The sequence below is a fragment of the Rhea pennata genome, chromosome 4, assembly GCF_028389875.1.
Source record: "Rhea pennata isolate bPtePen1 chromosome 4, bPtePen1.pri, whole genome shotgun sequence".
Classification (NCBI taxonomy): domain Eukaryota; kingdom Metazoa; phylum Chordata; class Aves; order Rheiformes; family Rheidae; genus Rhea; species Rhea pennata.
In genome coordinates this window covers 29,551,250-29,623,338 of record NC_084666.1, presented here as the reverse complement: position 1 = coordinate 29,623,338, position 72,089 = coordinate 29,551,250, and the positions used below count along the sequence as shown (strand labels likewise).

General features: G+C 42.6%; 1 protein-coding gene across 1 annotated transcript; it reads right to left on the bottom strand.

Moving 5' to 3' along the window:
• Positions 1–17,798: 17,798 nt before the first annotated feature.
• On the bottom strand, positions 17,799–56,554 carry KIT (KIT proto-oncogene, receptor tyrosine kinase). The gene is made up of 22 exons (XM_062574524.1): positions 56,416–56,554; positions 55,294–55,423; positions 53,116–53,405; positions 50,052–50,330; positions 46,511–46,647; positions 43,825–43,984; positions 40,822–41,011; positions 39,591–39,706; positions 34,242–34,356; positions 32,767–32,960; positions 31,585–31,691; positions 31,361–31,487; positions 30,995–31,099; positions 30,796–30,906; positions 29,064–29,214; positions 27,127–27,215; positions 26,639–26,766; positions 24,536–24,658; positions 21,717–21,828; positions 21,521–21,620; positions 20,876–20,981; positions 17,799–19,693 (listed from the first exon to the last, which is right to left on the bottom strand). The coding sequence occupies exons 1-22, from the start codon at positions 56,552–56,554 to the stop codon at positions 19,568–19,570; spliced, it is 3,135 nt and encodes a 1,044-aa protein (XP_062430508.1). The 3' UTR covers positions 17,799–19,567.
• Between the last annotated feature and the right edge of the window lie 15,535 nt (positions 56,555–72,089).

Below are 72,089 nucleotides of genomic sequence, written 5' to 3'. Positions count from 1 at the left end.
TGCCAATGGCAGCACTGTAACTTCACAGGATGAGACAAACAAAGCATTCAGTATTCGGAAAATGCCACAAGGGCCAATCTCTGGGAATCTGCTGATCTCCCCAGCATCCATCTAGAGAAGTCTACCCAGAGAAAAAGCATCTGTTTTTGAGACTTTTTATACATCTGAAAGCCTCGAAGGTGATTAACATGCTGAGGTCCCGGTGTAGAGTCAAACCAGCAAACTTGAGGTGAACTAACTCCACCAGCTGTGAGGTGAGGAGGGAGAGGAAAGAAACAACTCTGTTTTTGCAGCCGTACTGCATGACCCGGAGCACAGGCTGGGGCCAGAGCAGCAGCGGTGGAACTGCTGCTTTTTTGCCTTCCCCAGGAAATCTGTGCTTTTAGACATTTTGTTTTTGTAGACTGGAAAGCAGTCGGATCAGTTCCCGACTCAGGCACCGCTGGGTTGTGTGAAGGTTTGAGTCTGCACAACCAAGGGATGAGTGGGAAAATCACTGCGATCCACCAGGAAAGGTGACCCAAACTGTCGGTGCAGATTGTCACAGTTGGGAGCACCCTGGATTTTGATACCGCTCCCCTAAAGCATCCTCCTTAGACCTCCTCACCAAAAACATTCACAGCTAAAACCTGTTCCTACAGGCATACAAATAGGTACGAGCAATACACAGACAGCTCTTACTTTTCTTAATGTTACATTAAACCATGAATCCGTGTTTACATTTAGATTTCTAAGTATCATGTTCTTACGCGTGCCTGATTTTTAATGATCTCCTGAATAATTCATTTTAAAAGCCTATTTTCTTCTCTCTAGCTTAATTAACCTCTTGATGCAATTGGTAGGATTTTGCCATAAAAGCATAATGCATTTTGCATTAGCATGTAGCACGTGCCAGAAAAATTTGGGGCCAGCCATTCAAGAGTTAACAGCAAGCTTTGACTTAACGCCATCTTACTCTGGATGGTGAATAATAACACGACGTTTTCTTTATATGCTTGGATACTGCCTTAGGATAAGCAGAAAACTTTGCTCCGTCTGCCCGCTGAGGGCAGCGCTTCACCCCTCGCACGGAGGCACGGTTACACCTGGGATAAGTTTTCCATGGAGTTCTGCCATCTGTCCCTAAAAGAGTGAAGGGGCTCCCAAAAGTATGCCGGTTCGCTGACCGAGCCTCAGGTGACACAGGCTACAGACAGATGCTGGAAACTCTTTGGGAAGAAGAGTACCTGCCAGAAAAGGTGCATAAAACCAGTTTGAAGCTGGGCTTCTGTGGCAGAGAAGCAGGCCCTGCTTTCCCAGGTCTCCTGTGCTGGGATGTGTCTCTTTGGGCTTGATCACAAAACTTTGCAGCGCAAAGGCGGTGTCTGGAGGCTCTTGGCTGATACGTGCTTTCGGGTTCCCACCAGTGGAGCCCGTTTGCCATCCTGTCCAAAGGCTTGGACCTCAGCTGACAGCAATTATGTGTGAACTAAAGTGCCCCAATGCTAGGAGCGTTAGAGACCTCTTAGCCTGTTTTCTGCAGTAAGAAATACTTCGTCCCTTGCAAATGGAAACTGCTGTTACACGGGAGCGAACAGGTCTTTACGAGTGCCTGAGCGTGAGATATGTTTTGCTTCCAGCTTGCCCTCTGTCCCAGGGTTTCTGACTGCCCCAGGACTGCCTGCAAATCACCTGCCCGGTTCCACAAAGCTTGGGAATACACGGTCCTTCTCACAGGGGTTAGGAACCGGAGATGCCGAGAGGCTAATACCGCTGTCGCTTGGGGCCAGGGACCTGCCCTTGGGCTGCGAGAAGCTACAGGGCGGTTAAATCGGTCACGCAGCATTAGGGAAACAGATTCTCCCCGGGTGTTTTTTCTTTCCCTCTCCCCCCACCCAATAACTACTGTCCGGGTTCAGATTGCCGAAACGCGCGGTGGCGGTTATTCACTGTTAATTATTTTATCCTTTCTTCAGCCCCTCTTAAGTAACCGCTCCGTTACGCAACGGCGCGGCGGCAGGTTGCCGCCGGCCGGGCGGCGTTAGGAGGAAGCCAGCGGTACCTTAGATAAGGCGGGGGGCCGGGGCGGGGGGCCGGGGCGAGCGGGGCCCCCCGCGGCGCCGGCCGCACCAGCCCCTCGGCTTCCTGAGCATCTGCTGCTGGCGGGGGCCGGCGGGCCGCTCCGCGCTCCCCGCCGCGGCCCCGGGCTTCCTCCCGGCGGAGGCCAAAACACACCAAACCCTTGTGCAATGGTTTCGAAACCAGCCCCCCAGGGTGGGTGGGGGGGGACGGTGGGGAGGGGGCTTCTCTTTGCTGCCTCTCGCGAAACCCCGACGTTTTAAGCGTCTTTGGTATTGCAGACCCCAAAGGGTGCCCTGCACGGCCAGGGACACCAAGCCGTCTCTTGGCGTGGCTCCTCGTTCGTTTTTGGTGAGACCTTTCCTAATGATACCCAGGGATTCAAAGCACAAAGCTATCCTGTTTCTGGGGCGTCAAAGTCAAGAAAGTCTTCAGAGGCCGTTTGCCTCTGAGCTCCTCGAAATGCTCCCAGGAACAGCTCTCAGCCGCAAGAAACCAGCAGTTTGCAAAAAAATGAATCTTAACCTTAATTATAAACTCTCCAGCTCTGACCATCAAAAGCTGAACCATGAGTAGAAGAAACCCAAGCATTTTTTCCTGTGTAATTGAGTCAAGATTACGAAGCCATAATTCAGGTTCTTTGTGTTTTTGTCTTGTAATAACATACCATTTTTTTCCACAAGACATCGTAACTTTGCAGACATATACCAAAAGTATTGTTTAAATTCCAGACAATTTAGGTTGTTTGATCTTGTTTGTTCCCAAGCATCATTCTTAGCAAAGAAAGTAATAATCCTAGCAGATTATTACGATTGCTGTTTAAATTTATTGTACTGAATGCAAATATATAGGGAATGCAGATATCTGGTGGGCTTTGCAGATCACTGCAGAGGAAATTCCTCCATCATGCAATCTGTCTGTCCAGCTGTAACTTGCTATGTGTTGAGACTTTTATATGCTAAACATATGGCATATGGTTTAAGTCTCACAGTGCTGCGGATAACGCATCTCTGAAGGCATGACTTCACGAGGTCCCCCTGTTTCGGAGGGCTGCTCGGAGCTGTGCCTGCCCTGGGGCACTTTGGGCTGATGGCCACCAACTCATAGCATGGGGGACGCTCTGGGTACACAGCAGGCATGAAACTGCCCCGATTTGGGGGAACAGGGCAAGACTTCATGGCCATCAGCTCTGCTGCGCCGCTCACCCCCGGGTGCAGCAAACGGGGGCTGGCCTCTTCTTTTTGCTAGAATATACACGACCTTAGGGAAGTAGCCCTGGCATAAATTTGTCCCACTAATTTAGCATTCACTGCACTCACCAAAGTAGGAATATGCAGATGTACTTTTTTTTAACAAACACCCTGGCTCTGAAATAGTGTCAGGGGTACTCATTACGTTTTATGCTTTTTATGAGACCTAGAAAAATGGAGTCAGAGCAGCTGTATATGGCCAGCGAAGGCATATACATTTGTGTGTACTTGGCAAACCAATTGCTTGGAAGCCAGGATGTCCTTTTAGGTATTTGGGGGATTTTCTCTCTTTGTTTTTTTGTATAAGGAATTAAAGATATGATGATAGCTCGTTTGTCTGTAGCTGCAGTACTTTGAAAGTGTTATCACTGGATATCCAACCACTCCTTCATTTTGCTCTCTTTCGATTTCTTCTTCTTTACAGCTGTAATAATTATCAGAAGGAACTGAATAGGCCCCATCTCTTTTTTTAATCTCACATCCAAATGTTCAAAGCCCTGAGGAAAAGCCTTTAGCTCTAGTGGGAACTGTTTTATAGAAGACCTCATAAGCTGAGCTGGGGTTTATATACCAAAAGTGTGAATTTTCAGAGGGAAAAGACACTCGAAAAGTTTCCATTACTGAAGCGCAAGTTTCTGGCACGGAGGCACGGAGGTCAGAACATGTGCTAGGTGATTATTTGTGTTATTTAAAGGTTTTCCAGACAAACTCATATACAGCTGAGCTTGCTTTCTGAATTTTCTAGCTAGGGGATCAGCTTCCCAAAATCACTACCCAGTGGATCTCTTGATAGGATGTTACGGTGCTCGAATCCAAAGAGCTCAGAGTAATGCTCTGCTGTAAATTACGTTAGTCAATCTCGAGGAAAGCAGCATTGCCTGGGGCAAAGCACCAGCTCGCTTTGTCTGACTCCCCGTCTGTCAAACCGCCGTGCTGATACTTACCTACATCGCAAGGGTGCATTTAGGATTAATTACCCCTCCTTATGCCAAGGATGTAGCTATCCCATGGCATTTGTACTGCCACCCATTAGTGGTAATTTGTATAACTAATTACTGCATTGCATGCTTGCCAATGTTTTCTCACACACACACACAAACACACACACTCTCTACATTAACTTTTTTCTAGTAGACATTCTGGCACTAGCAGAAGTTTTGGGTAGTTCTTGCCCAGTTAGGTTTTGCTCTTTTTTTTTTTTTTTTTTTTTTTTTTTTTTTTTTTAAGTTTGTCTTTAAAGCAGTCTTCATTAACAAGTCCCCAAGCAGGCTGGGCTGTTTGTCCATAAGGCCCAAGCATTTCCTGCTGACATTTTAGGATATGCTTTTAAGCATCTTTAAGAAAAGGAAGTCCAATAGGGCCCAGGGAGACCCTGGGAACTGCCCTGTGAGTCTTTGCTCCAGTTTGTGGCATTAGAGACTACACAGCTTGTTCACATCAGGTCTGAGGTAACATACATGCTCCAAAATTTTTGGAAACCTACTTTCCATTTCCAGAAGATATTTACAGACTCCTTGAAACTCTTAATGATCGCAGGACTAATTTCCCGTAGCTTTGGCAGTACAAATGCTCGCTTGGTAGGCTCGAGCGATTCATGCAGCCACAGGACAAGTGTCTCAGTGAGGTGAAGCAGCCCCTCTTTGCTGGCTGCAGCAAGATCGAGGGGTAGCTGGGTGGGATGCCTGACCTCCAGACAGCTGGAATTAATTGAAATTAAGTCCATTTTAAGATGTTTTCGAAGACACGAGTTAGGCTGTGAAGTCACTACAGACCAGAACTTCAAAGGTCAGTAGGCACCTCATTTGGGCGCTATTCCCAGTCTTGAAAATGTTTCCTCCATTCTCTTTGTATCACATGAAACTCTGGTGCTCGGGTAAAAAATGCTTGCCCGGTTGTATATCTGAACTTGTGAATACAATGTACTGTATATAGCACAGCACGCTGTACTGTTTGCATTCATTAAATCCTCTTCCACTGGAAAATTGGCTCTCCAGCTTGGGATACGCATGACACATAGGAAGGATGTCTGTAATCACTTACACAAATGTCCATATCCTTCTGTTCTTCCTGCTCCTTCCTTACTGTCTATCATGCCCAACCAAACTGAATCTTAAACTGGGAAATGACAAGCTGTGAAGTATTTTCGATCAGTTAGAATTACGTTTGGGTCCTGAGTATCACAACTGCCAGAAAAACTGCATTTACTAAAACTCTTTTCTCTGAAAATATATTAATAATGTATGATCATACTTTGTAGATGATACAATAATTGCTTGCTTGATTATGTAGCCAAAATAATCATTTTCAGAGATGTTTGATTTTTGCATGGTGACTACATTTTGTGTAATTTTCAGGGCAACAGATGCTCATCTATTTGCTCTTGTTCAAAAAACAGCTCTAAATTGAAAGTGAATTACTGTAAACCTTCCACAGGCATCTAATTTTTCTTTAAAAATACATGCAGCCTAAATAGTCTTATACTCAGGAGGGGAAAATCCACATACAAAATCCATGTTTGCAGAATTCACTGCACTGCAATTAGCATCGTAATGTGCCAAAAAGGACAAATTATGTGCCCAGAGACACGCACATGCACACATAAACACATATGTCGTTTGTCAAATCTCTTTTTTAAGTGTTATTTCGACTTCTTTGCCCTGGCAGGATGACATGGTATGTATATTTTTAAAGTATGTGCCTATTTCACACAGTGTAAGTAAGTGTAAGTTGTGATCTTGGCTAGCCTGAAATATATTTGAAAATCTGGTGATTTGAAAAATAATGGATGAAGGAAAATCAGATCTCCAAAAGGGGAACAATCTAAGCATATATCTAAGGATAAAAACAGAAATCCAAGTTCTTAAAAAAAAAAAAAAAAAAAAGAGAGAGAGAGAGAGAGAGAGAGAAATGTGTCTCCTATTCTCCTATGATGTTTTTCCCTAAAGAACCAGGGAAGATCCAACAGCAGAAAGCAGGACAAAGCTGCAGCTGGTTGGCTTACCTGCTTCACTTTTTGGGGTGTTACGGACACCCTCAGTGAGATTTTCAAAACTCATCACCTCTGAACTGACTGCTTCTATCTACTTCAGTACCAGAAAAGACCAAGGCTTGGAGAAGACACGTATTTTCAGCCTTGTGCAGAGCGGCTTTCTTTCTAGGTGCGGAGATGTGCTTTCACTGCAGGAATTCGAGGGCTGAGTTCTCTGTCCCATCCGCGTGCGAAGCTCTTCCCTCCCAATTCGGACACTGCGCGGAAGATTTGGAGCAGGTCCTCCATGGACCTGCTTTGAGACCAGTTTCTGAGAGAGGAGCCCATAGGCAGCTCCAGGAATTTGTTACCCAGCGAGCCTTAGCTGCCCTCCGAGGGAAGTACTCTGTGGCGGAGCCCATGCAAGGAAGAGGGGCAGGAGCGGCTGATCAACAGTTTAACCACAGCAGAGCCTCGCGTGCAAACAGGGAGGGCATGTAGCAAATCCACATTGGCTAAATACAAGGTAATTCACAGACAAAAATTCTTAGCTAGAGTGTTAAGCTAAAAAGTCTCTTTGTATATGCCATGTCTGCTATGCTTCAGGTGACGTTGCTGACAGAAGATGGGCTGACCAGCAGCCAGTGAATATTGCCAATGCCACCAAAGGAGGAGGGAAGAGGAGGGAATTTGGAAATCAGGTGGCATCGCACTGCTGATTTCTTTATTGCCTTCTGAGAACTCCTCCTTGATTTTGCCAGCTACTTTTTTTAAGCAATCGGTAAAACGCTTAATCTTTCGCATACTTATGGTTAAGCTATCTTTTAGTTGACTGCTCACCTACTCAAGTTTATTTTCACTATGTACAGGCATGAGGTAGGAGGCAATTTAGGGCTTGAAAATAGAGTTATGACTAAACGTAATAGGCATTGTAAATATACCCCACTCTACTAAATCTCACTTATGCTGTGGATTACGCGTAGATCCTCGTTCAGGGTATTGCAATTAGATGAAGTAATGTCTGTGACTAAAAGAGGGAGGATGATCTAGTTCTAGGAGTCTTTTTGCAAGCAACACGATGAAACAAAAACAAGGTAATGCTGCACTAGAGAGGAAAATGCAAGAAAGAAGTGGCCAATCTGGTTGGTGAGGGGCTACTTAAAATCTGATGCTAAATAGGAACTAATGATGGAAAAGGAGAAGGAAACACCTCAAAAAATATGGTCAGTCATGGCATGCAAGGTAAAGAGAAGAGCAACAAGAAGAGAATTGGTGCATGACAGGTGAAAGAGGTCAGCACTGAGGAATGGCCTTGGACATTTTGGGTGGGAGGGGAGGAGGAACGTCTCTCACTTCTCCTCTGGGCAACTAACTCCAGAGCCTGGCTACTGCCCCGGTTCCTGTGCCAGCCAATGCCTCCCTCCAAATCATTGTTCAGCCTCTGCCTGGTCCCCTGAAACCTGAGAAACAATTTCAATAAAAACATCTAAGGATGTGGGAATTTGAAGAGGGGCAGGAGTTGCTCCTGGCTTTACTAAGCTCCTGAAAAGCCAGAAAGAGGCAAAGAAAGAAATCCAGACAAAACAAGCCAAACAAGGAAAAATCTTGGGAGACCAAAAAAAAAAAAAAAAAAAAAAAAAAAGGTGCCCTATATGGTTATTATTCACCTAACTTAAGAGATGATTCAGGTGGTTATTAGGTACCTGATTTCAGATTTTAGAAAATAATGGAATATGGTTAAAAAAATTCATTAAATCATCTGCTTCCAATCACAGCCATGGATAACTGTTCATTGAACAATGGGCAAATGCGGGTTAAGAAAAGAAGTGAGAGGAAAAAGGTATAATATTGCTTAATTTCAATTGGATCTTCATACTGTAATGCACAAAATCATATCTGCTAAATGACCAGATGCTTGTTTGCTTTGTATGTAAGTATTGCCTCGTGAATGGAGACCATCTCTAACCAAAATGTAATGGGACCCATCTCTGCTTCAGTAAGGCCTTTAATAGAACAGCACAGGCATAGTGTTAGGCCTGGTTTTATTTATCATATTTCATTATTCATGATCTAGAATTTTACAAAAGAGTCAATTAATTACAGTTGTAGAAAAAAAAAAGAAAACTGGAAGGTATATTAATATGCTGCTGCCAGTAGTTAAAGTAAGGCAACTATTTCTTTGCCAGAAAGATATTTTTTCCTTCCAGCCAAAATTACCCGTTGCTGGCACTATCAGTTAGAGCAGTCTCCTGGCACAGCTCCGGACTCCATCACCCCTGTGGAGCCCTCCCTTGCAACACAGCACCACTTCTATCTTCACTGTGTTGCCCACTGGCCTGGCCAGCTGCCCCATGCTGGAGCTCCTCATGGGGCAGCAGGCAGGAGAGGTGGCCAGCTATGGTCACAAGTTGCATAACTGTCCTCAGTCCGGATCTGGAAGGCACTGGTGGGGACATATTGAAGAAGATACTTCGGCAGGAGCCATTCTGCTAGCAGTGAGCATGCTCAGGTACAGCTGGATGCTTTAGCAAAGCTCCTGTTGCATTCATGGGCAACTGGTATAGCAGCTCTCTTCATGGACTTCTCTACAAACATAATCACTTTCTTCCATCAAAATAAAAGGTGTCATAGAAAGGCTAGGTGAAAGCATAGCAGGAATTCTTAACTGATCCTTTTTTTTCTGTGTCCACAGGAAGTGTGTAGGTGCAAGCGGGTATAAAGACACAGAGGCATAGTTGACTATCGTAGTAGTACTGTGCAGCCAACTTTATGCACTTGCAGTAAAATGATAAAATATATTGCAAAAACGTTATATTGAGTGTGTCTGCTTGTAAGTGATGGAGTCTTTCTGGAGCTCTCCTGATGTTTGAATGGTCTTAAGTTGAGTTTATGTTGGCTGAGAGGATATGGACATTATTAGACAAAATGAACCATATTCATGTGGTATTTGTAAAACACATTTGGTTGTTATTTCCCAGTGCAGCAGATGGTACCCAAAATAAGAAATGACCTGGAACCTCATTACCGACTGCACAAATCTGCACAAAACTGCTCAGGGAAGTAGGAAAATATTTGATTAGCTTTGTTTTGAAGAAGCTCTTGCTTACTTTCAGTCTCTTATAAACAAAAGTTCATGGATGCTCTGCATCATAAATATCCACTGTGACAAAAGGCAGGAAGGAGAGTTAAAAGAAATGTTTAGCCTCGTGCTGCAGGCTACTAACCACCCAGTAACTGCCTTGGCTTGGGAAGATGCATCCCCACCACGATGTAGATCCCGAACTGTGTGTTATGGGTGATTTGTTTTCAACCTTCTCTGAAGCAGCTGGTAGGGCTATTGTCCAAGGCTGCAACACTAAATGCTAGTATCAGTTTTCCAGGGAAATGGTTAGGGGGTCTCAAATGTACCTAGATAAGCATCATGGTGTTATACAACACAACCATCTCTTCTTTCAAGCTGCGAGCACTCTCAAGGGATGCAGTCAAGGGTAATTATCTAAAGACTCAAAACTCAAGAGGGTGCCCATTTCTAACACTTCCCTATTTTTGGCATCGTACATGGTAGATTGCTAGAGTTTGCAGCCAAATGCACCATCTCCCGTTTCCATTTGTTTCTACCACTGTCATGAATTAATAGGGATGAGCACAGGCACAAAGCACAGGGCTGGAGCGGTGCCAAAATAGAGTGCTAAATGCGGTAGGATGCAGGCAGGGAAGGAGCCAGAGACCTGGCAGTGTCCGCTGAGGACTGCAGTCATGGGACAGCCGACATCTGAAGCTGCCGGTGACCATTTGCAGCTGTGTTTGGCTGTATGAATGCTGACCACAGCCCTGACCAATAAACTTTTAGGCTAGATCATCTCATGTATCATGTCTTTGTTCAGTGTCTAGCACAGCAGACCTCATCCTCGGGATGGCCTTCATGAGCTTGCCGTAGTGTAAGGATGAATGGTCTTGTGGGGATTCTTCTTCACCCCTGCAAAGCTCTGTGTGCCATCCCCCTCCACGTGGGCTTATGAGAAGGCTGCCCCCCTCTCCCTCTTCACCGAATGGGAATGATCTTCAGCTGCACTGGATTTAACAGGACAGACAAATGCCCCGATACTAGACGCTCACCTGGTTTGTCATCTACTCAAGGACGAGCCTCCCCACTCCAGGAGGATCGGGATTTGGCTTGCACACTGAAAAGTTTGTGTTTCCTCCTCTTCTTCCCACTTCTTGGTCTGTTATTTCATATTTTGATATGAACTTGAGCGTAGACAAATGTGTATCAGTATGCAATTCAAGCTTCATCTGCCAGTAGAAATTCTTTTCTGCTTCTTTTTAATTCAAAATGATCATCTATCTGACGGTCAAGCTATTCAGTAATTATAACTGGAGAAAGATCCATCCTAGAGGGTAATGTTTCAGTGTAGGAGTTGTTTTGAGACTGTTTTCTAAAACTTCCACTGTCTCTGGGGACTGTTATTTGTCACACAGGAGAAACAAACCAGTTTGTGTTCCAGTTCTTGTGCAAAGGAGCCGAGAGGTTTCCTTCTCCAGTTGATACGTTGTAGATCAGCTCTAACCATATTTGCAGGTATCACTGTGGTTAGGCTTGTACATAACCACAGATTACAATTTGGGTGCCAAACAATCCAGATAGCTCGTCATAGCTCGTCATATGACTGTAACGATCCCACAGCGCAGTACAAGTGGGGGCTGCTGTTTTCTCTACCATCTCCTTCGCGCTTGCACGGAAACTGTCACCTTTTCATCACTATTCTCTCCTCGCAAGGAAGAGGGTTGGTGGGCAAAAATCAGGCACCGCTCTAAAGTGACTTGGGTATCACAAACAGAAACCTTGAAAAGACAGAGACTCTGCTCGCTGTGTTGGCTACACCAGTTGCATGTTACACCACAGTATTTATGAGCATCAGCCCAGAAAACATCCCTGGTGATATTGTGAGATCATTTCTTAAGGCATTTCTCATGTAATGTAAGTGGCTCCTCGGACTGCTCAGATACTAGATGAGAAATGAGGGATTTGAAATTCCTTCTTTCCAACTGGTTAGAAGATTATTCATAATTCATTTATAATTAGAGGCTACTAAAGGCCCTGCACTGCACAATATAAAATAGTTCAAACTTCTGTTGGGACCCTCATTTTTCTCTGCCAACCCTGAACTAAGGGTAGCGCATGAGAAAGCAGGTGCAATGTGTTTAGTCTTAAATCATTTTCTGCAGTGAAAAATGTGACAAAACACGGTTCTCCTTCAGCCTCCCCCCTGCTCCCCCTCCTTCTGTTCAGGAAGTGAAGTTTTCAAACACTCTCTGCTTTGAGTAAATGATAAGAGCAGGTCCAAACCACTGTCATACGGCCCTTCCCACAGGCACGGCTCAGGGCAGCCCTGGCTCGGTCCCGCGGAGGTGGATCGAGCTGCTGTGTGTGCACAGAAAAGCGCCGGGGTGCTGATGAGCGCACATGACTGTCACATGCACGATTAAAGGGAGGATTTGTTCCCCGCTCTGCTGAAGTCTAGGCCGAAGGGGCTCATACATAAATCCCGGCGGCCGTGACCGCCAGCGTGCTGCCTGCAGGAGCCGAGCTGCGGTGCGTTACGAGACAAACTCGCACAGCACCGCGCCAGAGCCGGAGCCTCCCTCCTGCTAGAAAGAGGCATCATTTTGGGCAGTTTGCCTAAAAAATGGTATCTTCCCCAGTGAGGTATCGTTAGGCCTTAATAGAAAAATAATAATAAGAAAAATTTAAGCACGGCAAGATCCTAGGCTTGTGAGGCAACTTTATTAAGCTGCAATAAAAGGGAAAAAGTTTTATAGGTGGCTAAAAAAATTCCTCTTCCTAGCTGTTTGGGACAGAGCCTGTAAGGAAGCAGGTACTACGCTTCCTGCTGGGATCAACTGGCAGGACAACACAGGCCAGCTGCAAGGCAGATCCTCCGGCTTAACTCCTGCCGCTGCTAGGGAAACGCGTCTCCGGGGAAGCGACCGCTCCTTGGCTGCTCTTCCCGGCGCCGGGCTGCGCTCCCAGCTCCCGTGCACCCGCGCGCAGCCCGCACCCCCGGCTCCCCGTGCCCCCCGCGGTCCGGCTGCTGCCCCCCTCCCGAAACACGGAGACAGTGCTGCGGAGAGAACAACCGGACATGGAATTGCTTAAACCACCTTGCAACAACATTTTAATGATAAAAATACTGTGTTTTTGTTTTTGTTTTTGTTTTTTCCAATGATGTGGGCAAAATCAGCCAGGCTCTTTTTGCTCCAACTTTAAGAGTCAAACAACAGCTGCCCTTCAAATGAGCCTGAGAAATCTCAGAAAGTCTCTGATGAGCTGAGAGTGGGACCTGGGGGGCACACGGAGACACCCTGCCCTCTGGGCGGCAGTCGTGTCCTCGGGGCCGTGCTTGAACCAGCTCCTCACCACCGACGGCTCTGGCCATTGCCAGTCTAGGGAGGTCCCCAATTCCCCCATTCCCCGAGGCCTCTAAAATCTCAAGTGGCTTAATGATCAGCTTTTGAAAAGTAATTATAATCCTGGGATTTTATTAATTTCCTTTGGGGATTTTTACTGGCTCTGTTCACATTTCTTTACTTTCTCCATGTCCCAAAAGGCTACAGGCTCAAGAGGAAGAAAATAAAACTTCCAAAACGAGTTCACTACTAATTGTGTGATTTGATTTTATCCTTATTAATTAGTTCATCAAGATAGTTCAAAGGATGCTAACAGACATACTTTGTATACATTTATTTCTACTATTGAAAGAGAAGGTGTTTTAAAATCTGTTTACGTTCCTTTCCCTTTATTGTCTCATTTCTCTCAACTTGAGCAGCTAAAACGTGTTATAGCAGTTTTACTCTTGTGGTGATTTCCAGTCTTTCATGCCAAACTGTGAGCAGGAAGCGTGCTATTAGTTTTAATTGGAATTTAAAAATAAAACGGTGAATATATTTCTTGTGCCTTGACATGTTATAAACACTTATACAGCTGTCTCCTGAGGAATGAATGACTGGTCCCCGCTATGTTACAGAGAATTTTCTTTCTTTCTCTTCCGGTCATAGTAGGTCACCTTAACATTAGAAGGCTGCTGCAACCTTAGTGCACTTAATGGCCTCACTCCACTGGTTGGCACACAGCAAAATAGCTGCCTTAGAGACCTTAAATTGCCTGCTTGGCATGGCAGGGGCTGGAGGCACTGTCTCTGCGTGGTGCTTCAGCTCAGCCCTCAGCTCTCCCCCCTGCTCTAGTCCTCGGCCAGGAGCTGTCCCTATTGAGCCAGCAGCCATCCCGCTCCCTAAAAAACCCTACCAGTGCCCAGTGCCACCAAGGGGAAGAGGAGCTGGGTCGTGCGGCGCTGTCTGGGGCTCTGGTGCGGTCGGTCCCCTTCTTTAGAGGCTTTTCTGATGCTCTTATCGATGTGGCATCTCAAGGATATCCTCGAGTATGTCATTGGTTGTGCAATTAGTTACTGATTTTGGTGGAGCAATTGCCATCTTTGGGCTGTTCTTTCTTGCGCAGGGAAAAGCTGGTAGGCGATACAGCACTTTTTGCTTTGATAGCTCAATTCTAGCTGCCAGAGTGAAATGAAAACCAAAATCTGTGCTGCACAGGAATTTTGGAAATTTCCAAATAATATTTAATCCTGGAATAATGTGACAAGGTAATATTTGGTAATTGCCTCCCAGCAAAAGAAGAAAGATGTTTTAGAACAGAAAATGCTTTTGAATGGAAAATGGCTGAAAGGGCACACACAAAAATGTTCTCATCACAAAAATCAGTTTTAATTGTTTTGATATTTTAACTCAGAAGAGGAAATACAAAAATTAGCTTTTGAGCAATTTTTTTATATATATATAAGGCACTGAGAGGCCTGCAGCATGAGGAGTGTCTTTCACTTCTTTTGCTCCTGCAAGGACAGGCATATGCATCACCTGAAAAGATCTCAGTCGTCATCTCCATGGGTCCATGTCATTGCTGGTGGGAGGTAAAGCAAGCAGGCATTGCCATGGAGCCATGTGGCAAGGTGCCGAGCAGTGGCCCAGCCGGGACTGCCCACCAAGCAGCCAGGCACTGAGTGCACCACCATTTGGTCACCCTGCTTGGCAGCTCTTCTTCCTCCAGCAGGGAGCTTTTAAACATAACAAGTCTAGCTCTAGAGTATGTGTCTCCTGCGCCTTCTTCACCTCCACGTTTAAGCCACATGCACCCAGCATGCTCTCAAGGTCCCAGCTGAAGCATGCTTGGCAGATGCGAGTGCCCCCACCCTGCTGTCCCTGGGCAGGCAAGTCATGTGTCAGGCAGTATTTCAATCACCAAAAATGAGTGTGTAGGTGTCCAACCAAGCCAAATTCACTACGCAACATCCTTTTTTGCTGATCACACCAAAAACCATTGCATCAGTCGCATACAACTCTTTGCTTTCAACAAGATCCCCTGCTTGTAAAGCTACTTAGCTCATTCAGGAGCACTTGCAGAGTAATTCGCAAATCACGGGCAACCAGACATTTTCTGCTGTTTACCCTAAAGAATACACGTATTTGCGTGACCCCAAAGATTATTTTGCCCTTTCTGCAATTGCAGTATGTGTTGCTGTAACTTGCAGTATGCACCAGAGGAAGTTACACACTGTGCCTTCCCTGATGGCAACCTGGTAATTGGAGAGGCAAGAGCCAAGAGAGCATTAAACCCCTGCCTGACCTTGCTGACACTGCTTGGAGAGGTACGCACATGCAAAGCCCAAAAGGCCAGCTGGGGGTCAGCTTTTTTTCTACTGCCCATCAAAATCGAGCAAAAACCAACTTCCAGGACAGGGATAGAAAATCAAGTCACTGAAGAAATCACTGCTGGTAGAGTAAACCATCTTTATTGCCTGGTTGGTAGCTGACAGATGGAAATAACCATCAGAAAGACTGACACATAATCAATTTAAGAAATATGGACAATATTTCAGAAAACAGCCTCAGAGTGATTTTTCAGAGATGAACTTATCGGTTGTGGAGTAATGTCTTAAGAAATTAACGCTGAGGAAAAATGCTAATGGAGGGCCAACCATAAACATTATTTACAGCTACAAAAGTTTCTGGGAACCACAACAAAACTGTAGAATACATTCTCATGTTTTTATTATATCGTATATTCAGTTCTACACTGGGGCTAAAAGGTCTGTGCAATGTTTCCTTGTCTTTTCTGGAGATAGAGAACTGTACCTGGAGACAGAGAAGCCCACAGAACTAGTAGGAAGTTTTCTAATCCATGTGCAAGCAGTGGGAAACTTTTCACTGTCTCAGTTTCAGATGATAACACCTTATAATTTACTATGCTGTTGTCTGACTTCTGGAACAATTGCTGTAAAAATTTCAGTCTAGGATGCGACCAGTCATTCCCTTGACCCAACTTGGCAAGGAGCAGAACGTGTCTATTTACAGACAACCCCCCGAAAGACTTACACAGGGTCCAGAGGAGAAGGAGAACCTTAAACAAGAAACTCTCAAGACCTGGAATGACCACACATTGGGGTCATGTCTCATCTCAGTTGGCTGGCCTGCCATTAGCTATCAATTTTCCATTTTCATGCTGACATCTCCCTTTTTGCATCTTTTTGCCAACTGTTCTTATATCCAACATCCCCTGCAGGCTTCCCTCTCCACGGTAACATCTACTCTTGGCTGTCAGAGCCTACAAACAGACAAGCTTCATTTTACCTGATATATTCAGTTATGAGTAAGAATGACTTAATCCACATGTCCAGAGCCTACAGGTCAGAAATAACTATTAACTGAATTGTTTTATTCTCCAAGCTCTCAATTGTTTAAAAGGGAGAAAGAGAGATTTCAGGTATAACTGGTCACAAATTCATCATTTCTCCTGTTTCTACTAAACAAAGATGATGCACTGTACTCAGAACTTAATTTCTTACTATCAGTCAAGCCTCTAGTTTGGTGATTGCAGAACTGATGGTGGAAATGCATGTATTTTACACTGGTCAGTAACTCCACATAAAGTGTGTTTCCAGCATCATCATCTCTCCCACAGAGCCTGCAGCTATTTGTTCTCCCACTTACAAAGAAAATGGAGAGTTACTCCCAACCGCTCGGTAAGAGTGGGATTTTTTTTTCTTCCATTTCCAGCCAAGTGAATGTTACAGCTGAGATTCCCCAAATTGCCCTTGCTGATGGTCCATGGAGAGGTGCTGGTACCATGGTGCTGGTTTTTTTTTTCTTTCTGGGTACAAGAATACTTTGAAGGACAGCTGAAATACTTTCCATGTAAGCAATTGCTTAGAGCTGGCATAGAAAAATGATTCAGTCACCAGTAGGAAGGAAAATGGTGTGTGTGACCATGAACAGGAATTGAGGCAGTAATCACTGTAAGCCTTGTAATAAGAAAATAAGGGAATGATTTTTTAAAAGAAGTTTGACAAAAGAATGCTCTGTATCTGCTGCTAAATCATCCACCAACCATGCTGATGCGAAGCCTATTACAGCACAGGACCAAGTCTGGGCAGGTGAAGCAGATTCCCAGTGGGGATAAAAGCAGAAGGTCTCCCGCTACGCTGCAACGTGGCTGGGAAGCGTTACCTTTCCCCTTTAACTTTATGACTCCCACAACTCAAGCAGCACTAGGTGTATATTGCAGTTGCTACTTGTTCTCAATTTAAGCTTCATGGACATTTCTTCAGTTCTGATTTCACTAGGAAATGTAGACCATTAAAAACAGGCCTTATCTGTGGGAAAACAACACGAGGCAACGGAACTGACTCAATAAAGAAGATCATTAAATTAATAAAGTTGCATGTTCTCCAAAGCTGTTTGAAATCCCAAAACCTTGCTGAAAAGGGGCTGCGCCCAGGCTCGAAGACTGTTCCCAGTGAAATGGAGGAGTCCTCCCTCGTGGCATCGCGCACGGACAGCCCAGCACGAGCCCTAGCGCCGGCAGCAGGAGGGCTGCAGGGTGCGTGCATATGAGCGTGAGCAAAGAGGGAATACTCAGCATATCGCCTTCAGCAGGCTCCAGCTCCTTTTAAGACCATACCCTTAGTGACATACAGATATTTTAGTTCAATTTTAAATACTCCCACTCGTGACACACAGACTGCATCAGCAGTCTACTAGATCAATCTTCTAGTTGCAAAATTCCTATAAAATAAAGCTGTACTTGATTGTCAAAGTATTTATCCCATATGCTCACAGGTAAAGAGCATTCATAAAGAATAAACATCAACGTTTTCTGGCACATATTTTCAAAATGTTTCAGATTTCCAAACTTTACCTCTGTGTGGCCAGACATTCTGATTTTGCTTCAACCCAAGAATTTATTAAGACTTACATGAAAATATTCCATCTTAACATAGTACACAGCAGCATCTGAATACATATTTACAAATTTATTTGAACTTTTCTGAACTGTAATTCTACAACTGAGCAACATATCCATAAGTGTTTCATAAACTTTCAAACACTTACATATTTATACATATACTTTTTGCATATATATATATATATATATAAAAATATTTTTGAGACTCAAGGACTGAGAATAGTCAAAAGGACATTATTGCTACATTTCCATATTTACAAGAACAATGCATAAAACCATTCAAAACACCAAGCCATGGCAAAGTAAGTTTCAAAAATCCCCAAATTATAAAAATATAAATTTCAAGAATGAAAAAACCCAAAACCTCTTTCAGCTAAGTGTCCGTAAAGTACCGAGACATCTATAATTATAACAACTAGTTTGTCTACAGTTGCTCTGAAAGCCAACACACTACGAAAGAGCTTTTATAGCATTAAACTGAAAATGCTCAACAACAAGTATGCATAAGAGTGCCTCCAAACAACCGGCTAACTTTGGAAAGGTGCAACAGCCTAGGTAAGTTCAGTGCAAATGGCTAACTTCTGACTAGCTTCGAAAGACAAATTTCTGCAGCAATAAACCAAATGCACAGTCACATAAAGAGTGTGGTATTCCATATAACCTAAAATATACTACCAGTGTGTGTTTATTTACAACTATCTTGCATCTGGGCAGTTAGTTACACATTTGAAATGAATGTAAACTCAACCAAAATCCTGGTAAAGTATAAGTTACAGAGTGCTTAAGTGCATTGTAAATAAATAGGTACTCTGCCTCTGAAATGCTCCTCTCAATGCATTTGCTAATTTATAGGTGACGGAAACGAAGGAAGGAAAGAACTAGCAGTGTTTCTGATGGGAAGGGAAGGGGCTATAAAACACTTGAGCACAATCCTGGGCTCGACAGATACCGACCCCAACGCCTCCCAGTGCAGCTCTTCTCCTCCGTTGTGGTCCCAGCGCTACGATAGAGCTAGAAAGACGAAACCACCGGGGTGGGGAGGGAATGGCCCTTTCCAGTTAGAAATATTCACCTGGGCACGGGAAGATAAACGAAGGGCTCTCAGGAGAGGACTTGGAGCTTCTGCTCTCCTTTAGATAAGATGACCCGTTAAACAGCCTCTCCTCCGCGCACGCGGTTCGTCATAAACGGCTCTCCGGTATTTCGACTGACCCACCTATCTTCGGTGACCACTTTTGGATGCAACTACGAGCAAAACAAGTGCCTGAGCCCTCCCGCTGCCGCGGCCGGGGCGCAGGGTGCCCGCGGGCTCCCGGCTTCGGGGGCCGCGCTCCGCTCTGCCTCCGGCTCCCCGGCGGGGTCGCGCCCGCCTGCGCTGCCCTCTCGGCCGCCGGTTCGAATCCCCCGGCACCTGGGAGGCTTTGCGGCCGCAGGGATTCGTCCCCATGGCCCGGCACGTCCAGCACCCTCGCCGCATCCGCCTGGGAACGGTTCGCAGGCACGGCTGCCTGTGGGAAGGGGCCTGCAAAGCAACTAGCTTTGTATTAATTTATTTCTTAAACCCAGCAAAATAAAGTTAACTAGAAAAATGATGAAACGCTTTCCAGGCACAGATCCAGAGCAGGACCGCTGCAGATTTGGTTTGATCTGTAGTCATCTCATTCCACACCTTGGCTCACGATTATTTTTTTTTCTGTTTTTTTCTTCAGATCTGGCTCTCTACCGCAAATACACACAATATAGCAACATATATACAGCTTCAGTTAACATTGCAATGACGCCTGTAACCGTGCTTGGCAGATTAAGTTTATGTGTAACAGTGAGTGGTAAAGGACAGTATTACAACAACATTTCAGCTACACGGTGGAAGTAGTGAGTAAAAGTATGAGAAATTATTGAAGTCATCCCTCTCTCACCCCCTGCAAAATACAAACAGCAAATCCATCCGGGCTCCTCTTGCTCCAGCCACCAACTCCTCTTTCAAACATCTTCACGTACCAGGAGAGGCTGAGTCGAGGAAGCGCTGCTACCCACCGAATTAATGCGCACGGAGTGATCTGTAGCGTTTCCTTGACTGCAAGGTGGAGTTGAAAAGTTTGCGTAAACCTGCAGAGCCCAAAGACCGCTGTCAGTATTGGGCAGAAGGCTCCCTTCATTCATACACACTCAGAAATCGCTCCTTTGCCAGCAACTTCCCAGTTTATGCTATGTATACATGTTAAAGACACCCAGCTCGGATGTTTCTACACAAATATAGACAGAGAATTTCAAAAGGTCTTGGGCATAATTGCTCTTTAAATGAGTCAAGAACCCCAATCTCAATTATTAAAAACACTGCAGCATGCAACTGCACACTAAATTTAAGCTACGTTTGAAAAAAAAATGCAGCTCAGGTTATTGTTAGTATTACCCCAGGAACATTGCTAACATTCTTACTTTTGTTTCAGTAATGCCTGCACCTGCCAAAAATATTCTACAGGGTGCAATTAACACCAACAGCTTTCGGTTTCCTCTTTTCTCAAATTCTCAGGAAGCCGTGTACTTTGTGCCCAAACAAGGCATCTAGACCGCACAAGCTTTATTTTTAAGCCAGATTTTAAATCTTCCTTTTTAAAAATCCAGTAACGCTCAACGTTATGGTGAGAAAATCCCAGTCTCGGACATGCCTTGACTTTTTCTTTGGACTGTTTTATCCAGCTACCCTCTCAGGAAAGGTTTTACTAGAGAATGGTCCAAAGAGCAACACATATAGTAACTAGTTTGTCACCACATACCTCCAAGTTTATATAAATATTGCTAGGTGAAGTAACGGAGAAGAGAGAGAACAGCAGAAAAAGCTCAACTCCTTTACCCAGAAAGCTCTTCAAATAAAAGCCAAATACTCTTCACTTCTGAGATTTCTCCCAGATAAACAGAGGCTTTCATAATTTAGGATACGATGAATTTATGAGGTACCACTGTATTTTTTATCATCAAAATTGTTGTGGCAGGTATATTTTGAGTGTGAAACATCAAACCATGCAAAGACCGCTTGCTAGCTGGTACCTTTTTCAGTGTATAGGCCTAGACAACTGCTGCACATCTGGGGAGAAACGGTGCAACCAAGCCGACCTGAGTAGCACAGAGATCATTCCTGCCACTCAAGCTCACAGTGCAAAAGTACACAAATAACAGCGGAAAATTCATGAAGCGCGGAGGTCCTTTGCTCCTCCCAGCTCTAGTCTAAGGTCTTGCTTGAAACAGTTTTGACCCCAAAAGACTGATGGGCCATAAGGAGCCCACACTTACCCGGGGGGCATTATCTGAAAGCTGCTGCTCGATCAGCTGGACGATTTGTTTAAATGTGGGTCTCTGTAAAGGATCAGCATCCCAGCAACTCTTCATTATGTCATACCTGCAAAAATGCTAAAATTAACTACTGCCGGGGAGGGAATTCTGAGAGCTGTTGTCTTGTTTCTACTACTACTTTTAGAGAGGGAATAGGCAGAAAAGTGTGACCAGGTCTCACCATTTAACTTGCTTAAATGGCTTGTAAAACTAGAAATAGTACTGTTAACACCTGTGCTTATGACAACAAAGGACTCAACACTAAGGACAGGCTCTGGGCACAGTTTTCTTTGACAGCTTGCTAAGTGCCAGTCTGTTTACAAAACAGCGAATTAGGGATGGCTCAGAAGGAAGGTAAGTGGCCAGTCCCCTTGCAGTCAAGAAATAACAGCACAAATGCAGACGTTGTGTACTTCGACGATACATCTTACCTACTGCTTTCTCTGAAATAAAAATGTTTAGTATGCTCTGTGATATGTCAATCCTTGAAGCACACGGAGCAGATGCCATGGTGAAGTGATCAGAAGTTAAAAGGCAAGAGTGTATTGCACCGCGTGCAACAACACAGGCCCGTTTGGTGATTAGCGGTTCGGGCTGTTTGCTTACATTTCGGGTGGTGCACACTCGGGGCTGAACATCCTGTATCCCTCCTTGATCATTTTATAGAACTTGGAGTCCACGGGCATCCCTGGATACGGGCTGCTTCCTGTTAAGAGGACAAGTGAGCAATGTCATCTCCGCATCAGGAATAAAATCAAGATGAAAACGGATCTCCTAAACCACAAATCTCCAAGCGGCTTACCTAAAGAAAAGAGTTCCCACAGCAATATTCCATAAGACCAGACATCACTCTCAAAGGTGTAAACGCAATTAAAAATACTTTCAGGTGCCATCCACTTCACTGGAAGTCGAGCCTTTCCAGGGAAAAGAGATTCAAGTGAGATAATGGACATAATGTGTAAAATTTAATAACATAAAATTAACTTCTGATACTTATGTGCTTTAAATACTTGTTTAATTAAATGACAGAAGTATCCAGCCAAGATATCCTCCTGAGAGAAGGACAAGTGCTTCACAGTTACTGATCCGTCTTTCTACGGGTCCACCAGACTTGTGCAATACCTTGCACTCTGATTTTCTGCATACTGTGTGATTCCCCTCGTCTGGTTATAAGGGATGGCAGGAAATCAGAGTGAAATAGTATGTGTAAACATGGCACCGTTCCTTATGCAAACATACAAGCCTCCTTCTGTGGACTGGCCATCCTAACTATCACTGAAAAGCTCCACATACTCAGTTAACAGTGTATCAGAAAAAAACTGAAAATTCACATGAAAAAAATACATACTGACAATTTGCAAAGGTTCATGTGGGAACAGACATTCCTCAGGAATGCTAATTGGAGCAGAGGAAAGGGAAAACGCATAGAAAGCATTTGGATTTGCTTCTGTTTTCCTCTCCCTGCTCTGCCCTTTTTCTTGTCTGACTGGAGCAGCCAGTTAAGCCTCTGTCCTAAGCAGTTGTCCTGTAACAGGAGAAACCAGATCTCTTCTTAAGTCATCTTGCAACAATACGTACAAACATGTATTTCAGCCATATCATAGAGAAGCGCCTTGATGTCTCATAAAGGAAGGAGATAGGTTTGGAAAGCAGACAAATGGAAAAGAGAAGAAATGAGGCTGAAGACACGCAGGATTTTTCATCAGCTGCCTAACGTAAGAACATGCAGCTCAACAGCGAGGCAACCACAGGTCTGTGTGTCCTGAATATCAGACAGCAGGCACTCCGCGTGCCCAGGCCCCCAGCTCCGCCAAGGTGCTGCCTCCCAGCAGTGTCCAGGCCAGTAATGCCCCAGGGCTCCTGGCCTGGTTTAAGATCAGATGCTACCAGATGCCCCCTGTAGCCACTGCTTCCTCTCTCCCCAGGTGGCTGCAGCCTATCCTTTTCTGACCCCGTCGGGTTAAGTAAAATCCGGTAAATTTAAAGTACAGTCTAGACAAGTAAAATGTAATTATTTACTGCCCACTTCCCTTGCAAGCAGCTGGTCTGTACCTCCCAATCCTACGATGGATCAAGCAGCTCCTGACCTGACACTGAGCCTGAAAACTGCCTTCTTAACACTAAATGTCGCTCAATGCTTTGCCAGGAGAGTCATTCCTGAATTATCTGGACTCCTGAGGTTCCCTCACCTCAACTTCCAGGCATACAATGCACCAGCACCAACACTGGTTTTGAAGACAACAAATAAAACTTTCCTTCCAGCCCCTGCAGCCTGTAATAGGGTTGCTCTGGTTGCCTGGGACCTGAGGGACTGCTGGGGGACAGCAGAGGTGTCTGAGACACCTGAAGTGCCTAGAAGAGAGGTTAATGGAGTGTGGCAAAAACCATCAGTTTTTTGAGATTTTGAGAAATGCTCAATTGTGGGATTTTCTTTCTTTTCCAGCCTGACAAAAGCCCAGATGGGCATCCTGCGGTTTGTGCTGTCAAGCCCTTAACTAGAGGCCAACTTCGGACTTTGCTGAGCAATCAGACGGGGGGTAGTGAGGGAGCTGCTGTGCTGAACATAGATCTTTGCTTCTTTTAAAAACTGAACAAATCAAAATGTGTGTGCTCTGAAGGTAGTGGATGGGTGCACATATCTGAAGTGGAATTAAGACAGTAACATAACAGCAAAAATCTGTTTGAGAGGCAAAATACCTGTGGGCAAATCACCTTCCCAGCACACTTCTCCAGCTAAACTGCAGAGAGGCTAAATTTTCTGTTGCAGTAAGCCTCTTTTTACTGCTCTTGCATTTTAAAGGCAACTTCAAGCACTGCCAATATAATCTGCATGACTTCAAAGAGTCTTTGTACCTCTGCAAAGGCCCAGGAGATGCTAGTGCAATTGATACTCTTCTGCATACGTGGTTTTAAGCTTATCTCATCAAAATATTATGTCTCATTCCAACTAATGTTTACCTATTACAGGGTAGGAGCTATAGCTGCAAGTTAAAGCCATATTTATTACACATAAAAGGCTAGAATAAGTATATGTAATCAGAGAAAAATTAAGGCTTCTTTGCTTCCCATTATACCCTAACCAATAAATTCAACTTCTAAGATCTTGTTTCTGTTGTCTGAGTAACATTTCACAACGAAGAAAAGGATGCAAAAGCCTGTTATTTAGATATTTTTAAAATACATTATTTCAGACATGGACAAAAACAGCAATGCCCAGAGCAAAAGTTTCCAAGTACTTACTTTTAGGTTTGATCTACAAGAATATTCCAATCGCAAAGCTTAAAAGTACTCACAGAATAGTAGCTTTTAGTATGTTCAGATATAGCAGAAAGACTACACTTTATTTTGGTGCAACAAAAGCATCTCCTCCAGTATAACACAAAATCAGCTACAAGCATGTTTTTTCAATGATAACAGCATGTATATATTACACATTTGTCAACACGTGTATCTAGGTCAGGAACTGCCCCTCTTCACAGTTCTGGCCCTGGTCAGCACAGATATATATCAGACTTGGGATGTCTAGATACGGTCTAACTAAGAAAACACTTTCTTTGCAAGTCAAGAGAATATAGAAGAACTCCCTGAATTTCAGATTGGTGAAGTATCATATATACTTACATTTCCTTTGACCACATAATTTGAATCATTCCTTATATCTCTTGCCAGGCCAAAGTCACAGATTTTTGTTATTCGACCATGAGTGAGGAGAATATTCCTTGCTGCCAGATCCCTATGAATGCACTAAATAACAGACAGACAAACAAAGTTATTCTATAATATCCTTAAAGCACTACTGCTTGGTTGCATATTTTCGTAGCTATATGCTACGAAATACGAAATACGAAATACTGCATTATGCATTTTTGGTAAGCTGAAAGTCAAAACGAAACCATGTGTTGGGAAGCTTATTCAGATGATTAAAAATTCTAATACTTTCATGCTATTGATCCACATAGGTAAGGTTGTGTATGCTTTTCTTTTAGAAAAGACCACTTGCAGTCACTTCAAATTTTCCAACATTTCACAGTTGCAGCTAAAGTTTAAGGTATTTGTTCTATGCTGGGGATAGAATTTTTTCTTAAATTTTTTTATCAAAATATCATTGGCTTGTTTCCTAACATAGGACAAATTAGGGGTAAATGTGGTTTGATTCTAAAACAATTCCAATCCTTTACTAAGCCACTGCTGTGGCTGAGGGGGAAGAGTTGAAAAGCTGAAAATATAGAAGATCGTGGTAACAATTTCAAAGCACACAAGTTAGGAGACTCACACCCATTTCAAAAATACTCTTTTGGAAGACTTAAAGCATGACCTGCCTAGGAGAGCTTTATGAGCAGGTCTAAGTCTTTGAAAATACTCCAAGTTTTCTCGTGCCATTATCTTTTAATGAACACTGTGATGTGTTTAATGACCTAGCTAGCTTATCTTCCAGCTTTCATTTGAGAAGTATGCATGTATTTGTAACTGCAGCTACAGAAGGGTTGTTGAGTTTACCAGGAGTCATATTTTCTTTCTACGCAACTGTGGAGGGCATTTATGAAATGACATAGCTCTCTAACAGAATTGTCTTTCTCCGTCTACTACAGAAAGCACAGCCTGAGGCTCTTGCTTTACTGACTGCATATAACACGCAGGACACAGTTGTCTATAAACAGCTAAAGATGCTTCCATTTTTCCTTTTCATTTTTTCCTTAAAATCCAAAATTTAAGGAATTCCATGCAAAAAACACTTAAAATATCGGAAGATTTGATCAATTCAAAATCAGCAAATAGTAACTGTGGGTTGCAATGACCAACCTAATCTCTGTTCCTTTGCGTGTGTGCACTGAGGAACTATTTTTAATGACAATTACTGTTTTGGGGGACTCTCCATCAAATCCCAGTCCAAAACATAGTTCACTTTGCACGTGGAAAGCTAACAGCGTAATTGCACTGCAGGAGTAAAGTGAAGGAACAGCCACATATCCAGCGAGTCTCTGCTTCATTCCTCCAGAAGCAGTGCATTTGTTATTGTATATAGATGTTGTCCACTGGAGGAAGAACTGTCTTGTGATGAGACACCGTGTGCTCCTCAGGGGAATCATACCTCCAGGAAAGACTCATATCCTGACTCCCCCACAAAGACACTTTTATGCTGCTGAGCCCTGACACATTGCAAAAGAGCAGTTGGGAACTCTGCACTGCTGGTCTGCGTGGGCTGCCCTTCTCTGAGGGCTTCCTTTGGTAAACTCGAGGCAACTCACCCACCTGCCCAAAGCAGCTTCAGCTAAGGGCATGTTTGAACACAACGACCCAAGAGGACCAAACACAGGAACTTGTTTCCACACGGTATCTTAATGGTGTTTCAGGGTGCAGCACACATATTTCACTGCAATTCCTCTCATCTGTCTCCTCTCCTGACATTTCAATGAGCACTTTCTGTTAATGAACAAGGCTTGTAATCCTACTGGCCTGAACGATGGACATGCATTGCTTCATGTTGACTACTGTATGTCCTATGTCCTGTTTTATAGAAGGAAAGATCACTTCTGGCAGATGAGCCCTTCTCAGTACAGAATTTCAAGACTGGTCGAAGCTTCACGTATCAGAAGCATCTCAGTTCACAGTGCTTGTTAAAAAGAATAGCATTTAAATATGTGCACTACATTAAAATATGACAAGTGATGCTAAAGGAAATCAGAAATCTAGATTCTGTCCAGCTCTCAAAAATTTTTAACTTACATTTTTAGAGGCAAGGAAGCTCATGCCCTTTGCCACCTGGTAAGAAAAGCTTAGTAGATCTTCAACATCTAGAGCAAGTTCATCATCTTCCAACATAGAAAGGGTAACATCCTGATCAGTGTAGGATCCTATGCAATACAAACACCAAAAGCTTTTGAGTGGACTATGTATAACCACAGAGAAACAGCTTTGTTTTACATTAAACAAAACAATGATCTGAACAAGTACCAGACTAAAACCACAGAAATAACCTATTGCCAAGTAGTAAAAAATAATCCTGGTACTTCATATAACTGTGGAAAAGCACAGGACATTGTAATTTAGCATATTATTCTTTTTTAACCCTTCTCATACCAATGGTATGAGAATTAATGGGTATTAATTGTCCACATCCAACAGAAAAGAAGTATTCTAAAATTGAAAAAATCCATACAGCCTTCTTCTCTACACTCCAAGCAGCAGATACGATTTCTTACTATTGTACTTACCAGACTTAACTGGTCTTTTTTTATCAGCTTTTGGTGGGACTGAATATGACACTCCTGGTTTCATGTCCATGTACTCATTGACAACATCACTGTAGAGGCAGCAGGTGACATGAAATGTCATTTAGTGAGAAAGTCTCAAAAATCACTCAAAGAAAAAGTCAACATTAAATCAACTTTCTGAATATAATGCTTCACAAATTAATAATATTGGAAAATCATAGGTGTCTAAAAAAAGATGAGAAAAGGCCTATATGGAAAGAAATGGTCGTAAGGAGAATTTACGATGCATCTCAAAGTTAGGAGTTTGGCTCAGGTAAGCAAACAAAACCTTTCACATGTGAACAGTTTATCGAGACTAAAGTCTCTATAAATTAATGGCCACATGTTTTTATAGGATCTGCTAATGCTTCCTTCTTTCACTTAGGACAACTTCTATCACAGTATTCCAGTGATTCATGGAGCAATTGGGATGCAGAAGACAAAACGGTAAGAAACAAACAAACAAATAAACAAAAAAAACCAGTTAAATTCAGAGCTTCACAAGTTCCAAAGCAGATTCACATAGATTTCAAAGAATAAGCCAAGGCCTGGGACAGCGATCTGCTATATTTTTTAAATTTCTTATTGCTCATTTTCTTATTTATAATTCAACTGTACAGATTCTCATATTATACGGTTTATAAATATGAAGTCAGGCACCTTTAGAAACAATGGACGAGCTTCAGCGTTTTTCACTTAGATGAACAAAACCATGCCGTTAGAGCTCACACAGACAGAAAGCCCTTCCCTATCCTAAAATATCTATTTACTTTATGAACAATAAATGCAGCCACAGAGCTAACATGGGAAGTAGCTACGAGATCACCAATAGCTTTAGTCACCACCAAGCCACAAACACTTCTGGAGCGTTTAGCAGCTGCAACTCTACAGCAAAAGCGCGTACAAGAATTTGGTCAATGCTCCACTGTTACTACCTCAATTTACGAAGTACGCTCGTGCACTGGGATTCTCTCTAACTTACACTCAGAAGAGGAAACACACCTGTGGAAAACCATAGCTTCGTGTTCCTCATGAAAAGGAGCCATTTCTTTAAACCCATCTGCGGTATCATGAGCTACGCATTTTCTGTCGCGGCACGTACGGCCGTGCTATGAATATGTCTCGCTGGGACAAGGAACTTCCTAAGGGACTTACTGGTTCTTCTGAGTTGTGTTTGCTGACATAGAGTAATGGACCCACTGAGGCAACACAGAGACTAAAACCAAGAAATGGATGGGTTATTGCAACAGCTTTGGCAAATTATTTCTCTTTTATTTTCTGAAAAGAAGGAATTAGCAGGAAATCTGCTTGGCAATGTACTTGAAGAAAACACCAGGCTTGTATCTAAAATGAACAGTGAAAAATACATAGATGAAGTAACTACAAAATAAAAGTGCAGGAGCAATCTCAGAGTGGTGACACGGGTTGCATTATCACAAAATCCAGTGAACTATCAGTGACAGCTTGCCTCTAATACAGTAAGGCACTGTTTTTGTTGTAAAAACTCATTTCTGAAGGCAGGAACTTACAAGAGCTCCAAATATTAACATCACAACACTGGGGGAATTGTTACTGAAGCTGCTAAACAAGTGCTGCCAATGATTAACAGTAATGATAAACACAAATACATATTAAGATTGGAGCCAAGGAGCTGCATGAAATAACTACAGCAAATTTGATAAAGAAGTAAAACACAGAGCACATACAACAAACTGAGCTCTGTCAGAATAAATGACCCACTGTACGATCTCCTTAATTAAATTGTTTTCTCGCACAGCAAAGAATCTTCAAAGCCTGCTGCAGGAAAGGTTTCCAAATTTCTTATCGCTAATAAACTTTGATATCCCCTCCTTCTGTATTTCTCAGAGCACAGGTATGTTTCAGCAGGCCATACTTACGCTGCAGGCTCTGCCTGGTGCACCAGGTTCTCGTAAACCGCTGTTTCTGTGTGTTCTTCATGTTTCGGACAAATAAACGAATCTCGTTTCCGCCTCAGAAAATTCAAAAGATCACCATAGCAGCAATATTCTGTGATCACCAGAGTGGGACCTGGAGATGCACGTGAGGTTGAGAAAGCAGGTGAGCATTGTTTTCAAAGCGTAAAACCTTACATAAAAATAGCATTCAGCTAAACACACAAGCCAGGCTATTAAAAATCACACTACTCAACACTGTCTAGACTTGAAAAGTTATAGAAAAGTAACCTCCACATCCTCCCTTTCACAGATCAGTAACTACTGTCCAGCTAAAGCTGAGTCACTCCCAATTAATTTTTTTCCCCTCAATAGTATTGCATTATACAAAAATTAAACAAATAAGTCTTTTTCCCTCTCTTCAAGTGATAACGGTTCTGGCCAGACACATCTGTTTGATTTTGCTCACTTCCTGAAGGAAGTTATTTGTTCCAAACGTTAGAGTAATTCAAGCTTCAAACATTAATCCTTTTGATTCACTTCTGTTTACAGTAGAGCTTCACACTCCTTCAGTAATGTTTTGGAAATGATGTAGAGTGTTATATTCTGCAGTATAATAGGAAAAATCATTCAAACAGAACAGCCTGCTGAGACAGAAAACTACATTGCACAAGGTCTTCGAATATTAAAATGAAATCTAAAAGGAGAAACAAGTCATCTCCAGTGCGGATGTTTATAGATCAAATATATGTTTTCTGAGTGAATAACTACAGCTATGACACTTGAATATGTAATCATGCTGAATGTTATTTCTGTAAGGTTATTCTCTTCCACCATTTCCTAACCTCAACAGTTTACTTCTATTTTTCTGCAGTTAATAATTATAGGTTCTGTAATGACAAAAACAGTGATTATCTCAGGATTTTCTTAGAGTCCCCATGATTTTGCAGCTGTGTGAAATAGATATGCACTTAGGCCAGGGAATCTGCTTTGTTGATCACTTAAACAAAATTTGCTTCATCCTATTTTTAAAACATTAAATGCAGAACTGAGAAATGTTGTGCTTCTGTCTAAAGCACTGAATTTTTACAAGCTCCTTTTCTTTGAAAAATGGAACAAAAACTTGGGAGAGCAAATATTTGTGTAAGAAAGAATGTCATCTTGTTATTAAAATGCACATAAATTAAAAAGCAGTGTTATGGTTCTTAAGGAACAGGGCTGTATCCATTCTGTATTGACATTTCAACTAGTTTATAGCTTTTATTATAGCAGAAAATAAATATACTACTAATGTTAATAATGAATAATATTATAATATTAATGCCAGTATTCTTAAATATAACATTTGGGCCGTGCAACACTATTTGGGAAATTCCTTTTCTCAACTTTTTATTGTTTAGATTTGTAACTTTAATGATGCATTAACAAATACGCTAACAGTTTAAGCAGAACACTGGAGAATGATACAAAACAAACCTGTTGACTTCATCTAAGATGCCAACAAGCAACCAATTCACATATCTTTTCTCATTCCTGAGAAACAGGGTGGTGGAGAAAAAACTTAAGCCATACATGATGATAGCCATGACGATCTGTGAACCATCTAAGCAAGCATTTAAGATTTCTATAGTTAACAGTACTGGATTTTTCTTCACAAGTTCCTCCTTCTGACCACATACAAAAAAAGGAATAGAAAAAAAAAAATCAGTAACCCTACCGCCAATAGTGCAAGCTCCAAGTAGATTCACAATATTAATGTGGTTACCGAGGTAACTCAGGACTTTAAGCTCTGACATCAAAGCTTCTCTTTCTGTTAAATGGGCACTTGCTGCAAGGCAAAATACAACGTTCAGTAAATAAGACTCCTAGCAGAAGGAAGTTAGAAAAAAATTGTACGATATATTACAGCAACTTACGTTTCAACATTTTTACTGCTACTGTCATAGCAGCATCAGATTTAAACAGACCATAAGCAGTGGCTTCAACTACCTTTCCAAAAGCTCCAGCACCAAGGGTTTTGCCTAATAAAACCAAACAAAATATTGCATTACAACTTGGAACACTTCTTCATAAAAGGTTCAACATTTTATTTATGGCATCAAGGAAGCTATTCTACATATGCCTACTTGCTTTTTCTCCCAAGGTAATTATGAGCAATTATCACTATGATCGTTACTGCATAATGTCTTTTTGACAAAACTCTGCTGCGTTTGACCGTGATCTCCTTTTATGAGACCTGAAAGCTTCACCTTGCAGAAGAAGATAAATAAATTTAAACTAACCAAAACTCAGCCGGTTTCTAGGAAACTCCCATTTGTGATCATAAGGAAGTTGTGTTGGGTCTATGTAAACATAGTTGTTCCCATTTATTTCTTCAACAACTTTCCACTGAACTTCGTATTTGGGTTTCTGGAAAGGAAAGAGAATGGCTGTCACGACTGAAGCATGCAGTTGCTTCATATTTCAAACACTTCAGTAACTCAGGCAAAGGAGCTTCTGACTTTACCTGCAAATATATGTACACCAGAATCATGACTGCGATGCACATCAGTCCTGCGGCTACTCCAAATGCGATCAGCAAGGGTGTGAAAAGGGTATGAGTACGGATTTGTTCTGGAAAGAAACAGAAAACTCTGCTTAAATACTGAAAAAGAAAAACGATATTAAGAAGATTCAGGTGAAAAATCTTTTCCCGATTCTTCCACACTGAACAAGGTTTGGGGTTTTTGCTTTCCCAGACGTGCTCCAAATACATGAGAATCACTTTGCTGAGTGAACCCTAAGGAGGCGCAGAAACCATGCAGTTTGCTTCCTCACCCGTCCCAGCTTCATCAAATTAGAAGTCATGAAACCAAGACCAATTAATGCAGGGCTTTCTCATGATCACAGTCAATATAGATTAAAGACAGAAGCTTTTGAGTGAGACTTTCCTTAAAATCCAGTTTTTCAAGTATGATCTCTACAACATTATCCTGGCAAGCAGAGGTTTTGCAAAGTAGTAAAGGAATACCATTGTAATAGAATCAATATGCTCCAAATTTGGCTTGCTTGTTTATATGTTTTACCTGAGTGTAACAGAAAAAAAAGAAGCAGAACATCTGATCTTGCAAAAAAGAGCAAAAATTTACAAATAGGTTTCCATTCATCTGTGTTCTAGTGGTTTCTTTTATTTTTGCAAACCCACAAATACTGCTATGGATGACAAAACCCTTAAGCCCTTTTGCAGTAAGTTGTTGTTACTTCTTTTACAAGACCAAGGCCTTTAGGCTCCAGTCAAGATTGAGACTCTGTTTTCCCTAGACATTGTGAAAAAATAGAAAAAAAATTGCAGTCTTTCCTTGAAAGAGCTGACAAAGACAGGAAAAGAAAGAGGGAGAGAGAGATAGAATAACCCACTGTAATGCCGTAGGTGGTTTGTGTCCGTGCTAGATCTCATTGCAGACAGAAGAAAACCAGCTAGTAGTTTTGGAACAGTTAATAGACTATACCACTGTATTTACTGAAAAATGAAAAGTAATGCATTGACAGTAAGAAAATGTAGTTTAATATGTTATCATGCACTCAGGCACAGTACTGTAAGTTTTATTATGGCAAAGCTAACACACTGAAAGTGTTAATTCTCTTATGATGGAAAGAGCTGAACGGCACCAACATTAACTGTGGTTTATACTGTAGTCTGGTTCGTTACCTTTAATAGCAAAGTTGAAGAAAGCTGAACTTTTGTCCCCGTTGCTGGAGGCCTCGCAGCAGACGGTGCCGGTGCTCCTGAACAAGCTGACGTTGATGGTGCTCTCAACTAGAATTCTTTCAAAGGACGGCACCGAGGAATTTGTGTAACTGATTTTCACATCCATGGGGGATATTGTTGGTGAATCAAAACACCTGGGGGAAACAACACTGTCAATTACCTGCTCTGAATTACTATCTGCAATGAATGACAGGTCTTGCTGTTAAGTTAGATAGTCCCTGCCAGATCATCAGCTGACTAAGCAACACTGCTCCACAAAAGGACTGAGCTGAAGATCTTATCCTCGACGTTCAGCATACTCATGATGCCTCATTCTATTCTCTGCAGTGGGTGAAACTGATACATACATCAAAACAGACCCAAATGGACACCACAAGTCTTTGCAAGTTCCTTTGGCTAGCAGTACCTACAGGTCTGCAAGCCCATGACGGCCTTTGCACTGATGAGCCTGCATATTCAGCTCCAGTTTCAAGCAGTTGTGGTCCTCTCCTACTCTTGAAGACTTGCCCCAAGCACGGTTTTATTACAGCGCAAAATATCTACAGCCTACATGCAGCACCACTCCACTCATATGCGGCTAGAAAACAGCCAGTTTTGTCTTTTAAGCTGTTGTCCACTACCTTTTTTTCCTAAGAAACAGTCCATGAACTCGTTAAAAGTACACAACCTTCTTTTTTAAAGGAATAACTATATGAGCATACAGTTGAAATAAAAACTGTACTGTCTACTTACTAGGAAAATAAAAATTATTTTAGACATAAAATAAATTACATAGGTGGGAAATCTGTGACTTGCTAATATGGGATCTATGACCATAGTGAAAGTCAAAGAAAATCTTAAAACATGCTTCATAAACATTCACTTCACAGTGAAACTCTACAGTCTTTTTTGAAGCCTGGTAACTAGATATCAAGTTTCATTCTTAATAACTCCAGACTTGTTTACCCTGTCATATGCTTCATGTGAACAGAAACCTAATTACTTTGTGTCTTGAAAAATTATATCATTACACAATAAAACAAAAGATAACAGCCATATTCATAAGTGATTCTGCAACTGTCATTCCATGAAATTACATACAAAATGCGTGTCATGTGGGGTTTATATCATGTGATATAAACCTTTCAAAGTCAGCTGGTGTACAGCAGAGAGAAAGTTTGACTTTTGTTTTTCCACAGCAGAGAATGTTGATTTTTCCCCCTTCAAGGGGTAAATGCAATGGGAAGTAATGAAGTATACTCCTCCTTTCCCCTCAGACACCACTGTAAACAATGTAATCCCTAAAACGATAAAAAAAAGTGATGCAACATTTGAACATACCTGTTACAAAATTATTTTACATTCTTAGTTTTAAATTATAAATTAGGAGTGTGACATCTAGAATAACTTTTGGAGACTCTGGTTACTTAACTCACCTCTGTTCAGTTCCTGGGCAAAAATACCAATATATGGTAGGGGCTGGGAAGCCGGCTGCTATGCACTGGAGAATATCATTGCTAAGTATATCCAAAGTGAGAATCTCCGGTTTTGCTGCAATAAACACAAATGATAGTCACGCATTATGGGAACAGATAATTTGCATTGCCACTTGTCGTGCACCTCAGCAGCTTGTGTGCATTACCATCCATGGGATTACTCAGGTGAACTGAGCTTCGCACTTTTAAGGGCGTCTGGGTCTGAACTGTCTCATCTGCGTCATCGCTGCTAGTAGTGACTATCTGCAAATTTGTGAAAATCCATTCAAATTGTTATACTGAATGCTTGGGTTGGATTTCGGAAGAATACTTTACCTCCACTATATATTTGGTTTGATAGAAGTCCCTAAAACAGCAAAGGCAGGAGTTTAATATACCAAAGAAGTTTGTGCTTTTGAACGATAGCGCAGCTCCAGTTCCTGTGTCAGATGACTTTATAAATACATCCAAAGGACGGTTTCTTCACAGGTGTAACTGTGCTAAATCTGTCAGACCACATCTCCTCTACATCTGCCCTCTTTATCAAACACTATCACCACAGCCAGAAAAGGAATCGCAGTGCAACACGACCAGCGCTTACACAGATTCGTGGGACATCAAAAACACGCTACTTGTTCCCACAGTCCCATCCCCACGGCGGCGCCCGACGCCGGGGCTGACCCACGTCCCGGTAAAATACCACTGCGCAAATACCAGACTGGCTAAGTGTTTGAAAGAACGTGCGTTCAGGAAGCCAGTATTTGGAAGAATATATTGGCCTTCTAAACGCTAAATCGTGATTGCTCTGCGAGTTTACAAAACAGCCCGGTCAGCTGATTGCCCACTGGCGATGGGACACGCCGCTTTACTCGCTGCACTTGTTCTAGGAGCTGCTGTTTTGAGCAAGGCAGGAAAACAGAGCAATAAAACAGACTTAACAGACACTAGTCCTATGTCACAGACCTCTATAAAAATACAAGCGGACCAAGAACATAGTTCCGCCCAATATTAGCAAGATTTATTTCATGGAGAACCTGAATTAGACACCTGATTTCCCACAGCTACCTTAGATTCCTTTCAAATTATGAAAAAGGTATTTTTGGAATAGAGCCTGCTTCTTCCATTAACATGGCTCAGCTGACAGGTACAGATTAAAAGCTCATGATCAGTTAATGGAAGTTTACCAAAATGTAGGATTGACTTCTAACGTCCTGAGAACTGCCGAGCTGCACTGACTACAGTGGAGAAAAGCAGATTTACCTCATATAAAAGCTGCAAACAGAGACTTCCTTGTGCTGCGCATGAGTTTTTAAGGAAAATTCTGCTTGCTGATTAAACTGGAGGCAATAAAACACACATACGTCCTCAATCATGGCCTGTCTACCCATGACTCATGTTACAGGAACCGAATGTTCTCTCACTCCTAAATCTGCATGCTGTGTTTCATGCAAGCCATCAGGAAACAAACACTGTTGCAAAATGTTGAAATGGATTTTCAGCATTACTCAATTGGTGCAGGACTTTTGGATAATGCACATCTCAAGTAGCGTGAGAGTTCATGGAATATATGTACTTTGACCTTCTGAAACTCTTGCTAAAAATGATTGAATTCTGAAATTTTAATTAGCTTCTCTAATATCCACATATAAAGAATTCCTTGAGGTATGTGCTGTGTAATAGGCAACATAACAACTCAACTTTACTCAAGAAATGAGAGAAATAAAATGAGAGAAAAAATGAACATTAAGCAATGGGGAAAATATCATGCCAGCTTTGGGCTGCATCTAACATCTGACTTGGAGTGAACGAAACCAACACGCCCACATCAGTCAGACGCTTCTCCGCTGTAAAAACCAAGCGCAGCAAAAGCCCGTCGGCACGCTCCTGCCGAGGGACACGAGAGCGAGGGCGCCCAAGGGACACGGCCCCCACGGCAAAGCCGCCGGACGGGCGGACCAGCCGACGTCCCGCTGCCGCGGTGCCGCGCCAGTGCGGCCAACGCGCCTCCGCGCAACCCGCTGCACCCGCACCAGCGGCCAGAGGCGCAAAGCTGTCACTAAAGGATCCTCTCCGAGAGAGATTTTACTGTGCTAGGTTTTTTGATTTTCACTGCCTAATTATCCCCGGTATTAGACAGGCTCTTAATGACTATTCGTTGCTTACTGCTCTGGCTTTAACCCTTTAAATATTTAACGCTGCATTAAATTGCTCAGTATGTATGCATATTCTCTTCCATAATTAGGCATTAGATGTCTTAAACCTCTAATTTCATTAAGTTTATTAACTGCTTCTCAGCATCTATTGATGTCGAGTCTGAATGTAACAAAGAGGATGTCTAAGAGGCAGCTCTTATTTTAACTCAATGCTCTGTACGATAACATTGTTGATTTAATTACTTTTTATTATCAATTTCCTTTTTTTCATCATTAGCATAGGAAAATAAGTGTCTCAAAAGTAACATTTAATTGCTCTTGTCTACCATTACAGTCAAAGACAGGCAGCTTTATTCCTACAGCAACATTTTCTGGATTGGAATGAATCTTTTTATAATATCATGGTGACTTTGCATATGTTCTCTATATATTCCAATGACAGGAAAAATGCTGAGTTTGGCTTCAGGTGATCTGTAATATTGTGACTGTTTTTGTCTTTGCAGCACAAGCCTGAACTGCATAGATAATATTTTGTTGACTGTAATTAAGCGCAGATACTATTTTGCACTAAACTCAGACGCGAGTTTGAAGCTTCCTCCACTAATTGCTAGGCGCATTGTAGCTTGCCACTCTGGAGACTCCTACAATTTCTTAACTGTTCTCAGTTCAGAATGCTGTTTGTCAAGTTGTAATTTTACTTTTGGCTCCTAATTTTAGAACTCCTTCCTTACTTATGTCACATTTACTGTGACTACCTACTTTTTCTTTGCAATTTAGTACTGTTTCAGAGTAGCATATGCAGCTGCTAAAGGTATTTAAATCAAAGGTAAGTACTTCTGCACAAGCCTTCAGCAAATGTTGCAGCATCGATTTTTGTTTATGTGAAGACAGTCTCCTCCTGCTTACGAATCCTGTTCTACCTGTTTGATTATCTTCTGCTGATTACTTGTTCAAGCCAGATGTGTAAACATCAGAAGCCACATCCTGGCAATTTATGCAAAATCCCCACTGACTACAGTACCAGGTCAGAACACACAGTTAGACCAGTATCTGACCCACCCACACATGACTCGCCTTTGGCAGTTATGCTGCTATTTCAAATAATATGCTATGTTGTTATGCAGTCTGTGTTTCATACCTACATGATGAGCACATATGAGCCACTGAAAACAGGAGGGTAGTTTTCTTAAAAAAACAAAACACTAGAAGGATTGATCTATTTCACCCCCGTTTTCAAAGCTAAAAAATATTTGCAGTAGTTAAATTAATAGGCCAGAAGAAACCTTTTTTGAATCAAGAGCATCAAATTACTCATGTTAGCAATGTCTGTAATCCATCCAGGGATGCAGTGCATCGTCACCAGGGCTCTACTGAGATGGCTAAACGTCCTCCCTGCCCTTTAGGACTGAGTCCTTTCTACTTTCAAGACCAGCCCTTGAAGGAAGAAGGAAGGAGACATGAATATTGCTGCTTGTCAGCACAAACCATTCAGGAGAACTAATCCATTTACACTCTCTCCTGCCCTGGCTGTTCTGCTGCTCCACGCTGTTCCCAGTCTGGTTTGCTAACCATGACCCACAGGGATTATCAGCTTCTGTCAATTAGCAGATTTCTAAAAAGTGGCAACAAGGAGCTGTGCACAGAGAACCAGTACCCGAGGATGGCAAAACTGCTTTTCTTAGTTATCCTCCCCGGACTGCTCCCATGGAGCCTGCAGAGCCTGCGAGATCCGAGAGACAGACTGGAAACCACCCGCGGCGCTCAGCGCCCGCAGCCCTCGCTGCATGGACACGTACGATGCCACAAGGCAGAAGACACTATCCAGCCTCATGGGAGCTGACAGCCCTGTTGGCAACTTGCAATTCCTCTCATTCCTTCCCAGAAATTAAACTTTATGCTCACCAATCTGCTCCTCTAGTCTGTTAAGGCAGTGGAACTACCCCTTGTGACTGTGACCCACACTTATTCCTGGGGGTAAAGGGTATCTGAGGCCAGTGCCCTCATCTCAGAAATCACAGGTAGGGAACGGAAAAGGCACAGTAATACAAATGAGTACATTCACAGGTCAACGAACAAATGCCATATTCCAAAACGAACCCAAGCATTTCTGTTCCCAAGCTCTAGCATCGCAAAGGGTGACACTACAAATATTACTTTAGTGATAAATGGGAAGAATTCTGAAATTAATACTTAGAATTCAGCGCATCTGGGGAAGTCTCAACAATCCTCTGCATAATTCCATACCCAGAGGAGGATATATTGCGGCTGAAGTGTAACAACACAGAACTGTATTTGCAGCATATTCACTCACTTCCTATACAGTTCCTAACGATGGTCTTGAAAGCATCACTGCCTGCCTCACCTTAGTTTCTCCTGCTTGCTCGCAGTCCCCTCCTAATTTAATTTTTCTTAAGCTTGGCCTTTAGCATCCACCAATATTTGTCTGCTGACAGCATGAAATTCTCTTATGGGATGGCTTTTCTAAGAAGGACAGAGATTCTAAAGGTTTCATTTAATCTATTTTGAAGTTTAGCTTTTGTCTCAAAGAATGCTGTTTGGAACCGACACTGACGCTCCTTTTTAAAAAGTGTGTCCTGAAGATGACAGCCTGCACATTTCTCAAGCTATGCAGACTTCTCTAAAATAATGCAGATCTATATTACTGTATAGATGTATTCAGACGCCAAAAGGCACAAGTGAATAATTCTCCTGACAAGCTTTCAAATTCTGCATCCAACTCAAACAAATTAAAGACAATTAATAGCTTAAGTTGGCTGCCAAAAATGCAAATTATATATCTAATCCCTGTATATCCTGCTCCACCTTAAATTATCAAAAGTTTATGGTACATGCTTATTTTTGAGACTGTCTTTCCAGGTGCTATAGTTTTTTTCCTATATAAACTATCTATCTGCTATCTCCAGTAACCTCTGGAACATACTTGCTATAATGTTAAGGTCAGGCTGGGTAATAGGTGGATCTGTGCGAGTACTCCATGTTTTTATATCTTGACATTTAAATAGCTTTACAGAGTGTGCTTCACATCAGACATCTTCTCATATGCTGAACCACACTGTGACATCTTGTGCATACATTATGTTGTATAAAATACAATGACTGTGATAATGAAATATTTCAGATTGTTCACTTTACTTACTTTTCACATAGACATTAAATGTTACAGAGGAGCTGGCATCAGAATTGGACACAAAGAACGTGTAAATGCCTCCTTCTGTTCCTTTTAATCGGGTAAGGTGAAGTTCACTTGTGTAGCTGCAAAGAAGAAATTAAGCATGACTGATGCTCACAACGTGTAGTTAACGTATCAGCCTAGGGTATCCCCATAGAGAAAGCTAAGATGTGAACTGTTAGTGTGTTGCCTTGTGCACACACCATCCATGTAGACACTCTTACTATGCATTATGGCCACCTTTGCTCTACAGCCTAGAAGAAGCTTTCCCATATCTAAGGTCCAGACGTGTGGGTTGACTGTGTCACAGCTCAGCACCAGGCTGGGACTCCATGCACACAGCAGCTTCTGTTCCTTTCCTGGCTGAAGGGGGAACCTCAATACACAACCCAGGCCACACGTGCTAGGTGCTTCACTGGATTTCTGGAAGCTGAGGGCTGAGAAGAGAACTAGAGGGCACAGCACAAATAAAAGCATAAGCTTTTGTCCAGAGCATGATACTCTGGCAGCGGAGTGAGTCTCCATACATGAACAATTTCAAATCTGCATTTTTGCTTATTGGGCAGCAACGTTATCCTGCAGACATGTCATGATGTATGTGGCACATTGGTCCCTCAAATGCTGTGGTTAGTTTAATACTATTCTAAATCTAAGTTAGCTGGCTTTGCATCGAACTTAATGTGGCAAGGCACATGTACTACAAGGTCTTTTAAAATTAAACCTTGGCCTTGCACGCAGAGATGCACAAAGAGGAAACCCACCTCAAAGAGAGACAAGGTCTTGGGGCATGAGTGACAGACCCTGGGAGTGCACCCACTTGGGTGCAGAAGAACAACACAGCCACTGCTCAGGCACAGAATATACCCATAGACCAAAAGGGTATAATTACGCCTGCCTAAGGAGCATCCACGCTGCCAACCGCACTCAGACAGCACCAGGAGCTGATCCTGGGCCAAAGACCCAAACGGGGCCCTCCAATACACACTGCCTCAGACCCTGAGGCACATCTCTGCATCTCCTCCTGCTGTGTCCGAAGCATTTCTCTGGCACATCACTCCCCGTGTCTCACATTGAGGAGGAAGGGAGTGGGGGAACAAAATTACAACGTTTTCTTCATCTCCACTTTGATCTTGTCAGGGCAGAGTCTAGTTTGCTGTTCCAAAGTGAAATTTATAGTACTTACAATCATTCTTATTACCTGTTGTTGCCCACAGTCTTGAATCTGACATAATGATCCGATGAATTCTGCAATGTTTCGTTCATGTACATCCACACTTCTTCCTTCGGTTTTGGATACGCCTCATATTCAACTGTTAAATTTCCATTTTGTCCTGCGTTTATATCTATTGTGGTATTCATTGTTGCAAACAAACGGACAAATCCTTTAGCTGATGGCCATAATAGGGAAAAAAAAAGAATATTAGAGCCATTTAGAGGATTGTCAGTACTCTAACTACATTTACACTACTTTAAGATCAATGACCAAACATCCAGCTGTGAAACAGGAAACTTTATCTAGGAAGCAGAACTTGAACTCTCAGCTGCTATAACCAAGACCACTAGCCAGAAACAGTAATGAGACAGAACTTAAAACAGCCTTGAGTGCTTTAACAGAAATAATTCCATCTTCTGGTGATCAATATCTTTTATTTGCTTTGAGAAAAAATGCAAGTATATGCTTGATTCTACTCCTGTTTTTAATTTTTTCCAAAATTCAGAGCCATTGACTGCATAGTAGGAAAGAAACACTAAGAACAAAAGCAAGAGAGATCACAGAATCACAGAATCAGTAAGGCTGGAAGGGACCTCTGGAGATCATCTAGTCCAACCCCCCTGCATCCAGACAGGCTTTGAACATCTCTGGAGAAGGAGACTCCACAACCTCTCTGGGCAACCTGGTCCAGTGCTCCGTCACTCTCACAAGGAAGAAATTCCCCCTCACGGTCAGGTGGAACTTCTTGTGCTTCAATTTCTGCCCAGATGGATCATTTATGCCAATATACTAGAGTATTTAACATCTCTTTGTCAAGTGTAATTAAGAATGACATTACGAATGAAGCTATTAAAAACAGTAATTAGAGAAAAATATGCTAAGTCCACAGGGCTGTATACCAATTGTCTTAAACTAAGTCATTTCTGTTCATCTACTGCTGGGGCTTAGTTTTTTATTTGGCAGGTACTATTTATCACTGTGTACTTCCATTCCAAAACATCATGTGGAGCAACATCCTTATCGCAGTGGGTTTCACTTCATTAATAAACTTCAGTCCTAGCATATTTGAAAGACAAGTTTTTCAGTCCTACCCAAATTCCCTGGAATCACCAGTTTGACAGACAGATTGGAACTAAAGGGAAACACGTTAATTGGGAGAACTCGAGTTTAGACCAAAAGTCAATCTCAGATCTCTGCCTCTTCCCACTTTCTAGTAATCAAACTACTGTGGCCAGCTAGTCACTTCAGCTCATGAAAATTACAGCCAGCAGGCCTTGGTGAAAGCATACAAAATTGGCAGAGCACTTGAAAGATGCTGCGGAGGAAGAAGGAAGATGTTAACTCACAGCAGGCAGGTATGGTCCAAAAAAACTCTATCGTTAAAAAAGAATAAAGGTTTAAAATCTGGAAACGTATGATTTTTAGTTTCTTTGCAGACCTCTTCTATTTTCTGTATCAACACTGACCTCCCACTGAACTTCAATCAAGATTCTAACCAAGAGCCTGCAAATAAAATTTTATGATGCTATCAGTCCCCAAAACTGAATTTTAGAGATTGCTTAACTGTTAGTAATTATGAAATTTATCACAATGCCCATTATTTCTCATACATCTTTTGGCTAACATTAAAGCCACAGTAATTTAGAATCTGATACAGTTTCAAGGATCTCTCCCTGTATACCACTTTCCATGATTCTGGGAGCTGGCACAGTTAGGATAAACACAGTCAATTTGACAATGAACACTGAAGAGAGTAGAGACATAGTTTATTTTATTTTAGACCAAATTTAAGAGGGTTGCAGGAGACAATTCTTGTGAAAATGAAAGGTTTAAGCTTTTCTCTGCTATTCTTAATTAAATAGAAACTTTGTATTTCACTAAATACAAACATGTTAATTCATCTTCTACTTTTTATAATGCTATGCTCATTATATTTTAGTCATCAGACTCTCCAAAGTGACCACATTTGCATACGTAGTAGTTCTAAGAACTGAAGATCTGTGCTGGAGACATGACCCACAGAACTCAGATATATCTATTTTCTTTAAGTTACTTGGGAAAGCCACACAAGCAATCTTGAAGGAGTATTTGTGCAACAGAAGAGCAGTTTCGAAAAGGAAAGGAACACAAGGACCACCACACAAAGAAACCCAGCAGTTTCACAGCTGCGCTTCCCTCAGCTTCTAGGTCCTTGGAAGATGAGCAGCTGAAACCGTTTTGGCCAATTACACAGACTTGTTTAGAAGTATCTAATTAAGTACATCAGTATGTCCCCTGTTGGCTTAGCAAATTAGCACTTTTTGGTGGCTTTAATATTTAAAAAGCAGTGTGTCATACAAGTTAACACATAGCAGGGAAGTCCAAATGAGCCTGTTATTGAACACGAAGAGATAGGGCCCTTGCTCTCTGTTAAGGGACATGATGCAAAACCTATGGAAGTGATGAGTAGCAGACTGTGGTGAGCACTGGAGTAATTTCATGCTGCCTGTGCAACTGCAATGTTGCTCACAGTATTATTTTAAATAGAGATAAATATACAGCTTCTCCTACATAAAAATCACTGACATGTTGATGTCAGCAAAATTTCCCATGCTTAGTGTGCAGGTATTAAAGACACGCTTTGTGCTTGTGCTGCCAAATTACTTAAGCATAGGGATAATACCAGGCAAAGGTAAATTACCTGCTTCATTAAGACTGGATTAAATTTAAAATTAAACCAGGAAGGATGACACAAACCAGAGAAGGGGAAACACTGTTAGGTGGCTCTTCTAATATCACATTCCATTAGCATGCAAAAGGGTACAGAAATTAAGCACAGCACTTGCCTCACCATCCCAGTATAGTACCAGACAGCAATAACCTTTGAACAAGCAACTTTACTGGTTCAGGTTTTCAGAAAGGAAAGATAAGAGAAAGGAAGTCTACCCAGTATTCTCACTTTCCGCCTCCCACTCTCAGAAATGTTACATTTCTCCAAAAATTGTTTACCTAGTGCTTTCAAGGTTACAGTGGCACTGGTTTTTCCAAAAGGGTTTTCTGCTTGGCATGTGAATTCTCCAGAATCATTAACTCCCACTGAACGGATGTTCAATGTTAATTTCCTTTCGTATCCATAATCACCCAAATTTCTGCTTTTGCTTGTAACAATCTGTCGGTAAAAAACAATTAACATCTAAAATACTGTGTATGCAGCATCGTTCCGAGATAAATTAAAAATAGAAGTAATTATAACTTCACTATATTAATATTCATAACTTTAAACCAGAATAATAAGCCATCACGACAAACCTGTCACTAGACTCTCTCCATGCAAAACAAGTATATGATCAGCTCTCTTTGAGAGATAACATCCTTTCCTAAGCTATATGCCCTCCCCTTATTCTTTGTTGTTTTTCCTCCTCAGAATCTACTCTAAAGTATTCATTCTGCTACATTTAACTAACTAACTGTCTTGATTTACCACCTAGCTTTTTAAGGCATGGAGCTTTTACTTGCACTACCAATCCTTCCAGCTGGAGGGCTTGATGCAAGGTGACCACAGTGTGTTGACTGCGATAATGTTCAGAAGCTACAGCAAACGTAAAAAGTGGCTGGATTCCTGACACACGGTTCATCACTCAAGCAGGGTGTAAAATCATAAAATTCTCCAATAGTTGTAGTGGTTTCCAGAGATGGATTTACAAGGGAGAGAGAATTCAAGGTGCTGGGGCTGAGTTTTAAACTGGGTCGCTCTATGCAACAGCTCCTCAGCATTTCCCTCATTGCAAATAGGCTGTAGGAAGAACTGCTGGCGACCTGCGTTTCATGGCATCCTCGTTCTGGAAACCACTTTGCTTCTCAGTCCATGACCATCCAGATTTAATAACCCTACAGGCTGGAAATATCCTTCTGCTTTCAAAGCAGCTAGTGCATGATGATTGCATCTCTGTACACTTGCTAGAACTAAAGGGAAAAACAAATACTTTGAGCTCTTGACTTCAGTTTCTGTGAGAATATTCAGTTTGGTTGGAAAGACTGATAAAGCTGCACTGATCAATACAAACACAGACCTCAACTTGTTTTGCTTTTCTAGTACTATTATTTCAAGTCTTGGAGGTGCTGAGAGGGCCTAGATAGATCTCATCTGCTCAACACGGTTTTGATTCCCTGTGAACTATAATAATCACTAACAGAGGTTTGTTTTCTATGAATGTGCTTTCTTATTACAAAATCTCCTAATTATCAAAAGCAGTGATAACTTCTATCATGACAGGAGAAAGTAAGTTTTTTTTCTTTTTGACCTATTCAGGACAAAATGTAATTCTGCTTCTATTTAAACATTATTTTTAGGTAATCTGTTTCAGTACAAAGTTTAATTTGATACTCGATATTTAAAAGATAGCATCCCCTGCTATTTACCAGAAAGGACAGAAAGGTCAAACTTATTTGGTCAAAAATATTTTCCTTGTGGCTTTTACTCCTAAAATGAAAAGTGATAAAGCACAAAAAAATAAAGGGAAGACCCCAATTTTACTATACTGTAACAAAGAAAAGGGGGTAAACGAGGAAAAAAATGAAGTTTTCAAACGGAAGATTTATAGTTGACCTTGGCACAGGACCAAAAGCCCCATCTGCAGGTCCCACGCTGCCTCCATGTCATTTAGACCTCTTTAACCCTTGGAGCTGCGAGGTGGGATTTCTCGAGCGACGAGCACTTAGAGAGAGAAGCTCTGCCAGAGCTGACGGATTAGCTAAGTATGGAACACTGAACCCAAGGGAACTGGTCTCCAGTTCGCTATTTGCCTGAGGGTATGTGATTTATCTGAACATCACAGTGCCACAGAAGCCTTTTTTTCCATGCACACGTGGACTGCCAATTACGTATTCCGGTCATTACCATTACCAGGAAAATACCAGCCAATTAGCCTGGGAACATATATGGCAGGAATTACTAACAAGTCTTCAGAGGAGCTTTTAATTCATTTAAATTTCATGGTATTCCTAGAAGACTAAAAAGTGTTCCTGCAGACAAATCAGTGCCTGCTGCTGCTTGGGCCCACTCTTCTTGATTATCTTTTCAATACCGAGTCTGCATTACAAACACGGAGCTGGCAGCACTCTGGTGACCAGGGCAGCAGGTCTCTCTCCATCTCTTTTTTCTTCAGAGTTGCTACACTGTGAGTAATAAACACTCCTGGAGTATTTAGCCTGCCAATAATTTAATTTGGTAATGTCAGACAGTAACTGAAGCTATCATTACAGACAGAAGCCAGTTCATTGGTTCATTTTTGGGAACTTGCGCTCTTAGTAAGGCACACCGTGTAATTTCAGTGAATTAATCACTCCTCTGAATGCTTACTACTATTCCTGTCACACAAAATCCCATGCTAATTAGCAGGTATTTTACTGTTAACGGTAACGACTAGAACATGCAATTTGCAGTCCATGTGTCGATTTTTGCAGCTCCCATCGATGGCAATGCGATGTGCAGGCACTCCACGCTTTCACGCAGCCCCACGGAGGTCACCCAAACTTCTCATCGAAAAGCCGAACGTTCAGCGATGCTGGAAGTCCACCCTGCAGCACAGGGAAGTCCACCCCTGTGGCACCAGGGGGTGATAGGCACGTCGATGTTTACAGGCACAGTCTGTGTGCTGTGCTCTGGCGCATACAAGACACAATTAAGCGAACTCACCCCACTTTTGTGAAAAATCCAACTTGCTTGTACGCTGCTGTCCACATCTGTGATTGTGCATGTAACTTCAAATTCTTCCCCTTCTTTGAGAAGCTCATAGGTTTTGGATAAGGTAATGACTGGAAGAGTTTTGTGAACTGAAAAACAATTTAGAAGTGCATTACTTTTCATTACCTTCAGAGTTTCCAAGGGGGATAAAAATCAACAGTCATTAACTTTCCAATAAAATTTCAGGCCTCTAAGAGGTATTCAAATTTCTTTAACAAACTACAAGCACGCTTTACAAGGACACTTCTGCTTCAATCACCCCTCAAAGTATGCTTAAAGTTAGATGATATTTATTAGAGCTCAGCCACTTGCCTGAATAAACAACACTGAACCGTCAATGAGACCACTTGTTCTATGACAGCTATTAAAATATTGTACTCTGTAACTAAAAACACAGTGACAGCAGTCACTGAAGAACTGCAGCCTAAAATTAACTGCAATTTCTAAGATAGGGAAGACTAAATGGATGTCACATACTGTCCGACAGATACTGAGAAGTACCTGATGGATAACCTTGAAGGCTTCTGACCCTGCAGTTGGTAGAGGTTTTCTGAGCAGAAGAACAGCTCAGGGATTTCAGCATGCCAACCTCTGAAAGTACCATGAACTCTGCTCATGATGATCGATCGTTCAGAGAGAAGTAGTGGCGGCCAGAGCCAAGACTGCTGATAACTCGTCACTTGAGAGGTAGGTGGTTACAAGCAATCCAACAGATCCTCCTCGGATATGCCACAAAATTAAGGTGCTACAAGCTTGCTATATCACTCTTCCAATTCATGGCATCTTTTGGCAATAGTCAAGTAGAGATGGCCTGCACCATTTGAGGACTAGGTAGCTATGTGTCCGATCTTAGCAGAGCTCTTGAGCTCTTCCTTTGTTCCTTCCACAATTTGCTTGGTTGTTTTCTTAATTCTTTCTTCAAACTTTCCTCATTTATGAGGCTCCAATTTTGTCCTAGTAGAATTGAACTTCCCACTAGGGATTTTATGCAAGAAGGATCACTTTCAAACTGCAAATGCAACAGATTGAAATAAAGCATTCCAGACTCTCTTCCTGCCTCTGACATATAATTTGGAATAAGGAAAACTAGTTAAAACTTAGGAAAATGCCATGCTTCTCAGCAATTCATATTTCAACAACGTTTTCCTCATTTGGCTGCAAGAGCTATAGAATACAAGAAAGAAATTTGTTTGCTCTCTTCAGACGCAAGTGCTCACATAAAATCGCACCCTGAGCATTCAGCAGTACCCGACAGACACGAGGAAGCCGGAGCAGATGTGTTCTGTGTCCTCACACAGTAGTCATGCATAAGGACAGTCACAAAGCCACAAAGACTCTCGTTGTTCGGAGAAGCGCAGGACATTAACACAAAACCAGGACTGGTGGATGTCTGAGTGTGTGCGTGCTCAGGGCAAGGCCTTGCACCAGTCCCCACTTCATGGACACCTCTTCTGTACCAGAAGCTGAGCCATGGGGAGTCTGAGTGTCACAGTTGTTATGATTATAAAAATATCTTTCAAAGGTGAACTCAGTCTCCAACATAACTAAGTCATCAGCTGGGAAAAGATGGAGTTTTACCTGGTGAACTCAAGGAGGTTTTAACTCTGCAGCACAGTAATCGCAATACTAGGGACGAAAATGATGTGGTATAGCAGTACAGCTCTACTGCTGATAACCTTCAGCAAACTCTTTCAGTTACTGCACACTTCCCAAGAAACAGAGAGCATGCAGAGCACACCCAAGACACAGGTTCTGCATGCAGCTGACTGCTGCCTACAGTCAGGATGCTGATGGACGTCAACATATCACCCTCCTACCTGAAGGCACAATTGTACTGAGCAAATATGGACTTTATCCAGTAAAAAAAGTTCAATAGTCCAGTATTACAACCGCATTCTCCCATGTAAGAGAAAAGCCAGTTATATCAGTCAACCATTAAACTGTCACTCTCTCTCTTTGACCATCCCTGAAAAAACACTTGAAAAAAAACCTTGTTACAAAACAAACACAAAAGAGAGCAAGCACTGACTTACCTTTTATAGTCAAAAGAGAATACAAGAGATACTTATAGTTTATAGTGCACACAGTTCTCTTCCCATTATTAAAATTTCCTTTTACTCCTTAAAAGTCTCTATATTAGAATTTCCAAATTAGCAGGAGATTTCTTCAAGTTGCCACACACAAAGCAGATCTGACATAGGCTTCTTGCTTCCCATGCTATGACCTACATCAGACTTTTATTTCAATACGGAGAAACCTCAGCCGTGACAAGGTGGCCAGACAAGCAGAAGGGAACTTGCAGCAAACCAAAGCACCAGACACGCAATCTGCACAGGGGCAGGTAAGGCAGATTCTCCCTCAACAGCTCACTTAGCCTTCGCATCATGCACCTGCTTCAGTGGGGACACGCTCCTAACAAAGCAAAGGGCAAGTTAATTCAAGGGCCCAAGAGCTACACGCAGAACAAACTCATTTCCTTGCCCTGTGGAAACAATGAGCAAGCCCAGCTTGATAAACCGCTCTCCTCTCCTCTCCTCTCCTCTCCTCTCCTCTCCTCTCCTCTCCTCTCCTCTCCTCTCCTCTCCTCAGTATTTATACAGTGGATTAACAATACACAACATAAACGTATGCTCCAAACAGTTCAAACAAAACCTGTCTTCAGTACACGCGGCAGCCAGGAGTTGGGCTGCTTCTCTGACCCAAACCCACTCACCACCCTGCCCGAGGGCTCAGGGTCCCACAAGGTCAGATCTGAGGTTTCAACAACAAGCTCCACCATGCAAACGGACAGATCAAAGGTAAGCGGTACATTTGGCAGCCGGGCCCGCAATGCCTCCTCAGCAAACCTCAGCATACGCTTGCTGTCGTGACCGTCTTTGCCCGGCAAGACCGGGATAAACAAGGTGCCTTGTGCTCCCCCATGCTCCACCTCCCGGCCAAATCCCTTTTCTTAAACGTCCTTCATCACTTCCTCCTGCTGGCACTCTTGGGTAATGGACACGAGAACAAGGCACCCAAATCTACAGCCTTGGTTGCACAAACCTCTCCAAACTGCCGGAGTATGGTTTTCTCCTCAAGGTCCAACAGCACAACCTGCATTTCTTAAATGGAAAAGGACATCTCAAAATCCCCTCAGGCAGGAAATGAATTGGTCATGGCCAACCCTGCCCAACACAGCCACAACACAAGTCTCAAGGGACAGCTGCTCCCCCACACCACTTGCCCAACACAAGCTTCCTAAACCCACCGCTCTCTTCTGCACACCCCGTAACGGCTACAAATACTACAAAGCTCTCCCCTTGGTTTGGTAACAGAACTGCCTCTGAGTGAGAGAAGTCAAAAGCCCCCACAGGACACCATCAGCTCCAGCCTCCCCAGGAACAGCACCGCTGGCACAGCACACAGCAGGGACGGCCTGTTCACAGCACCTGCCACCACTTTCCTTTGCTCAGAAGCCATGCCCGTCTACCCCACGGGGAGCATCACGTGTTACCTGGCCTCACGTTCAGGAAAATATGTTCTGAAATCTTCTCCACTCCGTTCTGCTTTGCCAAGCACTGGTAGCACCCCTTGAACGACCTCTGTACGTTCTTTATAATGATGCCTTTCTGGGGATTGGGAATGAAGGTCATGTTCTTGGGCAGGGGTTTGCTATCACATCTTCTCAGAGTGAAATTGGCCACATCTGGATCTGTTAATGGGCACACCAGCAGGATATCACTGTCTTCTTTTCCATATATCAGAGAATCAACAAGAAAGAGCACATCTGGATCTGGAAGAAACAAAGATCCGTAAGAAAAGCTGACACTGCAGGTGGAACTTCTTGGAGCCCTCGCTCTGCCACTCTGCACAGTTATCAAGGGAGGCTTTACATTCAACCTGTATGGTTACTCTTTCTTGGTAAACATGATTTGGGCAATGCCATATTTTCTAATAGTCTAGAAGTGCAGCACAGTAGCATTCAGTATCAGCCACATTAAAGAATCATGGATATTATAATCTTTTTTTTTAATATATGAAGATGAAGAATTTTTTGTCTTGTTTAGCTCCAACCTACCTCCCCTGAACAACAGTAAACAGATTTTTACAGACCATTAAAAGGAATCTGCTTTTAGCTAGTGGCAGAGCTGTAAGGTTTCATGCCCACAGGAGGATTTTAAAGAAATTTATGAGCAAATAGTAGTCGAACAGCACGTAAATTATGGCTTTCACTTCTGTAAAATATGTAATCTAAATGAACACAGATTGCTGCCAGAGGAAGTACCAAACAACTTCTGTCTCCTCCCTGAGAGCATGGGGCTATTTTTAGGCTCTTAAGAAAACTCTGGGCATACAAACAGCACATTTGAGTGAAAAATCAGCATGTAATCTTTCACAAGAGAACTTTTCTATGAAGTTTTCTCTTGGCCAATCACAGCACACAAACACAGAGTATTTCAAATACTTTTACAGCCAAAGTTGCCCATGCTAGCTGATGACTTCAAAATGCTAAGAACTCGGCCATTAATAGTGAACACAAAAATAAAGGCTAGTGCAGTGACAAACACTCGGTGTAAGTTTATTTCAGTTCCCATTTGCTCTCCCTAAAGAGTAGTATGAATTAGAAAAATAGAGAAGAAAAAGTTTTCTTTCCTCTTGTAAACCGGCCTGCTAACACTTGACTGACAGAGCTCTCCAGACAAGGACTTAAGAGGAAATACTGAGAGAAGATGGTTAGGAGGAGCGATAGCGCTGTGCACTTGGTTTAAGGCAGGAAGTAACACACTGAAAATGAAACATGGCAGGTCTGGGTAAGCCACGAGGGAATGCTCTCTAATTCGAAGGTTGTTCATCGCTTACCTAGGAAGCTGCAGAATTTTTCCTACTCAAGAAGTTAGTAACACTTTAGACACAGGGCCAAGAACAATTTAGGCATACCTGATCCTGCTCCAGACTAGACAGACAAACTGAACGACTTTCAGGTTGCTTTCTAGTCTAGTTTGGGTATTTTAGGACTTCTATTATTTGCATCTACTACTGAAATGCTGAAATCACATGTAAAACTTACAAAAAATAAAGAGATTCAAAAAATAAGAAAGAAGTACAGAAATATACCGTTCAAGCAAGTAAGAACTTTCTAACTTAACAGCTAAGAAATTTCCAGTCAAAACCAAAGCAGGGAGTACATACGGGCACCGCACTGTTTGTAAACACCACAGCACCACACAAGACACGGTTTCCAGCTTGGAGTGAGAACGCAGTCGTAGTCTGCTTTGCCCCAGAAAGCCCCTCAAAAGCCAAAACCTTCTGAAGGGTCAGTCTAGAGCTACAGACTCCTAACTGAAATGCAGAAGTAAAGCGTGTCTGAACAGAATGGAAGTGTGATGTTCTGCACCTGGAGATATACTGTGAGTAGCTGCCACTCCTGAGCTGGAGGAGCTCATCTGAAGGCCCCTGCCAGCAGGGACTTCACTATTTGTTTCCTCACAGTCCACCTCCTCTCAGACACTGACAGAACCAAGATATCTTCAGCCTACAGAAAGCATAGCTCCCTAGGTAAAGAAGACATTCTAGACAAAGGAAGAAAGGAACAACGACCTGTTTGACCGGTGGCTGAAATCAGAGAGAGGGCCTTGTGAGGGTAAGCAGGATTGCCACGGTGCAGCCCTCCCACCTTGCACCCCGGTTGGGAAGGGAGACGTAACGGTGAGAAGACGTGAAAGGATTTCCCCAGGGAATCCAAGTGCAAACAAGGCTGCTCATAGTCACAGCCCTCTGCTCTAGGTAGGTCTCAGGAAGCACTTGCCTCCTGGGCACCCCTGAGGTTTCCAACACAGGATGCGTTGGTGGTTACCACTGCTGCCTGCTGGCCTGCCCCTGAGAGTAGCCTTGAAAAGCCAAATCCACTAATTGCCTCAATCAATCAAGAGCTTGGGGCGAACGCGTGCATGACTCCACAGCGATGGACAGCACGGCATGAAAAAGACATTTCTCCACGTACTACGTGTTTCCTCACGGTACAGCTGACTCATGCAACTCATTTGGGTCACCTGAATGGCTTAAAGAAAGAGGGCTCAGGCATCAAACCGCACCACAGAACAACAGGGGTGTAAAAAGAAACTCCTCCGCAACTTTCCTCCGATGACAAAGGCCCCAGAAAGTAAAGCCGGGAGTGAGTTTTCTTTCAATGGAACAGGAAACATTTCTCCTATTGGGCTGTGCTCTTCTACACCTCAGCTTCATTTCCTCCCTGGGATTTACTGTTGTATTATTTTAAACAGGAAGTATCAGCCCAGAGGATTTCTTTTCTCTTTTCCAGTTCAAACTTTCACTGTTTCTGGGCTTATCTTTTCCTGACTATCTAAGAAATAACTTTTGAGTCCTTCTGTGCTAACATAGTGATCCCATATACTGTTTGAAGCTAATTTAAAAGGCTTTATTTCAGCTTCTGAGCACTCACAAGCAAAGGAACGTCCAGTATTTGCCCAGACCCAACCTTCTCAAGATAACCCACAGGGGTGAGAAAGAGGGGGGAAAAGGCCCCCCTCCAAAAAAATACAGCCTTCCTTAATATTTACCTTTAACAAAAACATAGAAAGAGGTGACAATGCTCCCTTTACTTTTGCATATGTATCTGCCTGTGTCTCTGGTTGTTGCATTTTTGGTGTACCACTCTTTCTCACTGGAGCTCCTTGCTTTTGCCGACGGGTCAGAGTTCTGAAAATTCCAAGTCACGGGTCCGTCCTCACTGCATTTCAGTCTTAATTCCTCTCCTTTATTCACAACAAGTGAAGATTCTTCATGCGGCAATGAACCACCTGAAAAAAAGACAAATTCAATGTATGTCAATACAGTTCTTTTTTTTCCCCTTGCAGCAAAATCATTATTAATGATTGTAGATGTGCAATTAACATTTTTGGGGGTGGTTTCTTAAAAATACCAAGCTGCAATTGCATCCACTTCATGCATTTCTATAGAAGCCTTCTGGCTTATAAGACCTTCTGCACACAGAGTAAATAACCAGCCTTTAAAAAAACATTTGAAACTTATTTCAGATACACCAGTTACCACAGTGATTTGGCTTTTGAATGGGAACAGACCCAAGTTATTTAAATATTAAATTCAAGACTCTAGGAGCCTTATTCTACACAGTAACACTTTTAACCATTCTTTGCCATTTATTCAGTATGTTGCCAAGTAGTACTTGCTCTTTTTTAACTGCTCTCTCATGTATTTAGAAATGCCAGCCACACTTTAAGAATAGAAGTGTCCAGTTTAATTAAAGCATCAGCACATACTTTCCATAACATGGCTTATTTCTTTATTTGAAGTGGTAATTTGTCATTTCTTACTTCCTCCCCCCAAAAAATTCACACGAAATATCCTTCAAGCTCCCACTCCAACACTACTAAGTTATTGTTACAGAGGTGCCAATCTTCCAGTCACCAAAACCACTTTTTAAATATGCACTTAGCACTTAACACACCATAACACAACTTTCACTTAACATGCCATAACAAAACTTTTCAAAAATTCCGAGAAAATAAAACTGCGTAAAATTAGGAGCCTCAGTTCCCCATTCCCAACCATTTCCCAACTTACATGGCACGCTTGGAAAAGAAAGCACATTCATGTTTCTCCAGCTCCAAACCCCGATATGAAAGTTTTAACAAACCTAAAAAATGGAGTCATAGCCCATGGTGGATCTCCTTGTACTTCAGATTGATGTACATAAATATTGAGGTAGTCTTGCAGGAACAAACTCTTGCCCTTCCCAAGAGCAGCTCTTCAGTCCTACAAGTAACTCTCAGCTTACAATAACTGTGCTGTTAGCTAATGTCACTCTCATATGAAGGAACACTGGATGCACTGTTCAACCTCCATGCATAGCAATAGAGCCATGCTACAAAAAAGCAACACTACCTGCATTCAAAAATACATACAGGGGTTTCCCATCAGAGGCTAGATTTCCCTGCTTGCAGAGATAACAACAGATATTCAAGCAAAATAACTGGATAATTAGTTGGGACAAGATTACGTATTCCAGATTTAATTCACTTATCTCACAGCTTTAGTTGTTCTTATGGTATAGAAGGGATTAGGATTGAGTCAGGTAACTGCTCCTCTTCCTGACAAATACAACAGATTGACAATGTAGGAAGCAAAGGATGGTCAGACCCGCAGAGGCTAATTACTTTGTTTGTGGTCTGGATTTTGGAGGGAGTCTCCATTTTCACACCATCTTCCTCTGATTAAAATGTATTTATCAGTGTCCAACCAAAAAGGCAGTCATTTTTCCAGCACTACCAGAAATCTTCCATACGAAGACCACTAACCCTGCATATGCACTTCTGTGAATGAACATACAAACAAGCATCTGAGAAATAATAATTGCCAGAAAAAAAGCTGAAAAAAACACATTTCAAATTCGCCACATCAAAATGCATACATGAGCCTGAACTGCAACAAAACTCTCGTTTGAGTAGAGCAAAACCCCAACATCTCTGGCGCTAAGGTCAACTCAGCAGTGGCTTTGCAGATAGCAGTGGAGAAGGAAAAACCCACCACTGTGGGCAGAGGAGGCCCTAATGGCAGAGCAGACCTCCAAACGTGCAAGCTCTATGGTCACAGTCAGCACGTTTCAGCAATTGTGAGGGCATGGGGTGAAGACATAGATGAGAAGAGCTCTGTGCTGCTTCCAGCCACCAATTCTGTGAGATCTGTAAAATGGTGGGAGTGCAAAGCTGCGTGCTCACTTGGACATCAAATCCTCAGGTGAGTCAGGAAGACCAAGACAGGAGGAAGTGGGCACATACTCAGCTGGCATAAATCCAGCAACCTTCGTTAGTTCCCCTTGCACCCCATCTCTAATGACTGGATGCTCCTCTGAAAGGACAGAGTTGACCACGACTACCTCCTATATCAGACTTTCATTTCAATACGGAGAAACCTCAGCCGTGACAAGGTGGCCAGACAAGCAGAAGGGAACTTGCAGCAAACCAAAGCACCAGACACGCAATCTGCACAGGGGCAGGTAAGGCAGATTCTCCCTCAACAGCTCACTTAGCCTTCGCATCATGCACCTGCTTCAGTGGGGACACGCTCCTAACAAAGCAAAGGGCAAGTTAATTCAAGGGCCCAAGAGCTACACGCAGAACAAACTCATTTCCTTGCCCTGTGGAAACAATGAGCAAGCCCAGCTTGATAAACCGCTCTCCTCTCCTCTCCTCTCCTCTCCTCTCCTCTCCTCTCCTCTCCTCTCCTCTCCTCTCCTCTCCTCTCCTCAGTATTTATACAGTGGATTAACAATACACAACATAAACGTATGCTCCAAACAGTTCAAACAAAACCTGTCTTCAGCACACGCGGCAGCCAGGAGTTGGGCTGCTTCTCTGACCCAAACCCACTCACCACCCTGCCCGAGGGCTCAGGGTCCCACAAGGTCAGATCTGAGGTTTCAACAACAAGCTCCACCATGCAAACGGACAGATCAAAGGTAAGCGGTACATTTGGCAGCCGGGCCCGCAATGCCTCCTCAGCAAACCTCAGCATACGCTTGCTGTCGTGACCGTCTTTGCCCGGCAAGACCGGGATAAACAAGGTGCCTCATGCTCCCCCATGCTCCACCTCCCAGCCAAATCTCTTTTCTTTAACGTCCTTCATCACTTCCTCCTGCTGGCACTCTGGGGTAATGGACACAAGAGCCTCTGAGTGAGAGAAGTCAAAAGCCCCCACAGGACACCATCAGCTCCAGCCTCCCCAGGAACAGCACCGCTGGCACAGCACACAGCAGGGACGGCCTGTTCACAGCACCTGCCACCACTTTCCTTTGCTCAGAAGCCATGCCCGTCTACCCCACGGGGAGCATCACGTGTTACCTGGCCTCACGTTCAGGAAAATATGTTCTGAAATCTTCTCCACTCCGTTCTGCTTTGCCAAGCACTGGTAGCACCCCTTGAACGACCTCTGTACGTTCTTTATAATGATGCCTTTCTGGGGACTGGGAATGAAGGTCATGTTCTTGGGCAGGGGTTTGCTATCACATCTTCTCAGAGTGAAATCTGCCACATTTGGATGCACAGTAGCAAGATGTCACTGCCTTCTTTTCCATAGATTAAAATCATAGCAAATATACAAAATACAGTGTAGATGTCTGATATACATGTTACCGTGAAGCACACAAATGCTGAGAACGTGCAGCAGCAAGAAATTCTCCCTGTTCTAAAGAACAGTCCCTTGTTCCTACAAGTAGCTCTCATCTCATGCCACTCTAACATCGAACACACTATTGCACAGGTGGGCTTCATGGATAACGACTGTATGTGTGTGGGGAAAATACTTACCAAAATCTGATACTGCTTCCATTGAAAAACACATACAGGGGTTCCTTTTGGAGGCTGAATTTCTGCACCCACAGGGATGATAACAGACATTCAAGCAAAACAATTGGATAATTAGTTGAGACAAGATTAAATTCCAGACTTAATTCACTTATCTCACAGCTTTAGTCGTTCTTATGGTATACAGCGGATTAAGGCCGGGTCAGGTAACTGCTTCTCTTCCTGACAAATCCAACAGCAACAGGGTAGGAGGCAAGGGTAGTCAGAGCCTAATGTTCTTTGTTTGTGGTCTGGATTTTGGATGGAGTCCCTGTTTTCAAATCATCTTCCTCTGAATAAAATGTATTTATTGGTGTCCAATTAAAAAGGCAGCCATTTTTCCAGCATTACCAGGAATTTTCCATGTGAAGTCCACTAATCCTTTATACAAAGTCACCTGACTGCACCTATAAGCAAGCATCTGAGAAATAACAATTGCCAGTTTAAGATTGTCCAAGTTTTGCATATATTTTATGGGCAAATTTTGCATTATCAATTATTAAATATTTGCCACTATTGTCTGGCAACCCCAATGGGCAGATCGGGAAAAACATATTTTCATATTTTTATGCCTTTTTTTTATTTTTATCTACTCTTTCCCTAGCACTGCATCACAGCCACTCAGATCAGCAGCTCAAAGTCTGCAACTTTTTAAAGCAGACTCCAAGTTCTCTGCACAAGAATTTACAAACTGAATTAATATTTTATGCAAAGGATTCCCACAACTTAAAGTTCATCTAATACCTGAAAACAATCTATCTTCAAGGGAAGGGAATATGGCAGTGTAAGAGTAACAGCTGGTAAAAGTAAGGACTGTAAGATGTGTTTAGTATTTTGCACCTAAATGTCTCCTATCTTTTAAAAAGGAGGATTAAAACACTAAATAATGCTTAGCAAGATGGGAATGGCATTGTATATACGCTTTTGGGGAGAATAATTAAGTAATGAAAATCTGAGATTTTTACCAACATTTTGTAATCCAGTCTACTAATCCCCTGCCGCACATGCCCATCTGCTACATCTTGATCTTTTCTGAGGCTGCTAACACATCACATCAGAGACTGCTCCATTTGTCCTGCACTTGAGGCACAGTGGGTTTCTCCAGGTCCGCTACTGGTATTGCACACTTCCGTAACAAAATTATAAGCAGAAAACTCATAACTGTAATAGTTATGCTATTAACTTGGGAATCAGGTCTATTGGCAGGGGATGGTAAGAAATCTCCAAGTAGGGAATCTCACAGGATACGGAGTCAATGGTCTCTTCCCCGGGCTGCATATTCACCTCTGGCACGGCCATGACTTTACTACAGTCACCACCAGGATTGTAGGCTATCTCAGCAACAGGATGGAGGAGCCCATAGCTCTACCACAACTGAAGATCTCTCTGTGTGGGTTTGCATCCCTACTCCATACCCTGGTGCACACCAGGAAAAGGAGGTGGACTACAACCTCATTATTTAGTCAAGTGCTGCAACCTCGGGGAAGCCCATCTAATCACAGGATGGGACAGGAAGAGAGGAAACCAACCCTCCACCTCCACGGCTCCTACCAGCTAACTGGAGGAGCTGATCCCTCTGCAGGCCACGGTGAGCTGCAAGTCCAGCCGCGAAACGTTAGACCCTCCCCATATGTTACACAGTGAGAATACCACACTGGGGTTCTGGATTGCCCTCTGGGGTTGCCCTCAAGGGCAAACAGCAGGTGGTCATATGCTAATAAAATAAGACAATAATGGCAAATATTTAATAATCAATAATGCAAAAAATTTCCCATGAAATATTATGCAAAACTCGGATTTGGACAACCCAAGCCCCATTTTGGATGTTCTAAATTTGCATCCCATAGCTGAAATCAGTTACTTTCACTACCCTGTTTATTTCTTGTAATGTACTGAATTTTAGTTAAACACAACATTGCTGGGATCTCTTGTGAACAAAGTAACTGTCAAAAGAAGCAGAAAATATGAATATACTGCATGCAGCCTCCTTAACCCTAAAAACAGAGGGAGAGGAGGAAAGAGGGGGAGTACAGCAGTGGCGACTTCTGCAGCAGAAGGAACATCTGGAAAACTGGGCTGAAGGAATTAGAAAATGAAGCAGCTCTAGATAATACTGATAGGAAATGCAGGTCAGATTGCAGGGATGTGATTAAGGACAGCAGAATGTTCTTGTAACAATAAGGGGATGTGCAAACAAACAAGCTTTGGCTGAAGAGCACATCATCCTGGGAAAAAAAAAAAAAAACAAAAAAACATTTTCTGTGGCATCCTGGTCTGCCTCAGCCACAACAGTGCCGGAGCAGGGAAAAGCACATCAGGTGCAAATCCCCATTCTGCTCATAAGTAACGGCAGTTTGTCTCCAGCTCCCAAGTTAACAAAGGACATGGCACTGCCACTGAGTAAGATGAAGAGTCAAGAGATGTGGCTTTTATTTCCCCTCCTGCCACAGATTTCCTGCACAACCTTAGGCCAACGGCTTAGTACCTCTGTGGCTGCTTCCTTTTTCAACTCCTAGCTAAACATTAAAAGGAACAAGAAGTTGGTGAAAACACAACAGATTTCTTTCAGGGAGGACTTAAAGCTATGCCTTATCCAGCCCCCTTCCATGTTAAACTTACCCCAAACACCTACCAGGAAAGGGGCACAATTCAGCTCCACAGTACAGCCTTCATGCAGAAACATCGTTGTGAAGACCCCTTTCCCCCCTTTCTTTCCCTACCAGCACACTCTCTTTTTGCTTGAAGAGCTCCGCATACAGGCCAGCACTGCCTGTCCTCATGCAGTGCGGTGGTGAGGGCTTCCTGCCTCCCACACCCAGCCCTCGTCAAAAACTCCCAGACCCCAAGGAAACCAGAGGGACCTACGTCACCACCACGGCCAGTGTACTAAAAGCAGCCACTTCCCCCATCCCAAGGCCTTCAAGGGCTACCCTAAAAAGAAGCTCCACCTCCACTGAATAATCAAAAGACAAACCTGGACACAAGTAAGAAGATTACTGCTGCACCTGGGCTCCAGATGCCCCTTTCTCTGCCAAGCCCAGGGGACTGGTAGTGATCTGCCAGCAGGTTCATCACTACTCAGTGAGAGTCATTCCCTTCTCCCAGCGCAGTGTGCAGCTGGGCTGCCCTCGAAGAGCATGGCGTTTGCCTGCAAGCCTCTTCCTCCTGTTCCCCATGACCTTGACAGTGATCAACAGCCCCCACGGAAATTGTACTAATCCTATACAATGAAAACAATTCCCTGACCATCATTTCCAAATTACCAGTCCTGGATTTATGAGCACTGAACCAGCTGATGTTTTTCCACAATTAACACACTTAGGAGCTAAACTTCACAGGACAAATTATCTGTGACTTTCATGTTAAGGTTGTAAGGTTGTAGTGACTGGATGCAACCAGAGAGACTGCTTTAGTTTCATTCTGGGCACTGACTTCATTTCAAGGGATATCACACGGACCTTACTCACCACATTTTTCAGTTTCTCATCTATAACAACATAACAGAAAGAAACAAGAGATATGCTTTATCAGTTAAAGTAGTGGTACTGCTGTAGATGCAATGGACTAGGGATATCAGCAAGGCATGGCTTGCAGGGAGGTAATATCCTCTTTTAGCATACCCAGTACTGCTGAAAAAAATGAACATGTTTTCAGAAACACACGTCTCCTGCAGGTCTGAAGAAAGAGCAGAAGCAAAAGCTGCTTCTTCTACACAAATGCAGAAGTTGTAGCTAGAAGCTTGCCTCCTTTTCTTTGCAGTATTAGTTGGTCTAATTGAAGAATATTACCTTCCCTTACAAACTGTCTCTTGTTATAGTCACTATGCACTTGACACATGTTACGACTAAAGCTGAATTTAAGACCTTTTCAATCAGATTTTCTTTGTCCTCCCATTTTATGCCCCAAGGAAACAAATAAAGTGTAAACCTCACATTTTAGCCACACTGAGGCAATTTTAATTTGATGTACATAATCTCCCAGATTTTTCAAAGGAGAGATGCTATCATAATGCTTACTTGCTTTGTTCCACTTCGCTGAACAGACAGTTGTGCTAGATGAAAAGTTTAGCAATGGCAAATGTCAATTTTAAATAATCTGATCTGAAAGCCACATCATGTAGCATTTCAGCTATGCTGAGGGGAAAAAATAAGGCTAGCAGCATAGCCTCTTACTTTGCAGAAGAAACCATCCATGCCAACACGCATGCTAGCGTCTTCCTCAAAGACACAGACACACTTTTGGAGAAGACCAAAGACAAGATTATCAGCCACAGGCATCACAGATGCTCAGCATATATGAGCACCATACCTCCGTGTTGACAGACACGCTGACCTGCCCCTCTGTCCCAACTTCCTCCCAGAGACTGAAAAATAACTTAACAGCCACCGAGTGCATGGGAGCTAAACTGATTAGGCTTCCCTGCAGAGCTAAGTGTTTTGTTTTCTAACTCATCTAACAGACTCAGTGTCATCTGCTGCCCAACCACCTCTCTTAACTACTGTGCATATTTGCAGGAGAAATGCCGTACTCCCAAGCTCCTGTACTAATACTTGAGCTGAAGTTTTCAATTCTCAAAGGCTCTGAGTTCCTAAGCAGAAAACAACGGGATGGTGTTTACCAAGCTGCGGTGCTGGCAATCACTGCTCCTGACACAACTCCCCCTCTCAAGCCTGGTTAGGAGGGCGAGCACAACTGGGACAGCAGCAGGCACGAGTTCACCAGCCCCATGCTCAAAAGCAGTAGCCAAATCTGCCTCTTCTGGACAGATTTGGGAGAGTATCTCCCAACACAAAGAGCAAGTGTGGACCCAGCCTGCTCCCACCCACAGCAAACTCAAAGAGAGGAAGTGGAAGGAGCCCAGTACAAAGAGTTTCTCTGTCTCCTGTGGAGGCCTGAGCATGAGGAACCACAGAGAGAGCTGGAGCTGCGCTACGGCTGTGGGACACCCCTGTCGCACTGCCCCACCGGTGGTGGTGATCTTCCACGTGAAGGCTTCAACTCCACAGTTATGGAGTGCTCTTACACAGACCTGCCTCACTACACAGCTCATGCCCTGGGAGGGCACGCCACAAGACAAGTAATAAGCACTTGATATTTGCCCTTTCCAGAGAAAACAGGGAACAACATGCATTCCTGCTGGGAGCTATAGCAAGAAGCCCAACGGACAAAATGGCTCGAACAATTAACGCTGCTGAGGAGACACCTGAAAAGGGGTTATACACCCTGCGAAATGAGATGTGGTTAAGTAGAAGCAGTCAGAGTCCGAGCCAGGTGGCAAAACAGCACTGGGCAAGAACACAAATCCAGCCAGTCTGCCAGTCCTCAGCAGATGGCACCCTCTAGGACAAACATTCACAGGATTGTTCAGGCCGGACAACAAGCATGAGCATCCTGGATGATCCCTTACTTGTGGGTGGAACCAGCAGGTCTTGCTGCAGCAATACGCTTAGTAACACTTTGCTGATTTCGGAAACAGCCTTAACAGACGAGATTCTGCCTATCACCTGTAAAACGAAGACATCAGAGCTGGCTTTACAGCCAGTTTGGTGCAAAACTCAGGTATACGTCCTTTACTCGCGGCAAATGCCAGAGGCAGTAACCGGCACTTCCAGAGAGAGAAGACCTACACCCCTTTTCCCCAAGCTGCTCTGTTTTTCCTTGCCGCAGCGAGGATATTCAAGCCACACGCACAGCCTACCGAGAAGCTTGTCCTTTTTTCTGATTGACACGACTTATTCTGCTATAGAGGCATTTTCTCGAAAGCAAGCATGTAGCTAAATACCATTCTGGTTTAGAACTCATACTAAATGATCATAACAAGATTAAAATCCACGATTTTTTCCTTGGTTGGATACGATACCTTTCTGAATCTTCTTTTTCTGGGAAATCATGGTTTGGGAGCTTTTCGGCTTTTGGTTTCTTTTCATAGAGCATTATATATGCTATGAAGCACTACAAGCAGCAACATATTCCAGGTGCACAGTTCATTATTATATATTATATGTGATATAATATATTATATATTAGATACTGTAATATGTATTTTTATATATATTACAGCATGTTGATACATGCTTCTACCAAAACTTATCCCCCCAAGAAGGAATTTACAAGCTATATGTTAATGAACAAAACAAGACCCAAGGCATGACTGATCTAAAAGGTTTTTTCTTTTTTCTTTTTCTTAACTAAAATATGGTCTGACCTTAAAACAGAACTGCTAAGTCTTATTCAAAGAAAAATACACAGTATGGAAAAATATGTATGCATACACATACATATATGTAGTATTTGCACCGAGTAACTGCTGCTACACTACTTTTCAGCTTTAAGATTTTAAGTCTTTTAGACTGATCCTCACTCCTGCAGAATTACTTTCTTCTTCCTTCAAATTTCCAAAATTGCTTGTTAACCACTTATTTCCACAACTAGTTTTTGCAGCTGTTGCACACATACAGAAAGAAAATATAGAGAACAATTTAAAGGGATGAAAAAGTGTGCTAATGCATAGTATATTCAAATTCAGCTGTCATTCATCTTATCTGTTTCTTTAATAGCTTTTCTTTCTCACTTCTCTTTGGTGACATTTACATTAAAAAGCACAGTATATTTCACTTCCATCTTAAAAGAATGTTCCTTGTAATGATTAACATGCGCTTGAAAGTATGTTTTCTGAAATTCACTAAAAAGGTAGTTTTAATGAAGATAAATGAGAAAACTGGAGAAAACTGAATCATTTTGCCATCTGAACTAATGCCTATTTGAAAAAGGCTCAACTGAGGAAGGAGATGTAAGACTTTTGGCAATGAAAATTATAATTATTTCAAATCTTGGCAGCAATTTTATCCAATAGTAGCAATTTCATTAAAAGGTGCACTGGTAATCATCTACATAAGGCCTCCAGGGGGAAAATATACCAATAATTGCATAATTATGTTATCATTGCTCTTATGACGGACCACATTAAATACCACAAAGAGGAGTAGTGCTTTTTACTTTCTCTATTTAGCTTAGTATGTTTTCCTAGAAGATTACAGCAATAAATAAGACTTTCAGATTAAGATAATAAATACATCCACCAAATTTTGGAAGAAGGTAGAGTTATCTTTCATATACACATTACTTTGTATTCTTTCTTCTTCACTGAAAGGACTGACAGAGTCATGAGAATTTGGTAATAAGGCTCTAGTAATAAGGTAGCTAAGGCACTTACATAGCTCTGTTACTGAAGTAAAAGTCATTGCAATCGCATATAATGCACCCACATTGCAGTAAGTTTGGAGTATTTCTCTATTTGCCCATATAAATTAATATTATCCAGTCAGTCAATTTTAATTAGCCTGCAGTAAGGAAAGATTGCATTGTCCAAACACTGCACTAGGATTGCTGTTAATTAAAATGTTGTTTAACATTAAAATGTTAAAATTCTTGTAAAAGCATTAAGTCTTATAGAGAATAACAAATCTAATAAATGTGTTTTTAATGGAGACATATTTTCTGAAACTACTTGCAAAGATATTTCTCCAATGCTGTGACTAGCAAAGATTCATAGGCAGGTTCTTCAGATTCCCACAAAGCAAGTCCCATGTAGTCATGCCAAAACCCAGCGAGATCACTGAAAATCTCTGTTTTGGATGCGCCTTCAAGATAGAAGTCTGCATGTGTTTCTATCAACCTGTAGCTCTGTATGTATCTTAAAGGAGATACATAACTCGCCATTCAACTTCTTTCCAGTGTCATCAGAAGTCCCAGGGAGTCATTCACATATTTTGCTTGCAAATTATATTTTATTTCCTAGTTTATCACCAGAGCCCTAGTATAAATTGCATATACATGGCACACACATAGGTAGTGGCTTACTGAAAAAGTTATTCTCACTGCTCCAGAGGAGACTCACGGATAGAGCAGGGAGGGCAGCCTGCTGTGAGCGCAGGCTGAATGCCTGCCCAAGCAGGGAGTCCCACTGCAGCATTTTGTATAATGGTATCTAGTTTACGGGAGGGGACCAGAAATACAGAGTTTACTTCTCCTTCTTCAGTTTGACCTCTTTTACTGTGCTGCACACCCCAAATCCTATATAGGTATGATGATACTACCATTATTGCAAAGTCAGCGATTTTATGTATAATAGCTGGAAGTCAGACGTGCTATGGAATAGGAAACCTCAACAGCTTGTGTCACAATGAACCACTTCGGGGAGGAAGCTTTTCTTTGTCGAAGATAACACAATTTCTTTTCAAAGGTAAGAAAGTTATGCTCATTCAGGCATAGAAAGCACTTCCATGCTATATAAAATACAAAAAAATAAAGAGTTCAGCAGCAAAAGTGTTTGGCAGTCTCCAAGTATCAGAAACTGAATGTGGCAGCAATATGGTCCTAGCGCAAAGGGTCATCCACAACTCTCGGACGTATGAACAGAACCACGGCAGGTAAGCATAGCACATAAAATGGATATTTAATTTAAGATTACATTTACTTTTAAAATTTAAGCATATTTTCCTTTTTAAAAATAAAAATATTCAAAATTAAATGTGAAAATACAGTAACAAATTAAAGCTTACACCTCATGTAATCATTAAAAATGTAAATGCAAAATATCACTTAAGCAGAACATTTGCTGCCAATGTTTTAAAAATAATCAAACAACTAATTTATGGAAGTCAGAAGCTGAGCACCTCCATCCAGGTTGCGCTGCAGCAATAAACCAGCCTTTGCCATCTGGAGTCTCCTAGCAGGTGCAGAGAAAATACCTTCTTCATTTCAGTTCATTCAGTACAATTCAAATTAAGTAACTGGTCCATTCAAAGATGAGATATTGATCGGGAGTCAAAAAAAATGAATGTTTCTTTTTTTCATTCTAAGAATAAAAACTTGATAAAAGAGGATGAGATCTACTAGTTCTAAAGTTTTTGCAGCATGGTGATTAGATACTGCTAGTTTTGACTACAGATAGGCCTTTCAGACATTAATTCTTTATTTTGAGATATTTCTCAGTAAGTTTTTTCTTCTGAATTGGCTACCTTCTACATGGTGGTGTTTATTTAACAGAACACTTCAGAACCCCAGTTTCCTTCATTTTAATCGATGCAAATCGTAAGTGAAAAATTAATTATCCAAAACATAAGAACTGTCAACACTTTCTATTTTCAATATAAAACAAACACATGAAGAATCAGAGTAAGTGTATATATATAATAAGCTACATAATTGCTTAAATACATGCACAGTGATTAATCAAACCAAGTATAACACTAAGTGGAAAGGCTATATTTAATTAAAACTATCTCAATGGTAATAAAGGAGGTTAAACCTTTTTTTACTAAATCATTAAGTACAAATGCAAAACAGTTAAAAGGCGGCTCACTGTTGGCTGATTTAAATCACGGTTAAAATTGGGTTTGAAACACTTCAAACCAAACTGAGGCACGCGACACAGGGAGGCAGCGATTTTGTTAAATCTGGCAGAACTAAGCTTCTCATCTGGAGCCAGGTGCCAATTTTACACATCATATCTGGGGGGAAACGCAAACAAGCTGCTGAGGGATGAGAAGAGCAAGAGGCGGAAGAGTTATAAAAGGTGCACCAGGAGAAAAGACTGAAAGAACTGTCTAGTGCATTTTTTTGTTCAGCACAATAAAAGACAAGTTAAAGATGTGGCCTTAGCTGACAGTATGTAAAATGCAGTTTTCAAGAGGATGGTAATCACCTGTTCACTCTACCCACCAGAGGAGGGCAAAAAAAATAACGGAATCAAGCAATAGCAAGGGAGATTAGCTTAGCTGTCACAAGCACTTCTAAACTTCATTAGTCAAGCACTAAAAAAAATGAGTGGTATAATCTCTGTCATAAGTCTGCTTTAGAACAGGTTAAACAAAAATCAACCTGGGAAAGCCTGCTAAGTCTGACCCCGTTAGGACTAGGTGACCAGAGGACCTTTGAAGGCCTCCCCTAGGCTACTCTCACAGTTTTGTGGGGGCTTCCTAATGTTTGCTCTGTTTCTCAGAGACCCAGCTGCTGGAACCAGGCGAACGTTGGAGAAAGTCATATTTCATTCAGCAACGAAGCGTGCTTCCAGTCCTCTGAGCAGCAGACAAAAGCTGCAACGTGTGGTGTCGGTGCACCTGTTAACTTCTGAACAAAAAGCAGATTAAGAAAGCCAAGCACACGTTTTTAATCTCATGATACCGTCCAGCAGGAATCTAGTTAATTATTTCTGAATGATCTATGTGAATACTTAAAAACACTCCTGACTATTTTAAAGTTCATTCAGCTCTTCCCCCACCCCTTCTAAAATATCCAAGGACAGGTTCTGAATTGCAGGAGGAGATTTGTGAGGTTTCTTGCAGAACCACCTAGTAGGTGACCACATTTTCTCCAATGTAAGCTTTTAGCGGAAAGCTTTTCTTTAAAAGTCTGCTCCACGTCACGAAGAGTACGTTCACCTAGCATGGGCAGAAGAGGGGGAAAAAAGGAAAGTCAGACTAGCAGGGCATTTGTCAGGCTTCCAAAGAACTTAATACTCGGGATGCATCTGTCTGACTTTCAAACTTCCTTTCTACTGATTTATAAAAGCAAATGAGATGTCTCTCTTCTTAGCTTAAATCAGCCCATGTCTCCTCGTTGTCTCTCAGCTCTACCACTGTCAGTGCCTAGTTGACTAGTGAACTCTCAGCATCAGATACTTAATAATTACGTTACATGATTATAACTCAGCTCTCCAATGATATTTAAAACCATAGACACTTAATGTTGCCAAACCCCAACCACAGAACCATAGAGCTGATGAAGTTACTAAATAATACTTCATTTTAGTTACAATCTCCAGGACTGATATGTAGAGAGCAGCACAGAGCTACACAGCGTGCTAGCAGCAATAGAAACTTTTCTATTAATTACATGCCTGTTCACTGTAACATGACCAAGACCCACACACACTGTACAAAAATTTCTGCTGTGACATTAGAAAGATCATTAAAAATCCGTGTAAAGGTATATCTGAAAACTTATGGTTTTTAGAATAAATCAATATAATCCCCAAGAGCAAATCCACTAAGAGATTAACATTTACTGTGCTTTCAAATTGGTATAACCTAGAAAATATGAGTTGCATTCTGTCTTCAAACATAGATGTTTACATTCCTCTTATGCTTTTATCACTAACTGCAGCAATCTTGGCCAGTGGACAAACAATATACTTCAGTTGCCATTATGCCTGGCAACAGGCCACTGAAACTACTCATATGCGTAAAATTACGTTCATTTATGACCCTGTGCAGGTTGCATTGCTATAGAAGCTCATGCGCCGTTTGGAAAATCCCTTCTAGCTTCCTAAAAATCATTTAAAAAAACAAGTGCAATACTTGTAGGGTAAAGTAATATAGAAGAGTAATAATAATTTAAAATATCTTCTCTATATCAAGTTCTAGTAATTTCTATGTGCATTCTCTTCAATTTTTCTTTGATAGATGTCCAAAACAAATAACACACTGAAATTTGGGTCATCATTTTCCAATATGCTTGGTCTTCAGCACTAGATCTCCTTTTTTACACAAGGTTACAACGAACACCTGAAGTCTTATTAAAACTGAAGGGACTCAGCCAGGGGGCCTGAGTTTCTGATGGACAGAAGCAAAAGCAGGTTATTTCTTGTGCAGAGGAAGAATCAGAAGGACATTCCCAAATTACAAAAAAGCAAATGTTTTCACTTAAAGTGAGAAGGTACTTACAGTAACTGTAATGCATTAGGATATTAGATCTCATTTCCTCCAGCCATTCTTTGAACAGCTGAAAGAGACTTTAGGAAATGAGTCAAAATCCTGGAAGATGTTTGTACTACATTAAAAGAAAAAGAAAACAACATCTGTAAAATAATGCGTGTGTAACACTCACAGAGCAAGACAACGTGCAACGGTTGATCTCTGTAATGGCATTTATCTTCATGCAGAGAAAAAAAAAAAGCTGAAAAGTAGCTTAACCTTGACCAATTACTGCCTCTCTTTTACAAGACCAGTATCAGATTAGATTGCCTGTAATGTACTGCAGATAAACATACATCTTGTTAAAACTCTTTGATGCTGTTTTGTTCCTGCTCTGTCTAGAATTTGTTATTCCTTACCTTCAGACTCCTCCAGTGTTTACTGTAAGTTCAGGCGAGAAAGAAACTTTCCTTCAAAATACAAATACATAGTACTTGGTATTTAGTCTGACAATTACAGATTTGCCTTAAATTCTTTTGAATCACTTTCACTAACAAAGAATCACCAATAAGAATACAGCAGCATGAAATGCAAAGAAAACCAGAGGTCTCATTAGAATCTCTAAAAACGGGTCAGAGAGAAAAGGACAAGCTGTACGATGAGAAACACCGGCTTGGACGGGACTCCCTAAGATCTGCCCTAGCCTTTGCCACTAGCCATACTGACATGTGGTTAAGATATATCCATGCTGATTCCACCTGTGTGCTGCAGTATGTCCCCACGCGAGAAGTGATTCAAGATCCTTCACCCCATCTGTGCACCTGCAAAGAAGCGTTATTGTTTCAACAGCCAACAACAGCTCTCTGAGAATGCCGAAGTGCAATGAAAAGGCCACGGCGAGCCAGAGCCAGCGTGCCCAAACAGTATTACAGCTGGCCTACTCCGTCAATGAGAGACTCTCTGTTGGGAAAAGAGCACATGGAAATGCCTCCAGACTCCTTGAACTGGATGCAAATGCGAATCTCACTCCTTGCCAAATTTATCACATTCCTTATTATAAAGGCTAAAGAAAAATCACTTACGCACTCGCTCAGAAAAGCTTCCCAGTTGTAACGGAAGGAAAAGAGTCAAATATTGAACAATCTTTGACATTTCCATTCTGCTCCTGGCAGTGGCCTTGGGCCACATTATGCACAGGAGAATCCACGGCTGCAGGGGAGGGAAGAAAGAAAAGATGCAGGAGACAACAGGGACAGGCAGACCAAGGAGGCCCAACACCAGAAACGGGGGAGGAGAGAAGGCAGGATATTCACGTGGTTGGAGGAGTCAAGACAGCGACTCAGGGACAGCAATCAGATTCGTTATCGGGTTCAATCTTCCTCCTTCAATCTTCCTCCCTCCTGGCTGGCAAGTATCAGGAAGCATTATGAAAACAGCCGTGCCTCCCCCTGGGCAGAGGCAGAGCCTCCCCTTACTCTGCAGCCCACAGAAAAAATGGTATGGAGGGACGCTGAGAGCAGCCCTGGCTGCAGGGCGAAAACGCTGCAGAGACCCTGAAAGAGTGCTGGGGCTGGGGGGAGCCTCAGGGAAGGACAGGGAAAAAACACAGAAAAAAAAAAGCTTTTTCCAGCATATTTCATCCAAGGGGGACTAGGCAACCTCCAAATGGAAGAAGTGCAAGCATATGTTTGGCTGCAAGAAAAAGTGGGAAGGGGCTGGGGACAGAAGAGAAGAATGGGATGGTCTCCAACAAGTTACATTAAGCTCTGTTTTCTACCTCCTCCTTCCTTATTTGCAACCAAAGGGAAAAGCTCTTGACTAAAGGCCAAAAAAGGATACTTAATATAAACTTGTATATGAATAAACAAGATACAGGACAGATCTGAATAGGGACTGCAGGAGACCATCCAGCCCAAGCTCCTGCACTGAGGCAACCCCAAGGGGTCAAGCTGGCTCCAGAACAACCCAGCACAGCAAAGTGGGCTCTGTCCGGCCTGTCGTTTCCGACGTGCCCCCGCAACCCTGCCAGCACACGAGCCACCTTCCGACCCTCCCTCCAGCACAGAGGGAGCCCTGAATATGCCTACACCTGTGTGATAAACGATACGCAGATGGACATGGAGACACTTGCCTTTTGCAATAGCAAGTCATTTATGCCTACAACTACACTATGAATTTTTGTCAACGTAAGTTTGTCTAAGTGCCGCTGAGGCAAAATATCTCCCACAAGTGTCTGAACCTAGGTTCAGATGAAAGATTGAAGGGTTCCCACCTCCCCATCCACACCTCCTTGCCCCACAGTAGTCCAGAGTTTTCAACTGGTGGCCTGCATGAGACGCTGGCAGTCTCACCTGTATCCCAAGCATTTCTTAGCAACAGCTAAGCTTAGCAGTCAAACTGGAAGGTGAAGCTTCAAATGTGGGGCAAGAAATGTATGAAGTGAAGACATCTGGGGGATGTTAATCACGTCTATATGCTTTTTAAGAAATTTCAGGGCACATCACAGTGTTAGGAGCATTTGTGACTACTGCACTAGCATTTGGATATTCTGTGGATATATTCACCCATGTGGAAATCTTAACAATAAAGTCCAAATTTTCAGGTATCGCACTCTGGTTGAGCTTATCAATAAACCAAAGGGAGTAAAACAAAAACACTACCAAAACGAAAATATTAACAAAAGCATTAATAAATCAACTACTGCCCTCACACGCCAACGTAAAGTGCTTACAATGAAGAATCACATCACTCCTGTTCATCATAAATTGTCACTACTATTAGGGTTTTTTTTGTTTGATTTGCTTCCAACACGGGAGAACCATGGCCGGGCTTGCAGAGCCCTCCCGTCTCCTCACACCCAGGACGCTCTCTCCGAGCCTCCTCCGTGCCGGTGGCAGCAGTTGCAACACCTAGCGAGTGCACCGCTTCCCTTAACGCTTAGCTTTCTCTCAGACAAAAATGGGAGAAGAACCGTCCAAGTTGCCCACTTCCCAATTTCGGTGCGCTGGTCCAAACGGCTCCCTGCATGCGGTCACCCCCCTCCCCGGCACCCGCCGCCCCCCAAACCCACCGAGCGGCGCAGCCCGGCACACGGCGACCCCAGAGCGCTGCCCGCAGTCGTCCAACACGGCAGCCAGACGCCGCGTGTAAAAGCGCCCGCCCTGCGCGCCTGCCCTTCTACCGAGCCCGCTGCGCGCCCGCGCTGCGCGCCCGCGCTGCGCCCCGCGCCGCTCGCCCCCCGCGCGCGGGCGCCCCGACGCCTCGTCCCGGGGCAGCGGCCGGTCCCGCGGGGCCGTGCGCGCCCGCGCTGCCGCTGGCTCCCCCGCCTGCTGATTAACGCGCACCTACGCGCCGGGACGCGCTGTTCTGCCTCGGAGTTTATTGTCAAAACAGCCCAGCCCAGGCAGCCGGGGTGGGGGTGTGGGGGGGCGCTGCGGGCCCCTCTCCGGCCCCAGCTAACCGCTGCCTGCGAACAAA

What these genes read in the sequence shown, in the direction of transcription:
- KIT (XM_062574524.1), bottom strand. Translation starts at nt 56,554, where the DNA reads ATGACCTTCATTCCCAGTCCCCAGAAAGGCATCATTATAAAGAACGTA. An exon ending in TGTAACCTTGAAAGCACTAG is followed by an intron (nt 41,012 to 43,824) that starts GTAAACAATTTT and finishes TATGGCCATCAG; the next exon opens with CTAAAGGATTTGTCCGTTTG. An exon ending in CACCAGGCAGAGCCTGCAGC is followed by an intron (nt 27,216 to 29,063) that starts GTAAGTATGGCC and finishes CTGCCTCTACAG; the next exon opens with TGATGTTGTCAATGAGTACA.